The sequence below is a fragment of the Glycine soja genome, chromosome 5 (genome assembly GCF_004193775.1).
Source record: "Glycine soja cultivar W05 chromosome 5, ASM419377v2, whole genome shotgun sequence".
NCBI classification, from domain to species: Eukaryota; Viridiplantae; Streptophyta; class Magnoliopsida; order Fabales; family Fabaceae; genus Glycine; species Glycine soja.
The window spans coordinates 35,583,222-35,654,798 of NC_041006.1; the positions used below are offsets into that span (position 1 = coordinate 35,583,222).

Genomic DNA, 71,577 nt, shown 5'->3' on the forward strand with positions numbered 1-71,577 from the left:
ATCAATCATGAAAATTAGTAGACACCCGAATGTCGTGCATGTGTATGAGGTTAGAAGGAAAGGAAAATTACTTCCCTTGTATTGCGAGATTTAATTCTGTTATCTTCAAATTTCCCTTGTCATATTTTTTTTTTACTTCTCTCTCTTCATTGCAAGTGGCTTATATAGATGCATTATTCCTGGTATAGGTGCTGCATTCCGAAAAAAAGTTGTTTATTGTACTGGAACATGTAACTGGTGGAAAACTGTTTGATAAAATCGTAAGACACTTTTACCTTTTCCCATCATGTGGGATCAAAATCCTCTACAATATTTTTATTCACTCTTTACATTTATAGTGTTATTTTGCCGAGCCAGACAAACAGCAGGTCACTGACAGAACTGGAAGCAAGAAAATATTTTCAGCAGCTTATATGTGCTGTGGCTTTCTGTCACAGTAGAGGTGTTTCCCATGGAAACTTAAAGGTGAGTAAATAGGTGTTGTGGCTTATGTCATTAATATATATGTTGTCCCTTCCTTTGTTTCCCATCCTTTAAAAAAGATAAGAGAGAACAAGTTCATTAACATTTATTTTATTAATTATCTATTAATTACAGCCAGAGAATTTGTTGCTGGATGCTAAGGGGGTGCTTAAAGTATCAGATTTTGGAATGAGGCCACTGTTTCAACAAGTTCCAGTGAGTTATTAGTGACTAATTTTTCAAAAATTTAAAGGGCATTTATGTCCAATTTCTAATTGATTATCCTATTGTTACTATTAGCTTCACACACCGTGCAGTACCCCACATTATATGGCCCCAGAGGTATACTATATATTATCTCTCTTAAAATTCAAATTCAGTTTCTCTCTCTCGCTAATGAATAATATTACTGCTGTCTCTTATCATATACTATATAGGTGGCAAGCATCACTTGCTATGAGGGTGCACAGGCTGATATATGGTCATGTGGTGTTATTCTTTTTGTTCTATTGGCCGGTTATTTACCCTTCAATGATAAAGACATTTATCTAAAGGTAATTCTCACTGAATGTTTCTGAAGCTAATGTTGGTTAGCATAAGTGCATAATATAACACATTTATCTGTTACTCTGGAACTCATGATATCTGAGCACTGAGCACTTCTATCATGAGCAATTGAATATAGCGCTTTATATAGTGCAAGTAAGTACAACCAATCATAAACTCAAGATAAAATTCGAATAATTTCAGTAAGAGCTGCCATGTAAGTTGTTGTCCATGTATCTTTCTTTGCTGAGTGCTGACTTGTGATTTATAATTAATTGAATTCTGCCTGTTTTCAAATTTACTGTAACAGAGATGCCAGGCTGATTTCACTTGTCCTTCATTTTTTTCTCCAAGTGTAACGAGACTAATTAAGAGAACCCTTGATCCCTGTCCTGCTACAGTAAGTACTTGATATGTTCTATTCTTGTTTAATTTGGTTGAGCTAGCCCTGATATATACTAATATGTTTTTTACTTTATAGCAAATATTCTTTGTTTCAATTCCCTTTTATCTCATGAAATTAACATGTTAATATATATCACCTCTTCTGATGGCATGAAACAGCGGATTACAATTGATGAGATCTTGGAGGATGAATGGTTCAATAATGAGCATCAACCTACTAGATCGTTCCAGGAAAATATTAGTTCTGATAAAGTAAGTGCTGGTTTCAGTGAAGCAGCTGAAAAACCTTTTGGATTCTATCTTTGATGTCAATGTGCTTGATTTTGTGCTTAGGATTCAAAAAATGTTGTTGGGGAGGGGCAAGATGCGGGGCCTTCAGCATCTGTGACTAGGAATGCATTCAAAAAGTCTCTTCACTTGAGCCTTGTTCGGAATCTTTTCAATAAGGTATACAGAGAAACCTTCAATTTAGTTATATTATAAGTCTTTCAAAAGTTTTAATCTGGTTTCAAAGATTTAAAACGAACAATTCAAGAAAAATGTGCATTTAACACATGTCACAAGATGAGAATCATATATAACTATATAAGATGAATACATAGAGAATACCTCTGTGAAGACCAAGGACTTAAATTTATAATAGAAGGATAATTTGATATAGAATGGATTAAAAGAACAAAAAAAGTAAATTTAATCTCTAACTATGGAGGCCTCTTTAATTAAATATTCATTTTTTCTTTTGATATTCTTGTAAATAGATGATACCTTCTGTCAATGGAATAAAAAAATTATATATTTACTGTATTTTGTTTATCAATCCCTAAAATTACCGGATTTAACTGTGCAATAAATTCATGAGACTTTGTTTCAAGTAATTCACATAAAAAAATTCTTTGTTTATCAGTGACACTATTTCTGAATTTGTTCTTGACCATTTGGTTAAGATAACTCGATCAATTTTTTGACTCCTAGGCGCTTGCTAAAAGGGAAACAAGTTTCATATCCAAATGTTCTGCAAATGAGATAGTTTCAGGAATTGAAAATAGAGCAGCGTCTATGGGTTTTAATATTAAGAAGAGAAACTATAAGGTAAGAAGTTTTGTCTCTAACACACTCATGCATGTGAATTTCAAAACAATAATATTACTTGCAACTTAGCCAGAACCCTTGTCAGTGCTAATTTGTAGCAGTAACAATCATAACTTGCTATCAAGTTTCTACTTCTGATAATATTTCTTATTGTGCATCTCAGTTGAGGATTGAAGGTGAACGAGCTCAACGCAAAGGTCATCTATCAATATGCACTAAGGTACATGTTTTTCGGTTTGAAGATTTAAGTTTTAGAGAGATTCCTACTTTCTAATGCTTTTATAAATTCTGTTTTTCAGATCTCTGAGGCAGACCCTCCCTTTCACACGGTTGAGATTCGGAAGACTGGAGGCCATACTCTGGAATTTGACAATGTAAGTTCTATAAACCTTAATGAACAAGGGTGTATTTTGATGTTGAATCATTTTCTTCCCATGTGTTTTTCTTATGATAAATAATTTACCTTGTTTATTAACTTGAGCGGAATGGATTGCTAATGTTTGCAGTTCTGTAAGGATGTCTCTGCTGGGCTGCAAGATATCATTTGGAAAGAAGAGCCTGTCAACACAGAAAAAGAAAAAGATGGTAAGTTACCCAGTTTTGATAATGACACAAAAATGAAATGGTTTTGGACCTTTTGGTAGTAATATGTTGTTCTGAATCTTAACTTTTTTTTTTCTGTGTAATGGTTTTTGTCTTTTTGGTAAGTATTATTTTCTCTTCATTTAAACTTCTAATGTGCTCTAGCTCCTAGGGACTAGGGTCAGCTTAGTGATGGGAGGTTTTAGAAGAATGCATAATGCTATAAATTCTAACTTTAGTGTGAATGTGTGTGATAATTGAAAAAAAAAAAAACTTCTAATATGCTGTATGTCTCAATTTCATATGTAGGTGCGAGTACATCAAGTGCAAAATAATTTGTTTCTCACATATAATTGGCCTTTATGCATAAGCCTATTCATGTTACTGAGAGTGGACAGTTTTCGATTCATTGAACAATGGATTGAAGCACTCTGTCATGGCTATTTATTTATTTTATATAGTTTTTGTAATAAGGAAGGCCTATAGGCCTCATGGCCATTTTTTGAAGTATATACTAGGTTGACATCTTTTGACACTATCAGAATTCCTTTTAGATCATTGAATCTGTTGTGGCATATTGGTACCTTTTTTCTTTTTATAATTTCCAGTTAAAGATTATATTTTTTAGACATTAAAAAGGAAAGCAATTTGCTGGTAGGATCTTATATTTGTTTTAGCTCTCTCAAAATTTTTTATTTTTTGGTCGATGTGTATTAAATGTATATGTATATTTGAATCATAATTACGTGACTTTTAAATATCAAATCTTTAATAATATTATCCGTGCATCAAATCTAGATATTTAAAATATTTTATAAACAATGTTTTACCGTGTCACACTCTAGTATATATATATATATATATATATATATATATATATATATATATATATATATATATATATATATATATTATGTGACCCTAAATAAAATACCAAGATCTCGTTACAATGATGAGAGTTTAGGTAATAAGATTTAAACCCAATACTCTATACAAATTAACACAAATTTCAATATTTTTAATTCAAAGAATTTACTTTATAGTTTCACACTTTCACCCCATAGAAAGAGAGTACATTTTGATTTTAATCCTTATAAAAAAATTATTTAATTTTCATTCCTCAAAATTATGAAATGATTATTTTTGTTTCCTATTGTTACATGTTACTGTCAACTGTTCATATGTGTAATAGAAGCTTAACTAATAGAACCATGTCAACGTAAGATATTTCTATTTCTTTTTCTTCTAAACCCTTAAAATGAATATTATTTATATTTATATTATATACCTTAAAATGAATTTTAGGGAAAAAAATAATATTCCAAATTTTCAATGATGAATATTAAATAACTTTTTTTATAGGGACCAAAACAAAAATACACTCATTTTATAAAGATCTTTATAAAAATATTCTTTAATTTATTTTCATGTGATAAATAAATTTTTATTATTGATAAATAATACATTTTATATTATACTTAAAATATGTAATTTCAAAATTATTCAAAAAACATGATATTTTTATTTTTTATATTTATTTCTAATTTTAAATTTAAAAATATTCATGTATTATATATAACGAGATATTTTTTAATACATTATAAAAATATTAAATAAAACAATATAGTAGTAGTATTTAAAATTTTAAAATACAAATATATTTAATATTTTTATTTAACAAGTAAAAAAGTTAATAGTAAAAAATGTTAGAGAAAGATTTAACTTTACTATATTGTTTTTCATAGAAATAATAATGCAGGCGGGAGACATTGGCATGGCTTTTTTACTGATAAGGAGCTGATTATTTTGGATTTGTTAAAAATGGGTCCATTTTAAATAATTTTGTAAGAGGGATAAGTCGGGATAAATGGGTCGATTGAGTTAAAAGTGATGAAATAATTTATGATTTAGTTAATTTTTTTACAACCTTATAACCTTTTTTTTTTTTTACGACTTTAAAGTCATAATTTTTTTAAAATAAAATTGTTTAAGTTTAAAGCATTTTTAGAAATTTTTTAATATTTTTTACGGTTGTTTTCTAATTTTTTAAAATTGTAAAAAAATTATTTATTTTAATGCCAAATAAATAATTTTAATTTTACTTATTAATAGTTTTATTTAATATGGTGTATATTTTTTATGGTTTTATTTTATATATTATTAATTTATTTTAATGTTTTATTATTTAAAATATATTATATATTTTTAATATTACTTTATTTAAATGTTTTTGTTTATTTAAAATTTAAATAATCTATTAATAAAAATACTTACTACAACTAAAAGAAGATATTAAAAATTTGAAATACTTTACTTTAAACGTTGATAATATTTAAATAAAAATTAGATCCTTTTTAAAATTAATAATGTCTAATCCTTCAAAATTTTAGTATGTATTCTTATGAAAAAGATGTAAATAGATTATTTAGATTTCGAAGGATTAGGCATTATTAATTTTAAAAAAATATGTAATTTTAATTTAAATGTCATTAATTTTTAAATTAAAGTGTTTTAAATTTTTAGTATATATTTTTATTAATAGATTATTTAAATTTTAAATAAACAAAATTTTTTAAATAAAACAATATTAAAAATATATAATATATTTTAAATAATAAAACATTAAAATAAATTAACAACATATAAAATAAAACCATAAAAAATATACACTATATTAAATAAAATTATTAATAAGTAAAATTAGAATTATTTATTTGACATTGAAATAAATAATATTTTTTACAATTTTAAAAAATTAGAAAAGAAAATAAGATAACCATAAAAAATTAAAGCTTTTATAAAAAGTTTAAACTTAAACAATTTTATTTAAAAAAAAATTTTACGACTTTAAAGTCGTAAAAAAAAAATTACAATTTTAAAGTTGTAAAAGAAAAAAAAATGATTACAACTCTAAGATCGTAAAAAAAGTTTAACTGTTATAAATAATTTTAATTAAAAGAAAATTTCTAACTCAAAAATCATGTCACCAGCTTAAATTTACTCTGTTAAAAAATTATTTAAATCCAATCCATTTGAAAAAAAAAAAAATACAGCCCCTGTCCGTAAAAAAGCCCACTGGCATTTTAAAATTATATTCGCATTCCCAGTCTTGGTTTCTTGACTTACTCCTCAATCTCATTTTCATTTGCTTCGGAATTCGAGAAATGAGGGAAGAGGTTATCAGCTCAGGAGGCACCCTTGATCCAACACCTGCTGCCAGGTAACTTCACTTCAGCTTTCTTCTCTCTCACTTCCTCGCAAACGTTCAACTGAATGCCTCTCAAATTAGGGTTTCGTTTCGCATGGACTTCTGTAACCGCTGTTTTCAATCTGCTGGGTTTCGCGGTGTACTTGCGATTTGAACTTCAATTGAACAGTAAATCGCAATACTATTGCTGCTGCTGCTCCTAGACCTCGAGAATTGGATCTAATTAACAAAAATAAAATAAAATGCGGTCTCGTGCTGTTTTTGTTGCGAATTGTGTGCTTTTGAAATATTGTGCTTATGCCCTTACTATGCTTGTGTTTGTTTTGTTTGACGTGATTCGTGTAATTACAAATGTGATAAAGGACACTTCCTTACTTATTTGTGCCTCCATTATAACCAAAGACTCACAAGAGATAATTTATGCTATTTACTGTTCCATGGATAAAAAAGCATTGGAGCTTAACCTCCTAAGCAAGTAAGTATGCTAAGCTATCCTACCAAATATTTCTTTCGGGTGCCTCGCGTGTTTTCTCTACTAAGTACCCTCACTGAGGGCTAAATATCACCATAGTGTATCGCTAGGTGAGGTCACTACATGGATTATATGAGGTCTTTGGGCTCAGTAAAAACCAAATTTTCGAGGATATTGTTCACTACCTGATTCTTTTTAATATATTTTTTTCCAATGTCCTTGATCCCCCTCTACTCCTTTTCACAGGGACAAAAACTGTGATCTACTCTCCTCTTCGGAGCCTCTAGTGACCTTTGCATGTGCTTAAGCTACCTTATCCAATTTTGTCATTTTTTCCTTGATAGGTGTCTCACTAATATCTCCCCCTATACAATTATTCCACGTCCTGACCTTTTTTGTGTGGCCACACTTCCATCTTAATATACTCATTTATGCTATTCCTACCTTTTTCTCATGTTGGCCATTTAAAGCCTAACATTCACTACCACAATATGTAGCTGGTCGTATAGCAGTATGATAAAACTTCTCTTTAAGATTGTTAAGTACTTTGTGGTCACAAATAACCTCATTCGTTTCTCCATTTTAACCACTCAACTTGTATCCTGTGTTTGACAAATTCATTAATTACTCTATCATGTTGTAATATTGATCCAGATACTTAAACTTTGAAACTTATGATATGACATCTCCAATCTTTACTTCCAAGTCATTTTCTTTTTGTTCCTTTCTTGCTAAAATTGCAATAGATATATCCCATATCTTAATCCTACTGAAGTGAATACCCTTTGGTTCCATTGTGCGTTTGTAAAGCTCAAGTTTAGAATTAACCTCCTTCCTTGATTCATGTAAAACAGATGGTTTTTTGATTTTTATGGATTTGAACTTAATGCATATGTGATGTATGGCTGGTGATTGTAAATTGTGATATTTTTATAAGACACTCAATTGTTTTGTCTATTCTTTATGTTGTTTATTTGACCCTCTCAATTGACAAATTGTTCATAATTTTATCAGTTCTGCTGGGGCATCATCCCCAGCTGTTCCGAATGTTGGCAGCATAGATGGGTCAAGTCATGGACAAGCCTCTAAAGCGGCTTCTCTCTCATGTGTTGGTTCACAACCACCATGGACTTCCTTGAGCACAAGTGCTGGTGGTTCTGCTTTTGGTTCTTCAAGATCTTCGTGTAGACCTTGGGAAAGGGGAGATTTATTAAGACGTTTGGCTACATTTATTCCTTCAAATTGGCTTGGGAAGCCTCAGGTTTGAACTGACCATGGTTTTCTGTAATTATATTACAGTCACAATGTGTATATGTACATTTTCGTCCATCTTTTCCTTGTGGCTAGTATGTTACTGATTCACTTATACTTCAATATCTTAATAATGAATTCTGTAGGCCTAGATGACAAAGAGTTGTATCTTGTATGTCTGAAGTCAATAATGCATATGCTTGTTTTGAACATGTAATGATTACCCTTGTGATAGTTTCTGTTTATGCTTATAGATTATGATAGTTTCTGATATATTGGCTAAGGAAAAACTAAGTAAAAGAAAAAAGAAATAGCATTGAAATCCATTTTTATTGACCAATTAGAATTGCCTCCCAGGATCTATAATTGTCTCAAAAGATCCAATATTCATACATTATTAGAACTTTTGAATAACTGTCAAGAAGACCTTCTGAAAATTGAACATTTTCGCGTAGAAGATGTCAAATATATATTGGACTTTTTAGAAATAGAAAAGCATTTTGCATCAATTTGAAATCCATTGGCATAGGATTTTTTCAGATTGATTTTTTTTTCTAAACTTACAATAGGGATTAAAATATGTAAAATGTAAACAAAATCATTATCATGTATCACTTTTTTACCATAAATAGAAACCTTGGTTCTACTTACAGCCTGTAATCTAATAATGGCAGCTGAATTTTGGTGGCATTGTGCTGTTATTTATGTCTTTGGTACATTTGGGTGGATAGTAACACTCAAAGCTTTGACACTAAGTGGGGACCCAGCTGAATGTGTTCAGTGATGTGAATTTTCTACTTATTTGTCTACTGAAATTAATTTTAATCTGGGATCTGTGACATTCGCATGAAGTAGTTGTCCGAGGATATGTTGATCTGCTAGGGCATATGCTTTAGCTACTGAGTATGTATAGATAATATGTTACACTTGCCACTCCAAATCTTCTAAGTAGATATGATGCAGTCTCCAGGGATCACATGTCCTCTTTAATTTCTTCCAGATCATCAGTTCATTGGCTTGTGCTCAGAAAGGATGGATGAATAATGGTGTAGACAAAATTGCTTGCGAGTCATGTGGTTCTTGTCTGAGTTTTACAGCATTGCCATCTTGGACATCAGCTGAAGGTTGGTGTTTGCAAATTTGTAATCTAAGTACTTTTGGCTACTTTATGTTTTCTCTAAAATGTGGCATGTTAATAACTGGAGGTAGAAATTATAAGAACAGCCAATGCTTTCATGTGGATCATGGATGTTAAAAAGCGTACTTTGTTGAGGTACCTTATGTACAGGGTAGATGTAGAAGTAGGGAGTTTGAGAAAATTATAGGATGAAAATCACAAGTGTAGCTTTACTTTCAGAAGAACTACTGTCTATTGTTAACTTGTAAATCCCCAAACATAAATATAGTCCTTCCTCACTTAGTGTATAAGTAGAACATTAAAAGCAATGATGCTGCCTAGATGAAGTTTTATATGTCCAAAAATGTGTAGCTAAATATTGTATAATTTGTTGTCTATGAAATGATTAGTTTGCCAATTCATCTGAAATATTTTATGGGGAAAGGATTATATTTTTCCTTTCTCTAGGGTGTTCAGCTCATGTCTGTTACCGGGCCGCGGAGGGTGTGTGTGTGTGCTATTTTTAATATGTAATACCAGTTAGCATGTAAGTATAATAATAATGGATGTAATTTACTTACTTGTACCACTTTGTTTCAAGGTTCCTATAAGGTATTGAATAACAAGTCTTTACCAAAAATAAAAATAAAGGAGTTTGTAAGTTGTGCATACAAGATAAGTTATTACTCTTTATATTCAAGCAACTCTTATTCTGTTCGAATCATTTGAGATCTTTTTATATATGTTTTCTTCAAAGAGTTAGACAAATATAATCTTATTTTGATCTTGTTTTCAAGCAAACTGTATCGGGTAGCTAGGCTAAAGGACTTCTCTGCTATTGCTGATTATATTCATCAGTTGTTTTTAACTTGTTTTCTTATTGTCATTGCCAAAGCTCAAAATGCCAGCAAATCCTTTGCCAGGCAGCTGGATTTGGATCATAAAGTTAATTGCCCTTGGAAAGGAAACAGCTGTCCAGAAAGCTTAGTGCAGTTCCCTCCAACTCCTCCATCTGCCTTAATTGGGGGCTACAAGGATAGATGTGATGGACTCGTACAATTTCACTGTCTTCCTGTGGTAGCCATCTCTGCAATTGAGTTGATGTCTGTTTCTTGTGGCCCACAGATTGAACGCTTTCTATCACAGTCTCAGAATTTTATGTCAGGAGAAGTAGACATCAAACCAGACATTATATCTGAGCTTCAAAATTCTCAAGATGAGGCATACTGTTTATATTCTCGTGTAAGCTTTTTTTTTACTTTTTTATGTCTTGTCAATACTTTGGTTGCTACTCTGTCACATGCTTATTTTCTATTAATGTACTTCCTTTTGGCAGGCACAGAAGCTTATAAGCCTTTGTGGGTGGGAATCAAGCTGGCTTTTAAATATTCAAGATTGTGAAGAACACTCTGCCCAATCTGAAAGAAATGGATATTCTTTAGGCCCAAGCAAGACTCAACTTCATCTTACTCAAGATCCTGGGTCAAAGGCAGTTTCTGCTTCTACTAAATTGGATGCCAGAAAGGCAAAGGCACCTCTTAAGGAGTCTAGACTTGACTCTAGGTTACCTTTGCTTGATTGTAGCTTGTGTGGCGCTACAGTTAGAATTTCAGATTTTCTGACAGTTCCTCGTCCTGCTCGTTTTGCATCTAACAGTATAGATATTCCTGATTCTAGTAAAAAAATAGGATTGACTCGTGGAGCAAGTGCAGCTAGTGGAATCAATGGTTGGATTGCAGCTGATGATACAGAGAAAGATCAGACTGAAGACCGTGACGAAGTTGCAACAACAAATGAGGGGAAATTGTTGGCGAACACGGATTTAGATTTAAATCTTACCATGGCAGGGGGTTTTCCTTTTACTCCTTTGAGCAGGACAGCAACATCTGAATATACTCACGATGATATGGGAAGGGATTTAATGATCGGTCAGCCTTCAGGGAGTGAGATTGGTGATCGTGCAGCTTCATATGAATCACGTGGGCCAAGCTGTCGTAAGAGAAATCTTGAAAAAGGTGGATGCTCTGATAATCGGCCTGTTCTTAGGTTGCAACAGCAGGCTGATAGTGTTGAAGGAATTGTCATTGATCGTGATGGTGATGAAGTTACAGATGGTGGACAATATTCAGCTGGTCCTTCAAAACGTGCACGTGACTCTGATATTTTTGACACATATTGTTCACCTCTTCGAAGAGACTCATCTGGTGCTGGCCCAAGTCATTCAATAGGTTTAGAGGCTTACGCTACTGGAAATCGAATTTCTTCATACCATCAAGGTAGTGACCGCCCAATGGGTATCCAATCAGCTAGGGACTCAACCCGTGCATCATCTGTCATTGCAATGGACACAATATGTCATAGTGTGAATGATGATTCTATGGAAAGTGTTGAAAACTACCCTGGAGATCTTGATGATGTTCATTTCCCCTCCTCTAGCATATACGGCAATGTGGACATGAATGAAACATCTGAACTGAATAACAGCAATCAAGCTCAGCAAAGCACTTGCTTACAAACAGCTACTGAAGTTGCACGTGGTGATGTGGGTGTCAGTAGTACAAACTATGGGGAAGAACTTTTCAATGCAGAAACTGTGACTGCTCAGGCTCGTGATGGAATTAGTTTGGGCATCAGTGGAGGGAGTGTTGGAATGTGTGCTAGTCATGAAGCTGAGATCCATGGGGTTGATATATCTGTGCACAGAGCTGATAGTGTTGTTGGGGAAATGGAACAGAGAGTAGAAGATGCTGAAAATCAGGGACAGACAGGTGAATCTGTTCCAGATCCAGGTCTACTGGATGAGATTATCCCTGATATGAACAGGGAAGATCCTATTGGTGATAGCCAGGAGATGATGTCTCACACTGCAGGAAGAACAGACAGTGGGTCAAAAATTGGCTGTTCTACAAAGGCAGAATCTGTTGAAAGTGGTGAAAAGATTAGTCAAAACTGCAATCTTCTACCTGCTAATAGTAGTCACCCATCTCATTCTTGTAATGCTAACATTTATTCTGGTTGTGAAAATACCAAGGAAGGGCTCATGAAGGATGGTAAATCCTCATTTGCCAACAATCATGCTCTCCCTAAATCAGATTTTGCCATTGCAAATGGGATAGGTAACCTCTGTATTTTTAATGGTCTTGAACTTTTTTTCTTGTTACCCTGCCTTGTCAGTGCTACAGCAGTCAATCAAGAATAAATGCATTAGAGAAAGTAGGGGTAGCACGAAAAGATGGTTCTCACTTCTCACCCTTTAGTGGTTTGGTCATGTTAGTGAAAATCAATGGAAATCCCAATAAAGAGTGGATTATGGAGGTAGTTCAATAATTAGAGGTAAGAAAGACCAAGAAAAAACTCTGGGTGAGACAAATAAAAAGACTTGGGTCTAAATAGATTTTGAAGACTTGGTTCATGACAGAACACAATTGTGTTGCATGATCCATGCAAGCTTCACCTAGTGGGCAAAGTTTTTTTTTTGTTTTTGTTGAAATGTTACCATGAAACTTAGGGTTTGTTTATTTCAGAAAACATTTTGTTTTCAGAAATAATTACTAAAATGACACTTTATTTTTGTTTTATTTCCTATTCCCAAAGATTTGTATAGGAAATGGTGAACACGACTGTTTTGGTTTCCATCATTTCCTTTGCAAATCTTTGGAAAAGTAAAACCTAGGTGGCTTTTTAAAATTTCTCTATTGTCACTGAGAAACAAATATATAAGATAAAAGGAGGGTAGTTTGAGATAGTTGAGTCATTGAGAAACAAATTTTTTGGCTAGTTGCGAAAGTAGTATGTGAAATGCACCTCCAAAAGAGAGAAGAGTGGGAATGTTGACTGTCTAAGTGAGAGTGAGAGTATCACTCTCCAATCATATATTCTAATTTATAATATAGGAGTATATGGGTACTCTTGCCGCTACTTTTCATCTAGCATCAAATTGAAAATGGATATTCTCTTTCTTCCATGGTCCTGTACTCCTGTTGCACTTCATTCATTAGTTGTACATATTTTTGGAGCATAGCTACTGACATTGAGCAATTCTTTAGGCCCTCCAAAAGGAGAGAGTAATTATGAAGCTGCAGAGTTTGATCCTATCGTGCATCACAATCAATGTTGCCCTTGGGTGAATGGCAATGTTGCTGTTGCTGGCTGTGCTAGTTCTGTTCCAAGCTCAAGTAATGATGCAATTGCCCTTTGCGGTTGGCAGCTGACGTTAGATGCTTTGGATGCTTTGTCGTTGGGGCACAATGCAATTCCAACAGTACCGTCTGAGTCTGCTGCATCCTTGTACAAGGTTTGTCTAACTCGACATTTGTTTTTTCCATATTGTAAATTTTGTTTGGATAAACAATAAGCCTTGACGCATACATGAGCAGATTGCCATGAATTTATTTCAGTTTATTCTTTTGGAAGTTTGAGTTTCTTGTACAAATTGCTTTTTATTGATACAATGTGACTAGACTAGACCAATACATTTCTCTTGCCCATGTTGCGGATGCCCACTTTGTTTGATGGGTGTGAAGATTTCTTTAGGTGACAAACTGAGATTTTCTTTACCAACTTTCATGTGTATGTATTTTTTATTCTTATGATATGCATTAGGATCCTGTTTGGATAAGCTTTTCCATAAGCACTTATAAAAGAAGAAAATAAGAAGAAAAAATGAATAAGCTTCTCCTATTAGTTAACATTAGTTTAGGTACAAGTTCAAATCAGTCTTTTGGAGAAGGTAAAATGGAAGACATCCCAACCAAAAGTGGTAGAGGAAGACAGAAAACTTTGGAAGAAATTGTGTACAAATATCCAATTCTTCATATGCTGTTTGTTTCTGTAATTAAATTAATCCATAAATGTTTGTACCCTACATTGAATAATTTGTGTTCATTTTCTCTGGCTTGAATCTCTTGCAGCAGAATGACCAGCAAGCACCTGGTCAAAAACTCTTTCACAACCACTCTATGAGCCAAAGCCATGGTCAACTCTGAGATTTTGTTTCGAGTATTGGGTGTTTCCATTTCCTTGTAAGTGGCTAATGCTATAGGCTTATATCTTAGAAAATTGATCAAAAACAAAGTGTTGTTACTTTACATCATAGATTTGGCTCCCCTCTGAAATGAATAAGCTTGTGAAATGAGAAAAGTAAGGTTGTATCCACTCATAAATTTAAATTAATGTTTGGCTTAATTATCAATTTGGTCCCTAAATTATTTTAAAATATTCAATTTGATCCCCAAGTTTTTAAAAGATTCAATTTGATCCTCAAGTTTTTTTAAAATGTCTCAGTTAGGTCCTTTCCATCAAATTGACGCTGACACCGTTTGGATGGAATCCTGGCAGTTTAATTTGCAAATAGTGGCGACTAAAAACCACCTGGATATTTTTTTCTTTTCCTTTCCTTCATTATCTTCTTCCCTTTTCTTCCTCGCCAATGCAACTCCACCTTCACCACCGACCTCCGCGCCGACACTGCCACTTTCCTCACCATGGCCTACATGCTCGCTGTCAATGTCTCCATCCTCCCCTCACTCTCCGATTGCGTCCCTCTCTGCTCTGACCAAATTGGAGATGCAGCCAGCCTTGAAAACACGTACAGATCTGGGGAGGGGAAACAAGATGGTGATGACCTGTTGGGTGCTGTGAGGTTGTTGGAAGAAGCCGAGAATGGTGGCTTTGCCCGATGGGATGCCGTGGTACATGACGGTGAAGCTAGAGTGGCTGTACCTGATCCTGACCTATGCCGTGGTACATGACGGTGAAGCTAGAGTGGCTGTACCTGATCCTGACCTTGTTGGGGTTGGTGGTGGTGAAGAGGAGGCAAATGGTGAGAAGGAGGGAAGCGGTGGAGGGGGGATTGGGAGAGATGCCCATGTACTGCACCCCCACTTGCTCCAGATCGAACTGCGGCTTCTTCGGCTTCATGGCTAGGACTGTTACCAGCACCAACAGCGCCAGGAATGAGAATAGAAGGAATATGCAACAATAACACCCTTTGATGTGTTTTTTAAAACTGAAGGATCAAATTGGAACTTTTAAAAATTTGGGGACCAAATTGATAATTAAGTCTTAATGTTTCTTATAAACTTTACTCACCTTAAATCAAAAAGGTGGATGAACCTTTCTTTACTTTAGAAGAGTTAAATGGCTATTTTTTCAACTCAAACTTGTGCGTTGCCGTGCTTTCTCTAACTGTTTTTGTTATCCTAACTTTTTCAGGATTATAGAGGCGTATTTGACCAAACTATACGTGGTATGCTTGCATATTTCAGTTTCCCTTGCTTAAAGTTCAGTGAGATTGTAGCAGACATGTTGCTTTACTCCCGGCTTTTTCACATGCTAATGCCACAAGGGAAACCGGTTATTCAGCAGAACGGGGATCTTGCATCATTCTGTGTTGCCAATCAATAGTAGTTTTTTTTTTTTTTATCAAACTATTTATTTACTTAAAAGACCTGTAGTTTGAGCATTAAATTAAAAATTGTAAATACTGGAAATTCCTTTTATGGCGGAATTGTGTCTTGGCCTTTGGCCCTTTAGTAATGTGTTAAATTAGATTTTTCCTAAAAAATTTCCCTTTTGTTGAAATTTCAAATGGTGTACATTTTTTACTACTGAATAAATGTTAATTTTGTCATTTCATTACTGAGGTGATCATATATGTCAAATTCAAAAATAAAAATGAACGTGTAATCCCGCAATGGCATGACAGAGTCTCACTCCTATTTTCCGTCTACAACCCCAGTTGCACGAGCCGTTTGCTTTTAGACTCTTTTCTAGCTTTTCTTTCGGCTTCTCTTCCCATTATTCTTCACTTCCTTCGATGCCACTACCAAAAAATTGTCCTTCACTTCTAATTCCGAACAACCCACAGCAACCCTGTGAATGCCAACTGATAAGCCCAAAAGGCTGCTTGAAAGCCACCCACTTATGCACAAACTCTTGCAGGACTCTTTTCTCCATTTAAACTAGTTATGGTTATAGTTTAAGATTAATGAGGCCCTATGTTGATTGGGAAATAATTCAAATAAAACTCAATTAGATGTAAGGATATCCAACTTGTGTTTCATATAGTTATAATTTTATAATTGCATTGAATTGGAGACATTGTAGTTATAACTTTTTTTTTAATAATTTCTAGTAATTGCATTTACATGTGTTAATATTGGGTATTGAATAGTTTTTCTTTTCCTAATAAAATGTAGGAGATTGGAACCTCTTGAGTATGACATGTAGTCAATGAGATGAAGTTGCAATAGGGTTATAGGTTTCCATATGAATCACATACAAACTAACTCTTGCTTCCATGTCATATCATATACAAATCAAATACTAAGACCAGTCAAATTACCTTCTGTTAACTACATCAGAAATAATACCTACCAATGCAACAAACAGCTTATGAAGTTATGATACAAACATAAATAAAACATCAGATCCATAAGTCAAACTATTTGTACAAAAGAGCTGATGGTTTATGTATTTAGCTATATCTGCTGCTTGTCAACCAACGCTCCCGACATTCCGAATGTCAAGCTTGGTGTTTGTCCACAAATCTCAAGACAAAACTGAGTTATCAAGATTAGAGTCATCCACTGGTTAGAAGGAAACATCTATGGAAATGAATGCAGCCCATGCATCCTGTTTCAATGTAAACTTGAAAATCAGCGTTGATCCTCAGTGCATTCTTTATTGTCTCAAAAACTTAATGGTAGTAGAAGTAGAATTTATCCATAAATGGTCTATAAATTTCACACACCTGAAGAATTGAGAAAGCCTTCTCTGCTACATACTTCTGAAGGAGTGTTGCTCCTCTTTGATGCAGTTTGTCTGGATGCAGGCATAACCTTGCTTTCTGATAAGCCTTCTTCACCTGTGAGCTTTCTAATAGACTCTTAAGAGGAATAGCATACCAGCCACTCTCAGGCCTAAGAATCTGGAAATGAAAAAAATATAACGAGGTCAATTCTCCTGTGTTATCTGTATACTCAAATGGCGAATAAAACATTAGATTTCATAAATTGTCAGTAATACGAAATCATCAATAAAGAAAATCTTACATGATGTAGTGTTGAAAGTAGTAGCCTAATATCTGTTTCCTTGCCAGATGACCACAATCTTATATCTCTGTCCAACTTCTCTGTTTCTGTCTGTTGCTTCTGTAGAAAAAGCACAGCTATCGATAAACTTTTTATTCTGAGGAAATAGAAATAAAATAACAAAGGAAAACACTAATACGAACCACTGCCTTTACAAGGTATGGAAGTTTTAACTGCTTCAGAAAATACATGTAATTTTTGTTGGGAATTCATTTACTCATTTTTACTCACAATTTTAATCACACAATTTTACAACATCATATTTCAAACATTTATTTTCATAAAAGATCTGATTAAGCTTGTATCAGTTATATGATATGATATGCTAATACTTATTTAGGCTTATCCAATACATTACCTCCTGAGTTTGAACTATTTCAATTCCATCATCATGGTATTCACTTGCATCAGAGCTTCCTGCATCATACGATATAAACATAAGTGTCTGCTATTGTCTGTCTCAAGACTACAACATGTTAACTTTGTATGGAACTTTTTATTAGCCAAGACAATCACCTATTCCAACAGTTTTCTCTTTGCCATAGTTTCTCACGCTTGATTCTTCATCAGAGCTTCGTGATTGAAACTTCTCTTTGGCCCATGCAATTGCTTCATCAATGGCTGATTCTCCACACTCTTCTCTTCTGAGGTTGGAGTTGAGTTCAATGACATAGGAGCTCATAATTTCATCATCGTCGTCGTCGTCATCATCACCTTCTATAATTTGTTCTGAAAGCACACGATCATGCACTGAAAATTTTGCCCCAGGTTCTTGATAAAGCGAAGAGACAACAGAAAATGGGGAATTGAGCTCCCAGTCATCAGTGAACACTTTGATGCTTTGATATGAATTGGATTCGAGACTAATGGTTTCTGGGGATGAGACTCTTCTTGAGGATCCTAAATGGGGGCTTCTGAAGTTTTCCTTGTATTCATTGTCCTGATGCTGAATTTCAAATGACTGGTCCTTGCATGCAAAAAGAGGCACCCCAAGTTTACTTGGGTATTCCTCAGCCTCAGGCATCACAGTGGATGAGTTCCATCTCCATGGAATATTGATTGGCCTGTTTGGATTAAAATTAAAAAAACTATTTTTATGAATTTCAACATGCAATTGCTAATTTCAAAATATAAAATAAAAAACAAAAAATATTACTTTTAAGTAAAAAAAAAAAGCTTTTAGACTCTGTCAAATACAAACATGCACTCAATGCAGTGTTTTGTTTCACGTCCGATTCTCCATAAATGACGTTGAAATATCTATTAACATGATTTTAGGTGAATTTTCACTAGTTCATCATTAAAAAAATTATTCAGGTTGATTATAGGTTGAAATAACTTCAATAACTTTTGCATTGCATCCAAAAAGTTAGACTGAATTTTACTACTTAACAATAAAAACATTCCAACATAAATTAAATCAATTTAAATCAAAATTTTGGTTGAATTGCACGCATCAAGAAGAAGGAGATAGTTATGCAAATATAACTAATAATCAAGGGCATAAATGTAAAATTGCTATAAAAAAACAGTTGAGTTCTCGGTGGGTGTGTCTCTCTCAGTCTCAACTGTTAAAGTACCTTAGCTTTGAAGCAAAACCAGACAGTGCCACGTCATCTCCAATCGCCGGCCGGCGAGGGCTTAACTCCTCCGAACTCATCGCCGATGACGAATTCTCTTTCGACAGAGACCTCGACCGCTCTCTCGATCTCCGTTCATCGTCCGACCCGAATATGTCGCTGTAAAATCCCTCATTCCTAGCCGGAATCCTGAACACCGGCAAGCTCCGGCCACCCTTCGGCGCCGGACACGTAAACTCCGGCGGCCGGAAAACTTCCTCGTAAAACGACCCGGAGCTCGAGAATTTGTGCGCAAGGAGAGTTCGCGGTGGGCCACCAAAGACGTCGGCAAAGTCGTCGGCGTCCACAGATTCCGAAATGCCCGCGCCGGAGAAGATGGAGCGTCGCCGCCGGGAAGATGACCGGTCCTCGACCGATCTCCGGCGAGGGAAACTACGCATTAAGCCGATGCCAATTCTCTGTGACTCGTCCATTTCCGGCGTCGTTCACCGGTGCATGCAGTTGCCGGAATATTCACCGGAAAACACAATGTGGAGCGTGTGCTTTGTTTTTAATTATTATGAATACGAATGTTTGATGTATGGAGCTTACGCTAATATATAGACAGTGATAGTTGAAAGAGCAATGCACGCACAAATTTTTTAAAAAGAGAGTCTGAAGAAATAAAGTGATTTGTGAAAAAGACATTGATTGACTTTTACTTTTTCTACTACGATGTATTTTTTTCACTTTTATACTTTTCACATTATGTATAGAGATGTTAAAAGGTAGTTGTATGGCATACTAAGCATTTTTCATTTAAGTTTATATAAAATATTTGTGTGTTTTTATCATGTTATAGATGTAAATTTGTCAATAATTAATTTTTTTTTGAAGAATTTGGTTAATTATTTTTTAATAGAGTCTTATGTTTTAACTATTTTTTTTTTTTATAAAAAGACATTTATTTTAAAAGACATTTAACCCTTTTGGTATTGGGTAAGAGATCATGGATGTTGTGTAACTCTTTGTATAAAAAATTAATTATGATTGTGATGTGTAACTATTATTGCTTTTGATTTAAGTAAATTTTGCATACAAATGAAATTAAACAGAATTTTTTTTTATTAAATTGATTGTTTTTCTATATATGAAAATAGCAAGATCTTACACTGCATCAATCTTATGGGTTAAAAAGCATTTAATATGATCTCTAATAAGTTAAATGTGTAAAAATATTTTATATCGAATAAAAATAAACTCAAAATTTACTTACTGAAAACTGATGGATAGAAATTATTTGTAAAAAAAAGGTTAATTAATACTCAAAATTAATTTTGTTTACATCCTATGATTGTTTTTGTTTTCTCTCAAATGTTGTGTGATAATTGAAGGGAAAATGCATGGTGGGATATAATTGCTTTCCTTACCTGGAAAGATGCTTATGCTGGAATTGAAGTCCCCACAGACACCATAATGAGGGTTGTGTTTTCTTTTCCTCCTTTTCGCACCATGCTTTTGAATTTCTTTTTGTGTGGGACATGCGATTCTGTGTTACCCTTTCGGTTGTCGTCATGCCCCAAATCGAGTTTCTCAAGCCATTGTTTTGGAGTGTATTATTTTGAACTTAGGGAAAAGAATATGCGGATAAAAATCATTCAAGGGGAAAAAAAAGCATGGGTAAACAAGCTAGTACCCTTAGAACATTGTTGTCACTAATTATTGCTTTTAATTTGGGGGATTGGCTGAAAATGTCAGAAGTGTGGATTTATGTATATAGCTGAAGAAGAAAAAGTAAACAAAAAGTGGATTAGGGGAAGGATGATTGATGCCTCAAAAGGGGACAATGCATGCCTTAAGTTGATTTGAGATCAGCCTTACCCTTTACTTATTCCATTTAGAGATCATAATCAATATACTTTTGATTTTTAGGTGAGGTGATGTAAGATTACCAACAACTAACCGAGTGGCCTAAATGATTATGGTTTTCAATTTTTATTGTGTCCTTTTCTTTCTCCATTATATTGTAATTGGCCGTTTCAATGCATTATCAACGTGCAAGAGTGATACGTAAGCTTGACTTCATAGTTCCCATTATTTAGTGAGAGAGGAATTAGAAAAATACTTTTTTTTTGTTTGATAAAAATTTAGGTGCCTTGAATTTTAGGATCTCACAAGAAATAAAATATATCTTAAAGGTTTAAAAAATGCTAACAAAAGTACTTATAGATTGATTAGTAACATGACCTTTATATTGACAATTGGATTCAAATTATATCTTTATGGAATGAGTCTAATCTTTTTCAAATGGATTAATTTTTATTGACAATAAAATATTTTTTTTACCACATTCTTTATTGATAATTAAAATTTATTAAAATTAGAAAATATAAATAAAACTTATTAAAAAGGAAAAATATTCACATAATTTTATGATTATCAATAAATTTCCATCTAAGAAGGATTGTATCAAGAGTTACGAATTTGAGTGTATATATTAAGGGTAAGATAAAATTTATCCCTTAAAAATATCTGATGTATCTATTTTTTTAGTATTTCTTTTATTTGATCTTCTATAAAATTATCCTTGTCTTTCAAACGACATTAAAAAATATGTTGAAGAGTACGATGCTAATATTTTAATGATTAAAATATATTTTAATATTATTCTCATATAAGTTTTTCTAAGATTTGGGAGACCTAACTAAAACATTCAAGTGTGTGTAACATGTATGGTCTCTGGAGGGTTGTTTTTATAATAGTCTTCAATGTCATTCTACCTCCATGATTCTTGGTCGAAGATAAGTTATGATTTTGATCATATCGCGTAATCTTTGAACAAATAAAAGATAGAGTAGTTACTAATACTAAATTTTAAATTTAAAACTACAAAATTAAAGTCAATCTTTACTTTTCAATTTAATGTCATTTTATGACGGTCTCATGATCATTATTACTAGTGGCTCGCTACTATAAATCTTTGTTTTGTTGTGGTGAACGGTGCTTTGACCTAGGGAGTAGATGGTGAAGAACGTATTGGGTGTGTGCTTTTATAGTGCGAAAGAAGCATTCAGAAGATTCCAAATCCTACATGTAGTAATTTTTAATTGAAATGACAAGTTTTAATTAGTGAGACACGAAAGGTGATCTCAATTCTTATTGGTACATGTAAATGCACTTTGATACTTGTTAAAATTATTTTTAAAAAAGGATACACGATTTGGTATCACACTAATAAAATTAGTTCTGATTTGAGATATGACTAGTACCTATTAGGTATTAACTAATCAAATTTTTCTATAAAAAAACATTTGTTCAGTTAATTAAAATTAGTACGTGTTTCTTTTTTCCTTCTATCAGTTTTTTCATTTTTGAATTTCTAACTCAATCACATCTATTCAATTCTTTTACCATACTCATATTCACACGACATATAATCAGGCGTGTGCCAAACTTCCAAAGAAGTGTAGAATTGTAGATTTAACTGAAAAATCAGCACTTCAGACACTGGCATAACCATAGGCAGTGCCTACTTTCAAAGGAAAGAAGTGTAGATTTAGTTTAAAAAATCAGGACGTTTATCTTTATATATATATATATATATATATATATCAAATTAGATCAGTATAATTTTGAAAATTATTATAATATTTTATAACTTTTAATTAGATAATATTTTCTTAAAATTGATTAATTGATTAAAACTTATTTTGATCATTGATTGCATATGTAAAATTTCATATTAATTTAAAGTCATTTGTTACCTCGTTCACATAGATTAAAATTAATACACTAAAATATGGATCATTTGATTATCTTCTTTTTATTGTTTAATTTTAATAAAATTTAACACAAAATATATTGATAATATATAGATATAATTTAACAGTTGAATCAATACAATAAAAATTATATTATATATTAAATTATAAAATAATATAATAATTATTAAAATTATATATATATATATATATTTCCGACTTGCACTGAGATTAGTATAGACACTAGACAGTGCCAAACTTTTAAATAAGTGTAGTAGATTTAGCTAAAATAATTAGCACGTTTATCTTCTTTTCTATATATGATATTTCAGACACTGAGATAAGTATAGACACTGCCAAACTTTCCAATACGTGTGAATTATTTAGCTAAAAAATGGGCACGTTTATTTTCTTTTATAATAAAATATTTCAGATACTTTCAGACACTGAGATAAGTATAGACAGGAAGCACTGTAGTATTGCTATGATTTAAACACAATGTTTTACTATGCAATATTGCAATGCCTTCCTTGTATTCAAACATCAAATGAGTGTCATTATGCCTTTAACTATTTCAAGAGATAACTGATGAGGACATATGAATAGAGTATTATATCTAGACGTTGTAGTCGAATACTTAAATATTAATGAGGAACACGAAAATTGACCTATCGGTGTACGTACTACGTACGACAGATCGAGAACTGTTCAGGATGAATTTTGTTGCCGATGCCTCATTTTCGAGTACTTTTCAATTCAAGAACCAATAACTGTCGAATAATATACTTAAGATATTTTGGTTCTTGGGTTCCCATGAGAGTAAGGCTTGATTTGATCCATCAGAAGGTATCTACCTATCTTGCGTTTAATAGAAATTAACAAGTTAAGTAACATATAATTAAAAAAAAAAAAAACCACAAACCTAACTTGTATTAAGGTTTTGGATTGAATGTGGCCTTGAGTTCACTAATTATGTGCTTTGTCCCCTCGTATTTCTCAATCATGAAGTGAATTAATTGACTTTCAAGCACCAATCAGCTGGCAATTGAAAAATATAAAATTAGAAATTATTTTTATAAGAGATTTTTTTGTGGGTACCTTATAGGAGCTGTTTGATAATCTTAAAGTAATTCGCTACTTCCTAATGAAACTTGGATTTCTTATTTTGTATAGTGGTTTCAGACATAAGGTATGATATTGGTTACCGTTGACAATATTAAGTATAAAAGTTTCCCCATAGAATTAATAGTCACTCACGTGAAGTAGTGTTTTACTTTGACCTCTTGGATATAGGATGTAGGCTCTCTTTTTTCTTTTTTATTTCATATAGTCTTGATTTCCTAAACTGGAAAGTAGTATAATGCACTATATATGAGGAGTGTGGCAACACATTCCTCTTAACATATTCTCTATGGTTTGATTAAATTATAAAATTATTAGTATAATTTATTAAAAATGAAATACAAACTCATAAAATTTTATAATTTCTAATAAATGTGTTAGATAAAGAGTTGTTAATATTTTCCCTTTAGCGCTATGAGAACAAGCAATAAATGTGTATGACCGGGCGGATGAAATTATACAAATTTTGAAAGTGATGATTTCCTTTCAATTCATTTTGCTAGTTAGCCCTAAGTGATATATATGAAACAAGGTAGAGCATCTTACTTCTCCTAAATTTATATGATTAAACAAATGAAGGGGGAAAATAAAGAAGCAAAATCATTGGCAGTTCTGCCCTTAGCAAACACAAACCGTTTCTTGTTGCCTTTGCATGTGAAAAGTAAAACCACCTTCATCATGCATGTCCTCTGTGCAAAATAGCAAAAGCAAGTCAAAGCTTGCATGCATTACTCTCAAATCATTAGTCTTTCACACCTTTCCGTTCTTTCATTTCTTCTTTTTAGTTGAAATTACAACAAGGTCGTACGTAACATGTAATCAAAATTGCCACTGAATGGCAAACCACACATTTTTGGGGTAGAAAGCATATTGTGAACTTATCTCTTCAAAACTATATATATATATATATGCATCCCCACCAGCCTAACATTCAATGTTACATATTGATACAAAGGTTCGCGCATGCCATTCTTGTTCAATCACCAAAAGCTAGATCCTGGCCCCATTTATCTTCTCATGTGACACTGGAAAGTGAACATGCACTAGCATCTGCCCTACAAGATTCCTCAAGCTAATCCATTTAGGGATCTTATGCCTATATCCTACCATGCCACTACCTCCCTTAGAACTGCTTATTGGTTAATCTTGCAAGCAGAATGTGATCTTGCTTCATTGTGGCATGAAGTGCATGTGCTTTATATAAATGGTTATTAGCTGGTTGCCACCATCATGATTAATTGTTTTGGTATTGATTTTACAGCCACAGTTTGAGCACCGCTCCTTAGACCGACTCAATTAAGGTTTATTTATATTTGTTTTGGAGTGACTGTTTATAAACAAATAAGTGATATGGTGGGTTTGTTAATTATATGTTAGTTTGTTAGAAATATAAGTGGAAGATTCAAACCAATAATATTCTTAAGTCCTCTCTTTTCACCTATTAAATTAATTTTATATCTCTTAAAGTAGTATAATGGGTGATGTTATGAAAAATGACTACTAGCAAAGAAAAATATGAGTATAAATGAAATGCATGTAAAAGAAAAGGACACAAAATTCAAAAGTTGTTTAACTAATTGATATTAGAGTCTAAAAAAATACCAAAAGAATTTAAATGAGTTGGTTGATCAAGGTACGTAATATTAAATACAATGTAATATTTTTAATATGGGTTTAAATGAGGTGGTCTCTTCGTTTTCTAAAAATAATATTAAATATGATATAATAGTTTAAAATCACGTTATACAAACTTAATATTTGACACATGGACAACACAAAATAAGAATGATGTGTTTTGTTCCTTTTTGTTTTGATTTTACCTTTTTTTAAGTAAAACTCAAATATATCCACCTATCCTCTAAGTCTCCTTTATATATATATATATATATATATATATATATTACCAAGAAAACTTCTAATCTCGTGCCATATTTTGTTCTGTTTTCAAATATGTCAAAAATAAAATATAATTTGTTTTATGTTGTATCGTATTTTATTTTAACGTGTTTCAAACTTCACCTTAAGGACATAAAATTATAAATGAACTGGGAAACGTATTTAAAATCTGGTCACAAACATTAATCCTAACTTGTTTCTTTTGTTTGCAACTCCCCCCAAGTCGCATTCTACTGCCACCGTTTCCTTTACCCCGGGCTCATCTCTACCAGATATGCTTATCTTTTATTATTCTCTTCCTCCTCCTCAGTTATCCGTACGTTTTGTTCAATTTTTGTTTTTTCCTATGTGCTCTTCTGATTGGCTCCGATTCTATTTGCTCAACAGTCAGCGTGTTGTTTCAGTTTTTTACTTGACTCTAATGCTAATCAACTTGTGCTTATAACCTTACTAATATATAATAAGAACCAGACTCATATCCCACACAAACATAGGTTTAAATCTCGCAGTCGATGTATGTGAGGATTTTTTTTATGAGCCTTCTTAATAAATTCTTGAAACTCAACTCACTTCAACTTTTAATCTACAATAAAATGTGGTGCAGAGTCCTTGTTTGAACTTGTTCATAAATATAAAAAAATGCAGGATTTCACGTAATAAATGAATTGTTTTGTGTCCTATATTCTACGTGTGAAGAGAGAGATATTCAAAAGGTTGTGTATTAAAATGAGTTCTCTTGAACTCTTCCTTCCCTCCTACGTTGCTCACTTAACTGCTTGTATTGTGTTGTGACAATGGAATCAGCATTGATATTTCTGCGAACGGGAAGTTCGGGTTCGGTTCCTTGCAGATTCTTTTGACTCATGAACATGCTGATGCGGTCCTTGGATTGGATGATATGCTTGTTGTGCAGCCGTTTAGTCCCACTAATGATATTGATCCCACCCCCGTTTACTTAACTCTGCATTCAATGGACAGGTAAACTCTAGTAAACTTACCTTTTTATTTTATTTAACTTGTCTGATAAAGCTGAAATTTCATGCTGATGCACCACTTTCTTTATTCTTTAGACCTACAGAAATATCACTTAAAAGTTTTACAATTTAAATATGCTCTACAGTGTCCCAAGGTAACAGAGTCATGCTCAAATGCAGAGTGAGCAGGTCAAATATCCAAGTGGGAGCATAGGTGTTGTGTAATTATATTTTGCTTTATTTTTTGAAATTAAGTAAGAGCTTTAAGAAAGCATATACACTAGATGAACTTAGAGTTTTCTTAGAGAATATTGTTAAACGCGATTTTTTTTGCTATGCAGTCAATTGACGCAAAATACATCTCATTGATTCTATTAAGCAAAATATGGTATCACTTTTTGGTCAGTAAGTTAAAAGGTACTCTATTGATCTGCATAGCTCTTCAATTTCAAGTTTCAACATTGACGATTTAACTCATGTTGTTTATCACATCGCAGTTATTTACAAGAATTCAATTAAATTACACTTTCTGAAAATACTCTAAAATGAGAGTAGTTGCAGGTGCATGAGTTATTAAGATGAAAACACGTGTTATGTGTTCTTCTTAATCATCAAATGTGGGGTACTTGTATACTTAGACAATATTTCTGATTACAATGTAAATTTTATGTCAGCATTATTTACCTTTCCCTTGCCTTTATGGATTCATTTTGCTTTAGAAAATTGATTTCTTGTTTACACATTTCCAACAGCATCCAAAAGAGGTTTCCTTATTTGGTTCAGAAAAAACAAAAAGAAGAAGCACAAGAAATACGAAGGGTAGCTCAGTTTTGCTGATGATGATTGTAATCAGCCATTTTTTGCATCAGGCTCAAAAATTGATTCCTTTGCCCGTTATTCACTGCAAAACTTGTCATTGGTGGTAGGAATGCAATAACCCTTTTACCTTATGAGGACTTAAGTGATACATTTATGGATGTAGGTAATGCATGGAGAGGATTATATCTGTTTGGGATTTCTTTTTGGTGAGAAAAATAGGGTGGCTTATATATCTGATGTTTCATTGATTCCAGATAGTACAGAGTATAGTGCGTTTTAAAGTCATTTCTTCCTACTCGGACATGTGTGTTACTTCATTAGTGTTATTATCTCTCACAACATAAACTTTATTGGGTTGGATTGTGAAGAAAGAATATAGATGAGAAAATGGTTTTTTTGTGTTTTTAACTTAACATAAAATAAAAAAATAAAAAAAAACTGGAGGGAGGGGGAGATGGTGTTATGAAATTATAATTACACCCAGAAATGTACATTATTGTCATGTGTTTTTGTAAACAAAAGAGCGACATAACTGCATAGTTTATGCCACAAACGACTATAATAGTCAGAGAAAATATTAAGGTATTATAATTTAAGTCATGTAAAGGCAATTAGGTAATACCTTTATTTCCAAACTACCCATGAAGAGTATTACCCTGCTACTCTTTGAAGAGGAGGCTTTGGCTTTCCTTCATTGTGGAACATAATGTTCTCTAAATTTAAGAGCATAGCGAACTACTTCAATAGTTCAACCTACTATACCCAATGTTATCCATTTCTTTTCAGTCAAGTGATAAGTAAGAGAGTCACAATTGAGCAGATTTTGTTTTCAAACTATCTCCCATCTCATGCTAGTGACAACTGACTATTGACTAGTAAGTTAAGAGGGAAGGTGTGATATTAACCACAAGGATATAAGAAAATAACTAACAAATTACTCATGTAAAAAAATTATTTTAATATTTAAAGGATTCTATGATAGAATAATTTTGTTCAGTATTTCATGTTTTGCTAAGGCATAAATATATATAAGAGAGTTACAACAAAATCTTTTAAGATTGAGTTATACAGATTAATTCTCCAAATAAAACTCTTAATTACGTCTAGATTAAAAACAAATTGATTTGTTTGATCACAGGCTAATAATAGAGGATAATATAATAATTGCACATAATTTCACACAGATTTTATTATCTCCTATTATCTTATCATGATATCATTAATATTGGTTTATGCAACTCATCAAAGATCATCCAGAATTTAGTATTCAGACCTAAAAAATTAACTCAATTCTTCTCATGGATGTTATATCATGAAGAAGCAGTAAGTAAGCATTATTTACTTAATTGTAAACAAAGCCATAGTTGTTGAATAGCTTGAATTTGTAGCCTTGTCTTCCTCATTGAAACAATAGGAATGTAACTTGCATAATGAGACGTTTTGAAGCATTAATGCATAATTATAAAACCCTATCAGAAGTGTGCTTTTTAACATCTAACAGCAAAATTTTCTACAGCCATTTCAAGAAGTGAGGCTGGACAGTTGGATCTTCTTATATTGGATGCGTTGGAAAAGTTAAGTGCTTCCATTTTCAATTGTTGTCAGTGGATGTGTGGGGTGTGGGGTGTGGGGTGTGGAGTGTGAATATTGTATTCCAGGTGAATGTGTGACTTCTGCCACTGAATTGCAAAGGATAAGAATGCACTTGCCACTTGTACTCACGTGTAGAAGTATCTCAGAAATTTTTTAATAAAGTGACTTCACTATGTTGCATTATTTCTTTCAGTCTGGTCCTTTCAATTTCTGAACTCCTAGCGTAGAATAATCTACTAGCAGTCACTTAAAGTGGTTCTTGGTCAGATCTTCATTTGTATGGCTTGATATGATTCATTCTTTTATCAATTGTTTTACAGAATGACTTAAGCGTCTTGTCTCCTATAGTAAGTTTCCCATTGATTTTTTTAATATAAGACAAACAAAATTCACAAGATAACTATTTTAGAATTTGTGCTTAGAGCTTAATTAAATTCCACAAAATCAGTTTGTAAGGTGAGAACTGTCCAAGTCTAATAAGAAAGGATTACACGGGTCATATTTTTAATTGATGTAAGATCTCGACATACCTTTTCTCGCCCAAGATGAGACATATAGAGTGAGGACAAATGTGAGTGGCTCAATAACAATACCTGCTCACACTAAGGAATAGACATTGACAGCATAGACTACATAAACTACATTAGTGATATCTCAAGTCAATGTGAGATCTCAACAAACTTTATCGTGGAAGGCCAATAATACGATTGCTAAACACATCTCTACTCCTATTTTCCTCTATTGCTAATTTTATGTAGTAAGATAAAATTTATTGGATGTAACAATTAAACTTTAGTATCCTGTTATTGTTCTTTAAGTTGGATAAAGATAGATTTAGCAAAAAAGGCATGTCAGAATAAATTCAAGTCGATTATTTGTAGCGGAATGATTTGGAAACAATGTTTTCTCCCCAATAATTCATTGCTTTTATCAGCTTTTGAAGTTGAAGTTGAAACTTATTTTCATCAATTTCTGAATGAACAATTGTGCTTGTTATTCCTGTTGTTCTCTCAATCATCAACAAACAATTCTGTTTGATTTTCTCTACACTTGTTTTTTGCAAGATGCATCATCATTGTTGTAACCATGATTGTAAAGCTTCACCTTATTTTGTTGATCATCCTCAGTCTTGCCTTTTATGATACATATTTGTCAATTCTATTTTATACTTATTTTCTCAAAAGATAGTTGTTTACTTCTTGATATTCGTCTTTACGTTACTACAGACTGGATCACCTAACGTTCACTTTTGTGTTCCACAGGTTTAGTTCCGCATTTTTCAAAATGATGTTTACACTATCTATTTATGTCCCTGATGGTGAAATATCATTATTTGTAATTTCCCAGACTCTCGAAACTAATTAAAGAGGTCATCTCCAAAGCAAACCCTATTGATTGGAATGAATCACAAGTTTGATCACCACAAGGACAATGAGTTTTTAATGGAGTGGTCCAAAAGGTACACTTCCCATTTTTCAAGGAAGTCAACTTTAACTGCTAAAAATGCCATAGGTATATTTATTTCACGACACCAGTATTAACAGTACTATGTGAAGGTTGTTAAACTATTTACTACCTTTGTAGTTTGTACTCAGTCTTATATTATGAATTTTAGAATATTACAGACTTTATTCTTCTATAATTGTGCTTAGGGAAGGACTATCAGTGCAGCTTGCTCACGATGGTTTGAGAGTTCCCATAAACTTATAGTAAGGTAATACTTGTGGACATGAATCTCCCTTTTTTCCATCAAAAGTAACACATGTCTTAGTAATGATACATAGACACTCACACTTTTTAAACACATAATCAACATTCATAATTTCTCTCTATCTCTTTCATCATGTCACATTAAAATATTTATGATACCTATATTTTTTCTCTTTCTCACTAAGTATATAATGACATATTGGGTGTCTATGAACACTTTTTCGTTGTAAAGTTTGCATTGATAAATTGTGGACTGATCAGTACCTTCAATCAAATAGTAAAAATACCAAGTTTCTACATTTTGTTTGGAAAAAAAAAACAATAATAAAGGGAGCTATTTTTTGTTTTTAGAGTAAAATTTAGTGACTGAAGATGATATGCAAGTTTAAGGCAGGAAAAGTTTTTGAAGTAAAAAAATTGAAAAAACTACATTTTAATTCCTAAAACTATTAAGTGTTGTTACAAATTATAATAGTCCTTGAAATCAAGAAAATATCAAATAAATTCTTAAAATTAAAATTATTGTCATTCTAGCATGTGACATGTATAACTTACTAACAGAACTAATATGACTAACAAATTTCAATTTTTATAATTTATTTAACATTTTTTTTAAATCTCAATGACTACTGCTACTTAGAAGTGAGTCATTTTTGTGAGATTCGTCAAAAAATACTTCCTCCCTCCCCTTAAATTGGCATGAGGTAAGAGGAAAACAATATGTTTTGTCATTTTTTAATTTCTGAAACAATAATTTATTTATGTTTAAAAATAATTTTATATTTAGAAAATAATAAGAAGAAGAAGAAAAAAAAAATCATTTTTAATTAATATTAAAATTAATTTTATATAAATTATTTATTTATTACAATTCTCCTTTTCAATTTTCTATGTCATAGCTGAAAATATCAGCTAGTGTGTGACACGAGACAAAAAATGTCGAGTTTAAATTTAAATGTTAGATATATACTGTCTTAATAACAGATTGTACGATCGCAGAAAACTGGAACAGAATTATCTTTCATAAAAAATAATGGTGAGAAAACAAGAAAGATAAGAAGCGGATGAGAATTGAGTGAGGAAAGCGAGTCTTCTTGGAAACATTTTTCTTTCATTTTCCGTTAGTGTTGTGGCTATGGAGTCGGCATTGATATTTCTGGGAACGGGAGTTTCGGGAACGGTTCCCTCCATGAGGTGCCTCATCGACCCTTCAGATCCTCCATGTCTCGTCTGCACTCAATCTCTCTCCCTCCCACCTCACCTAAACCCTAACTACAGGTTCCCTTCAGATTTCTCATTCCTCCATTCTTACAAATTAGTTTCTGAATTATGGACTTAACTTTGCAGGTGCAATACCTCTCTGTTAATCGATTATTACTCTCAAAGCGACGCCACTCACAAATATATATTGATCGACGCTGGCAAGACCTTCAGGGAGACTGTACTTAGGTGGTTTGTTTTCCATCACATTCCAAGAATAGATTCTGTCAGTCACCCACTCACCTTCCCTTCTTTCTTTCTTTATTTATTTATTTTTTTTTGTTGGCAAGAAAGATCGAATTCGCCACCTTTCCTTCCTTCTCTTCTTTCTTAACCACCTAACCAACCAATCTTATATCTCCTTCTTTATTATTTTATTCTTTTGGTCAAAGATTTTCAAAACTTAGATTAGATAAGAGTGAAACTTTGTATGTGTTCAGGTGCCTTGTTTTGTTGCAGATGGAGCTTGATTTGGTAATAGTTTACCTGGTGTATTAAGTTATTTTGTTCTTGTTTGAATTGCAGATTCTTTTGACTCATGAACATGCTGATGCAGTCCTTGGATTGGATGATATACGAGCTGTGCAGCCGTTTAGTCCCACTAATGATATTGATCCCACCCCCATTTACTTAACTCGGCATTCAATGGATAGGTAAACTCTAGTAACTTTCACTTTTTCTTTGATGCCAGCTGCTCAAATATCCTAGGTTAGTGGGAAAATTGGCACCCAAGTGGGAGCATAGGTGTTGTGTAATTATATTTTGCTTTTCTTTGTTAAAGTAAGAGCTCTACGGAAGCATTGATAAACAGAGCTTTTGCTATATAGAAGTGAATTGATGCAAAATTTGTTAATACTAATAAGCTAAAAATTGTATCACTTTTTGGTCAGCAAGTTAAAAGTTACTCTATTGACCTACATTCCAACCATCAAATTTGGGTGTATGCTTAGAAAAATATTTCTGATTACAGTGCAAATCTTATGTCAGCTTTATTCCCCTTTCACTTGATTTTATTGATCCATTTTGCTTAAGATAGTTGATTTCTTGTTTACACATTTGCAACAGCATGGAAAAGGTGTTTCCTTATTTGGTTCAGAAAAAACACAAAGAAGGGCAAGAAATACGAAGGGTAGCTCAGTGTTGCTGGAACATAATTGCTGATGATTGTAATCTGCCATTTTCTGCATCAGGCTTAAAATTTATTCCTTTGCCAGTTAATCACTGCAAACCTTGTCATTGATGGTAGGAATGCAATACCCCTTTTACACATTATAAGGAATTAAACGCTACATTTCTGGATGTAGGTAATGCATGGAGAGGATTATATCTGTTTGGGTTTCCTTTTTGGTGAGAAAGATAGGGTGGCTTATATATCTGATGTTTCACGGATTCCAGCTAGTACAGAGTATGGTGAGTTTTGAAGTCATTTCTTCCTACTTAAACATTTGTGTTACTTCATCGGTGGTAACTCTCATAAACTTCCTTTGGTTGGAGAGAATTTGGCAAAAAGAGTATGGTTCGTTTTTCTTTTTTTGGGGGGCGGGGGGGAGATGGTGTTATGAGATTACAATTATACCCAGTAATATACATTTCTTTTCCTTTATATTCTAATAAGGGTATATAAGTTATTTGATACAATAGCATTTTCTTTCCTCTCACTTTTCTATAAAAACAGAAAAATTCATTTCTTCTTTGCTTCTCTTTAACCAAACTTTAAAGTTATTCATGTGCAATAAGATAAGTATATGTCTTAGTTAATTAGTTTGAAATGAGAATTTAAAACTTTTCTAACTGTCTTTTGATGTTGTGTGCAACATGTCACATTGTCATGTCTTTTTTGTAAATAAAAGAGTGATATAACTGCATAGTTTATGGCACAAGCAACTATACTTATGTCCTAATATAAAGATTCCAAATTTCTTATGATGAGTATTACCCTGCAATTCTTTTATGAGGAGGCTTCAGCTATCCTTCATTGTGGAACTTAATGTTCTCTATATAAGAGTTAAGACCATTGCCAACTACTTCTACCTTTTGTACCCAATGCTAATGTGTTAACCATCTCTTTTATGTCAAGTGGTAAGTAAGAGAGTCACAATTAGGAGGCCTTTGTTTTTCAATTATCTCTCATCTCATGCTAGTGACTACCAACTAGTAAGTTAAGAGGGAAAGTGTGATATTAACCACAAGGTTATAAGAAAATAGCAAACAAGTTACTCATGTAAACTGTAAAGAAAGTATTTTGATATTGATTTATTCAACTTGACAAATATCAACTAAAATTTAGTTTTCAGACCTGAAAAAGTAACCTCAATGTCTCACGGATGTTATGCCATCAAGACAAAGTAGTAAGCACTATTTACTTAACCATAAACAAAGCCATTGAACTGCTGAATACCTTGAATATGTTGCCTTGTCTTCCTCATTGAAACAATAGGAAGGCAGTTTGCATAATGAGAAGTTTTTGAAGCATTTCTGACAGGCAAAATGTCCTATTTTCTACAGTCATTTCAAAAAGTGGGGCTGGACAGTTGGATCTTCTTATATTGGATACACTGAAAAAGGTCAGTGCTTCATTTTCAACTGTTGTTGGTCACTCAGTCTCTGTGTGGGGTATGCCACTAAGTGAATAAAGATATTGTTGGGTTGTGACTAAAATCCATATGATAGTTAATTTTGTTATTTTTTGTTTTTGTCCTTTACTTATATAAAGGCAAGGATGCCCTGTATTTTAATAGCTTCCACTTGTATATTGCATCAGTAATAAAAAACTTTTTGTTTCCCTCCCGTGGATGTAGCCTTGATCAAGGGTGAACCACATAAAACTGTGTGTTGTTCCTCATCTTTCTCTCTTTCACCTTGCTGCAAAACTCTGTGTATGACATAGTTTTTTGCTGCATCTGTTGCTGCTGTTCTTGCTTGTTCTTCTTCACTTCCATAACAAAATGGTATCAAGAGCTCAAGTTGTGATCAAGGGAATTTAAGATTCTCGTCTGAATACGAAGATCAAGCTGTGGGAGTCTTGTTTCTGGTTCTTTCGCTGCTTCACTGTGATCAAGAACACTCAAGAAATCATGTCAAACACAATCAGGATTGAGAAATTCAATGGAAAGAACAATTTCAATCTGTGGCGCATCAAGATGCGTGCTCTGTTGAAGGAACAATGTGTTTGGGCTCCTGTTGCTTCTACATCTGTGAAGAAACCAGTGACTTCTGATTCAAAATAAAAGGCATATGCTTCAAAGACTGAAGAACTCACGGAACAAGAAGAAAAGGCTCACTCACTAATCTTGCTTTCTTTGTTTGATGAAGTTTTATATGAAGCTGCTAATGAAGAAACTGCAAGTGGCTTATGACTCAAGTTGGAAAAGCTATATATGACCAAGTCAATCTACAACAAGCTCTTCTTGAAGAGGCGTCTATTTGGTTTACACATGAAAGAAGGTACATCTCTTAAGGATCATCTTGATGAATTGAATTCTATTTTGATGGAATTAAGAGATATAGATGTTAAGATAAGGGATGAAGATGCTGCCATGATTTTGTTAGCCTCTCTACCACCATCATATGAGAGTTTTGTAAATTCTCTTAGTGTTGGTAAGGAATGTGTCACCATGAAGGAGGTGAAATCCGGCTTATACTCAAGGGAACTTCGATCTAAAGTACCTGGAAATTTTGAAGAATCAAATGGATCTGGTCTTGTGGTCTCTAACTCTAACAAGAACATCAAGAAAAAGGTGTTTAAAGGAAAAAAGAAAACTCAAGTCAATCCAAAGGACATTTGTAACTACTGCAAGGAGCCAGGTCACTGGAAGAAAGATTGTCCTAAGAAAAGGGGCAAATCATCTGCTGCTGTTGCCAAGGAAGGTTCCACATCTGAAAATGAGCTTGTTCTCTCAGTTGCTAATCATCACCAACATTTTGAAAATCGGTGGATATTAGACTCTGGTTGTTCCTTTCATATGTGTCCTAACAAAACCTGGTTTGATACCTATGAAGAGAAATTGGGTGGAAATGTCTTCATGGGAAATGATGTCTCATGCAAGACAGTTGGAATTGGCGCAATAAAAATCAAGATGCATGAGGGAATTATCCGAACACTCACTGAAGTTAGACATGTTATGGATGGAAAGGGGTTCAAATGCAACACTGAAAATGGGGTCATGAAAATTCAAAAAGGCTCTACAATGGTGATGAAGGGTATAAAGAGGGGTAATCTCTATATACTTCAAGGTACAACATGTATGGATGATGGCCTAGTAGCTGTTGCATCAAAATCCAATAAGAGCATACCTGACTTAACTCAATTGTGGCACATGAGTGAGAAAGGTATGATGATACTTCAAAAACAACAGCTGTTGGGAAATCAGAAACTGGATGAACTTAAATTCTGTGAGCACTGTGTTTTCGGCAAGCAACATAGAATTAAATTTCCTAAAGCAATTCACACCACCAAAGGAACTCTTGATTACATTTATGCTGACTGTTGGGGGCCTGCAAGAGTACCTTCAATAGGTGGTGGAAGGTATTTTCTATCCATAATTGATGACTACTCAAGGATGACATGGATCTACATCATGAGTCAGAAGAGTCAAGCTTTCAAATGCTTCAAAGAATGGAAGGCACTGATTGAAAAACAAACTGAAAGGAAAGTTAAAAGACTCAGAACTGATAATGGCTTGGAGTTTTGCTCAACAAAATTTAACAAATTCTACAGAGATGAAGGGATTGCTAGACAACTTATTGTTAGGAACACTCCTCAACAAAATGGAGTTGTTGAACGAATGAATAGAACACTTCTGGAAAGAACAAGATGCCTATTGTCTAATGTTAGTCTCAACAAAAGTTTTTGAGGAGAAGTTATCAATGCAACTTGTTTTCTGATCAATAGAACACCCTTTACTGCTATAGGACTTAAAACTCCTATTGAAATCTAGAATGGCAAAACAGCAAACTACTCAAATCTAAGAGTATTTGGCTGCAATGCCTATTATCATGTCAATGAAGGAAAGCTGGTACCTAGATCAAGAAAGGGTTTGTTCATGGGTTATGGTGATGGGGTGAAAGGTTACAGGATCTTGTCACCCTCTGAAAGGAAAGTTCTTCTCAGTAGAGATGTAATTTTTGATGAATCACATCTGTACATCCAAAAATTAAGGTTCCAATTGCTGGAACACAGAGCTGCCAGTCTCCTCAAGAAAAGGATGTAAAATCTACAACCAAAGACTCAGAAAAAGGGGGTTATACAGATACATCTCCTGTTCTTCAAGAAGGTGAGCAATCAAAAGATTCCAGTGCAAATAAGGCTCATCAGAATGTTGAACCCGAGCCTGCACAGTTCAATCCTGGAATCAGTCAGAGACCTAAGAGGGTCATTAAGCCTCCTGAGAGATATGGTTTTGATGACATGACTGCCTATGCATTACATGCAGCTGAAGAAATAGATTCAAATGAACCTGCCACCTACAAAGAAGTTATCAATCATCCTGAAGCTGAAAATTGGTTGTTAGCTATGAAAGAGGAAATGGAATCTCTATCTAAGAATCAAACCTGAAAACTTGTTGAACTACCTAAAGAAAGACATGTGGTAGGTTGCAAGTGGATATTCAAGAGGAAACTTGGTCTTTCAGAAAAGAAAGGGATAAGATACAAGACTAAGTTAGTTGTCAAGGGATTCAGCCAGAAAGAAAGAGTAGATTTCAACGAAATCTTTTCACCTATGGTCAGACATACATCCATCAGGGTTTTGCTTGTTATAGTAGCAAACCAAGATTTGGAACTTGAACAACTTGATGTCAAGACTGCTTTTCTCCATGGAAGATTGGAAGAAAATATTTTAATGAAACAGCCTGAAGGGTTTGAAGTTCAAGGAAAAGAAAGGTATGTTTGTCAACTGCAGAGATCCTTGTATGGATTGAAACAATCTCCAAGACAATGGTACATGAGGTTTGATAGCTTTATCACCAGCCAAGGATTCAAGAGAAGTCTCTATGACTGTTGTGTTTATCACAACAAGGTGGAGGATGGATCAATGATCTATCTTCTACTCTATGTAGATGACATGCTTATTGCAACAAAATGCATGTGTGATATACAAAATCTGAAGATCCTCCTGAGTGGTGAATTTGATATGAAAGATCTAGGGGCTACAAAGAAAATCTTAAAAATGGAGATCTATAGGGACAGAACTCAGAAAAGGTTATTTTTGTCTCAAAAGGACTGCATTCAGAAGATACTTGTGAGGTTTGGAATGACTGATTCTAAACCTATCAGCACTCTCCTTTCAGAAAAAGAGAAGTTGTCTGCTATGATAAAGGTTCAAGCTCAGGCTGATCAGGACTATATGTCAAAGGTTCCATACTCAAGTGTTGTTGGCAGCCTCATGTATGTTATGGTCTGCACCAGACCTGACCTTGCTTATGTTGTTAGCATGGTTAGTAGGTTCTTAAGCCAACCTCAGAAGGAACATTGGAAGGCTATGAAGAGAATTTTCAGATATCTTAAAGGGACTGCAGATGTAGGGTTGATCTATGGATCTAACTCAGATTGTTGTCACACTGGCTATTCTGATGCTGATTTTGCTGCTGATCTTGTCAAGAAAAGGTCCCTAACAGGGTATGCTTACACCCTTGGTGGCTGCTTGGTGAGTTGGAAGACAACACTTCAACCTTCTGTTGCCCTCTCAACTACTGAGGCTGAATACATGGCTCTTACTGAAGCTGCAAAGGAAGGAATTTGGCTGAGAGGTCTGATAAATGATCTCAGAATTAATCAAGAATATGCTAACATCTACTGTGATAGCCTTAGTGCTATATGCTTGGCCAAAGATCAGGTTCATCATGATAGAACCAAGCATATAGATGTTAGATATCACTTCATTCAGTCAGAAAGAAGAATTAAGGTTCATAAGATCAGCACTCTGCATAATCCTGCTAATATGTTCACAAAGCCAGTTCCAAAGAGCAAGTTTGATCACTGTTTAAGCTTGCTCGATGTTGATTGTTGGGGTTAAGTCATGTATGCTTGGACGGTGCAGTTTGTGTTTTATATGGATGTTAGTTCAAGGTGGTGGATTGTTGGGTTGTGACTAAAATCCATATGGCAGTTAATTCTGTTATTTTTTGTTTTTGTTCTCTGCTTATATAAGGCAAGGATGTCCTGTATTTTAATAGCTTCCACTTGTATATTGCATCAGTAATAAAAAGCTTTTTGTTTCCCTCCCGTGGATGTAGCCTTGATCAAGGGTGAACCACGTAAACTTGTGTGTTGTTCCTCATCTTTCTCTCTTTAACCATTCTGCAAAACTCTATGTATGATATAGATTTCTGCTGCATCTGTTGCTGCTGTTCTTGCTTGTTCTTCTTCACTTCCGTAACAGATATCCTCATGTGTAAAGGACATGAATGCACTTGCACTCACGTAGAAATATCTTAGATGGATTTTTTTTTTTAAAAGTGACTCCACTATGTTGTATTATTTCATTCAGTCTGGTTATCAATTTATCAGTTCCTCTAACTCTCTCCTAGCATAGAATATTGCCTGCTGGCAGTCACTGACAGTGGTTCTTAGTCAGTTCTTCTTTTTTATGTAATTTTCTCAAAAGCATCAGGTTGACTTCATTTTGACATTTTTTAAGGTTCATATTTGATTGATTACTCTGCATCTTGCCTGTTCTAATACATTTTTCTCAATTCCATTTTTTAGTTTTCTTATTTCTCTATTTTCTCAAAGATGGTAGTGTTCTTGATATTCCTCTTTGTGTTACTACAGACTGGATCGCATAATGTTCACTTTTGTCTTCCACAGGTTAGTTCTGCTTTTTACAAAATTATGTTCAGACTTGCTATGTCCCTGATAGTAAAATCTCATTGGTTGTAATTTTACAGGCTCTTGAAACTGTGAAGAGGTTATGTCCAAAGCAAACCCTATTGATTGGAATGACTCACGAGTTTGATCACCACAAGGACAATGAGTTTTTAATGGACTGGTCCAGAAGGTACCCTTTTTTCCATTTTTCAAAATAGTAAAAACATAACTGCTAAAAATATAATAAGTAATATTTTTATTCCAGAAGGTACACTATGTGAATGTTGTTCAAGTATTTACCTTTGTTGTTTGAACTCAGTGATATGTTATGGATTCTAGCAAATTACAGAGTTTAATCTTTCTATAATTGTGCTTAGGGAAGGACTATTGGTGCAGCTTGCACACGATGGATTGAGAGTGCCCATAAACTTATAGTAAGGTAATACTCATGGACCTGAATATGAGTCTCATCAAAAGTAGCACATACAGACTATGAACTCTTCACTATGATCAGTAGAATGCATTTGCGTTTGAGGTCTCACCCTTCTTCGAGGGTGCACTTCCTAAATTATCACATTTCTGAATACTGTTAGCTTTTGTTTTTGTTTTCTTTTTCTTCAAACAATTTTCCTGATCTCCTTAAACAAGGTCACCTTAAGTTATACTTGGCCATAGACATGTAATACTTTGTCTCCTCCCCCAATACCTTTTCCTGTGGATCATGTTTGTATTTCAATGAAAAATTGATTCTCGTGTTCTTGCAGGGTAATGAGTGTGAGAATATTACCATACTGTTGATCTTGGTAAGGTTGGAGAACACTGAAATAATTTTTGAAGATTATCATTTGATCCTACAACAATCTGATGAATCGATATTTTTACCCAAAAATTAAGACATTTTTAGTTCTATATAAGAGAAAGGATGATTTCCTGTTGTGATGGATTCCCTATTTTTCTAATTAAATATTTTGAAGTTCTATACGAAGAAGTAATCTACAACCCCGATGCTGAAAACAAATTAGACAGCAATTCAATATAGTTGAGGAGAAAGGAAAAAACTCCAATCTAGTTGGGGAGGTATTTCCATTTCATTGTTAATTTTTCTAATGTCATGTGAAGGTAATGTGTGGATAACTATTTGCCAAACTCCGCATTTTTATTCGCCATAATAAGTGTAACGAGGAAGAATGATTTTGATTTCATTAAAATTTTTTCAATTATTATTTCACACTATAATTTTGTTATATAGTATAACATGTTGATGTATGCTGTAATTCAGTTAGTTAGTAGTTAGGAGTTAGTTAGTTTGACAGCTATGAAGGTTGTTGTAGTTACATATGCAGTGTGTATAAAAATATTAGTGATTATGAATGAGAGGAATTCCTTCTATTTTCTAAATCAATTCTTTCATTTTCTCTTATTCTCTAACATAAAGTGAGTGAGTGCATAGTGTGAGTGTGTGTGAAGAGCTTCTTTGTTCCAACAACTGGTATCCAGAGCAGAGATTCAAGATCCTTGGATACTAAAATTGAGATGACTTCCTCGAATGGAAATTTTCCAGCATCCATGCCTGTTCTCAAAGGCAAGAACTATGATGATTGGTGTGCTCAGATGAAGGTAATCTTTCGATTTCAAGATGTGACAGAAGTGGTGCAAGAAGGGGTTCAAGAACTTGACAGGAACCCAACTGATGCAGAGAAGGTGGCTCACCGTGATTTGATGAAAAGAGATGCAAAGGCGTTGTTCATTATTCATCAATGTGTAGATGTAGATAATTTTCAGAAAATTAGATCTGCTGATACTACAAAGAAGGCATGGGATACTCTAGAGAAATCCTATGCAGGGGATAGCAAACTCAAGAAGGTGAAGTTGCAGACCTTGAGAAGGCAGTATGAACTTCTACAAATGAGTGATCAAGAAAACATTGGTGAGTTCTTTTCTCGAGTCTTGGCAATTACAAATCAAATGAATGTTTATGGTGACAAGCAATCAAACTTGGGGATCATTGACAAGGTATTGAGAACCTTGACACCAAGATTTGATCATATAGTGGTGGCAATTGAGCAAGGCCAGAATCTTGAAGAAATGAAGATTGAAGAAGAACTGCAAGGAATACTTGAAGCTCAAGAGATGAGGCTCAATGAAAGAAATTCACAAAGATCAGTTGAGCAAGCCATGCAAGCCCAAACAACCAAAGGGAACAACTATGATGGTGGCAAGAATAAGAAGGGAAAGGGAAAGGGAAAGTGGAAGAACAATAAGTGGAAGGGGTCAAGTGAGGGCTACAGCAGTTCTGGAAATCATAACCAGAATGAAGAAACAGACAAGAAAGATGGAGGGAATCACAAAGTGGGTAAGAAGAAATTCAACAAGAAAGGGATTCAGTGTTACAACTGTCAGAAATGGGGATATTTTGCAGATGAATGCAGAAATAAAAGGGTTCCAAGAAATGCAAATGAGGCTCAATTGGCACAAGATGAGGATTCTGACTCTGATAAAGTGTTACTAATGGCAACAACAAACTCAGAAGAAGACAATGTTAATATGTGGTATCTAGACACAGGCTATTCCAATCACATGAAGGTGAAGAGCAAGATCAAGTTTGCAGATAACAACTCTGTAACTACAGAAGGCATTGGAAAGGTGATGATTCAGAGGAAGGATGGACAACACTCATTTATCAATGATGTGCTATATATTCCCAATATGAAGAATAATTTGCTGAGTTTTGGACAATTGCTAGAAAAGGGTTATTCAATGCAGATGGAGGACGTCAAATGAAGATATTTGACAGCAAGAGGAGACTGATCCTAAAGGCCTCTTTGTCAAGAAACAGAACATTCAAGATTGGAATTCAGATTGCAGAATGTGACATCACAGGTTTGGTCATCTAAATTTCAGGAGTTTAAGTGAATTGAAAAGTAAGAAAATGGTTCATGGTCTTCCCCAAATTGAGATACCAAAACAATTATGTGTTGAGTGTTGTGTGTCAAAGCAACCAAGATGGAGGACGTCAAATGAAGATATTTGACAACAAGAGGAGACTGATCCTAAAGGCCTCTTTGTCAAGAAACAGAACATTCAAGATTGGAATTCAGATTGCAGAATGTGACATCACAGGTTTGGTCATCTAAATTTCAGGAGTTTAAGTGAATTGAAAAATAAGAAAATGGTTCATGGTCTTCCCCAAATTGAGATACCAAAACAATTATGTGTTGAGTGTTGTGTGTCAAAGCAACCAAGGAATTCTTTCAAGTCAGAAATTCCAATTAAATCCAAAAGAAAGTTTGAAGTGATCTATTCTGATGTGTGTGGTCCTTTTGAAGTGAAATCCCTAGGAGGTAATAATTACTTTGTGTCATTCATTGATGAATTTACTAGAAAAATGTGGATCTATTTCATTAAGCAGAAAAGTGAAGTGTTTAACATTTTAAAGAAGTTTAAGTTGTTGAGTGAAAAGCAAAGTGATAAGGTAATCAAAGTATTTTGTGATGAAGAGGGGATAATTCATGAAGTGGCATCTCCCTATACACCTAAGCATAATGGTGTTGCTGAGAGAAGAAACAGAATCATTTTGAACATGGTCAGAAGCATGATGAAAGGGAAGGGAATGCCTCATTATTTTTTGGGAGAGGCAACTTCTATTGCTGTGTATATTCTGAACAGGTGTCCCGCTAAGAGATTGCAGGGATACACACCTGAAGAAGCATGGTCAGAAAAAAAGCCTAGTGTGAGTCATTTCAGAATATTTGGTTCAATGTGTTTTAGGCATGTGCCTGAGCAGAACAGAAAGAAACTTGATGACAAGGCTGAACCAATGATACTCATTGGATATCATCCAACTGGTGCTTAAAAGCTGTATGATCCTAGAATGAGGAAGGTTGTGATTAGCAGAGATGTCTTGATAGATGAAACAAAGGGCTGGAATTGGGAAATAAATGTTGTTGACAATGGTGAAAGAAAGGTGATTGTGAATCTTGAAGACAAACAAAGTCAAAAGGATGTACCATCATGTGGAGAGCAACTCAGAAGGTCACAAAGAGAGAGACAAGTACCACAAACACTCAGAGAGTATGAATTGTATCCTGATACAGCAATCACTGCAGAAGGGGATTTTGTGCACTTTGCTCTACTTGTTGAATCAGAACCAATGAGTCATGATGAAGCCTCACAAAGTTCACATTGGAAAGCAGTTATGGAAGAAGAATTGAGATCAATTGAGAAGAATCAGACTTGAGAGTTAGTCCATTTGCCTCAAGGAAAAAGACCAATTGATGTGAAGTGGGTCTATAAGACTAAAGTAAAGCCTAATGGAGATGTGTCCAAGTATAAGGCAAGATTAGTAGCAAGGGGATTTCTACAAAAACATGGCTTGGATTACAATGAGGTTTTCGCTCCAGTTGTTAGGCTCATTGTGGCAGCTGCTTGCAACAGAAATTAGTCTCTATATCAACTAGATGTGAAGTCAGTATTTTTGAATGGGCCACTTGAAGAAGAAGTCTACATAACTCAATCACATGGTTATGTAGTTGCAAGACAAGAGGATAAAGTCTACAAGTTGAATAAGGCACTATATGGCCTCAAGCAAGCTCCTAGAGCCTGGAATATGAAAATTGATAGCTTCCTAGTCCAGCAGAATTTCACCAAGTGCACTAGTGAGCATGGAGTCTATGTCAGAAACACAAATTCTGGTGAGTTTTTGATAATAAGCAGGTTTATGGAGAAACCAAAGACACCTCACTTCCTGACAACAAAGAGGATTCTGAGGTATGTGAAAGGAACATTGGATCTTGGCATTTTATATCCTTACAGTCAGAAGAATATAGAAGGAGAAGTGTTTGGTTATAGTGATTCAGATTGGTGTGGTGATAAGGATGATAGGAAAAGCATTGCTGGGTATGTTTTCAAATTTGGAACATCACCAATCTCTTGGTGCTCAAAGAAGCGGAGTGTAGTTGCTTTGTCAACATGTGAAGCAGAATATATTGTTGCTGCTATGGCAGCCTGTCAAGCTCTATGGCTGGAAGCTTTAATGGAAGAACTAAACTGGAGAAATTGTAGTCCTATGAGGTTGTTGATGGATAACAAATCAGCAATTGATTTAGCTAAGCATCCTGTGGCACATGGCAGGAGTAAACATATTGAAACCAAGTTTCATTTCCTGCGTGATCAAGTGAGTAAGGAGAAGCTTGAATTGGAGTTTTGCAGGTCTGAAGATCAAGTTGCAGACATACTAACTAAGCCATTGAAGTCTATCAAGTTCAAGGAATTGAGAGACAAGTTAGGAGTGACATCCTTGACAAATCTGAATTAAGGAGGGATGTTGATGTATGCTGTAATTCAGTTAGTTAGTTAGCAGTTAGGAGTTAGTTAGTTTGACAGTTATGAAGGTTGTTGTAGTTACATATACAGTGTGTATAAAAATATTAATGATCATGAATGAGAGGAATGAGAGTGCCAAAGTTTTAATTCAGAATTTTAAGTTTCCTCTATTTTCTAAATCAATTCTTTTATCTTCTCTTATTCTCTAACATAGAGTAAGTGAGTGCATAGTGTGAGTGTGTGTGAAGAGCTTCTTTGTTCCAATATAACATAAAAATTATTGAAAATTATATTGAAGATCTACGTATAAATTTTTTTCCCGTTCTTAATCAAGATGGAGAAAGACAATTAGTTGTTAATTACATTCGTCCATTCCATTCTGTAAAACGTCTAAACATAGTCTAAGAACGAAGTGGGTGGAAAAGTTATGAAGCTAAAAATATTAAAGGTTAAATTAGTTTTTTTCTGTAATTTATTGTTTAGATTTAATTTGATCTTTTAATTTTTTTAGGTTTAATTTGATTTTTTTAATTTTTAAAATTAATTTAATTTGTTCTCATCATCTAAATTAAATTAACAGTTTTAAAAAATATATGTTTTGAGGCAGTTTAAAACTATTTAGTGGTGATTTTAATTTTAAATTGTCAGAAAGCACATTTTCTTGACATTTGGATTTAATTTATATTGTAATATTAAATTGAATTAATTTTAAAAATTAGAAGAATATATTAAATTTAAAAAATAAATTAATAGAAAAACTAATTTAATCAATATTAAAATCTAGTGGTCAAGATATTTGTGGTGTATTAGGCTTGTTGACTGATTTTGGATGGCATGCGTGTGACCTATTATATTAAGTATTAACTCCTCCATGATGTTTACACGTGGGGAACTGGTGTGAGTCTACAATGAACAGCAACTCGTGAACTTCGTTTAAATACTGTCGATGGTCTTCGGATTTCGGCTTGTGTCTCCCTTTCAATAATTTAAGAAAATATTAAATTGTTGTTTTTAAAAAGGTAAAATTGTATTTTTGATCTTTCACTTTAGGTTTGATTTCGTATTTGATCTTTCGGTAATTTAATTCACGAATTTAATCTTTTATTTTATAAAAAAAAATGCAATATTGGTCTTTTGATGTTACAATTGGACGTTGACTTTTAGGCAGTGATATTGATGATTATCACGTGTCAACATTTGATAGACACGTAAAAATAAATATTTTTTAAGTGTTCCTAACCCTAATTAATTATCTTTAATTTATTTTAAAAATTATTAAAAACAAAAAATCGCTTCCAAAATCACTTGATAAGCTGGACCACTTCGCAACTTATCTCAGCCTCTGATTCTCTTCCAAAATTACTTCCTCCACCAGGTGCAGCGCAAACCCTGCGAAAGCAAATCGTGACCATCCATTTTCAACTGCATCAACGGCCATAGATGAATGATCACCCCAATTGAACAAACTTATTTTCCCCGACACGCCACCACCACGAAAAACATAGTAATTGTAATTGCCCTTGTTGTTGTTCTTGTTTTCCTTATTCAATTGAAAAGGTTGTTGTTGTAGAGGAGGCTGCAGGTGATGGTGAGGGGGCGGGTGCTGCAGGTGGCAGGGTGGGCAGAGTAAGTGACGCGAGAGTATGGCTCTGGGAGGAGGGAGAGAGAGGAAGTGGAACAGTTGTTGCGACATCTTTCGTTTTTTTTTTTAAAAAATAATTTGTAAAATAAATTAAAGATAATTAATTAGGATTAACAAATATTTATTTTTACATGTCTATTAGACGTTGACACGTGACCCGTCAACGTCACTATCTAACGGTCAACATCCAATTGTGACTTCAGGGGATCAACATTGCAGGACTTAATTCGTGAATTAAATTAACGGGGGATAAAATGTGAAATTGAACCTAAAGTGGAGGACCAAAAATGTAATTTTATTTTTTTAAAATATTAAATGTATTTAATTTTTTATTTAATAAGTTTTATGAAATATTAAATTTGTTTTTTTAATGAAATATTAAAATATTTTTTTCTTTGTGACCTTGTGTCGCTCTCACTCAAAACCTAAAAGACAATACGCATTCAAGTTCGATTTGACCCACACTAGCATTTAATTAAATGGTTGCCATATACGTGTTTATAGTTAAAGCATGAACATAAAATAGCCCGACGTTCACGTAGACCTGAACGTGTCAAAAGGTACTTACTCGTTCAAATAAAAAAAAAAGTAAATATTTTATTTTCAACGACAAAAAAAATTATAAAAAAAAAACACCAGTTACCGAGTCGAAATAATTATTTGTCATATAATATAAATTATTGGTCATTTATTAATTTTATGACTTGATTAACCTCTGGACTCGAGCTTCTCAGATATTAAAAAGGATCATTTTTCAAGTGGAAAATTAGAAAGATATAATTTAAATTTGTTGGTATCTTAAAATATTTTTTACTATCTATAAATTATATATTGCCATATGTTTAGCATTAGTAATTATAAATAGACCACTTACTAAAGAGTAAAAAATAAAACCTATACATTATTTGTTGAGAAAGATGGTCCTCATTTCAATTATTTCTCTAACTCAAAAGGAATTAGTATTTATAGTGAAGTGAGGAATACCATTGATGCACACTAACCAATTTCTGTTTAATATATTTAAAAAAAATAGTGCATATTCTAAGAAAGAAATAATCTTATTTGAGTTAGGCAAATCACTTTAAGCAATAAAATTATTCATTCAAATAATTGCAGTGAAGATTCGAACTTGAATTAATTTTTTTTATTCTTTTATTTCATAAACCATCCTTAAATAAAAGTTAAACCCTCACTAAAGACAACAGTCTTAAAAAATTCTACAAGTTAGAGGTAAAAATCTGTGTTTTGGTACAATAAAGTAAGCATCTTGAATAAGTCAAACAGATGTGAATGTATAATTCCAAGTTCCAAGTCACCTTATATTTAAATATATTTGGTCGTTTCTGGCAAAGCAAAACAAAATAGCCAGCTGAACTGCTCTACACCGAAATTTAATATTTGGAACAAATTCTAGGAAGCAACCTTGGCATTGATTTGAGAATCCGTGTGTTGTGCTTCACGACTCGTGTTTGACAAATTTCACAGACAGAACAGTATTTTTAGCCTTTCCAATAAAACATAAATAGTGTTTGTAGTGCAGAAGAGAATTTAGAGTCATAAAGAAAAGGATGACATGCTCTGTGGATTTTAACAACAAAGATTTGGAAATAAGCTTCTATGTTTTCAAGCCAACTGTAGTAATTGTCGACCATCTTGTTCATGGACTGCAACAGTTTTCCTTACTCACTCAGAATCTTGGTTGTGTACAAAGCTCTATATTTAGGAGCATACATGGAAATATGGTAAGTTCTTCTTTCCTTTCTCCAATTTTAAATTGTCATTTTAGTTTTGAAAATTTTCTCTTAAATTATCTCTAATCTCAATTCTCAAGAGTATGTTCTTTCTTTTCCTTCTATATGCTTGAAATTTTGCTGATAAACTTACGAAATCCCCTTTTTTCTTCTGTTAAATTGAAATGCAAGTATTGTTTGACTGGGATAGCCATAACTGGAAGATTGCACCAAAATTAGTAATGATTTTTAGATATGACTGGCTTCAAAGTAGACACAACATAAGGACAAAATATGCAGCATCAATTATTTCTTTTAGCTTTCTTTTTCCTATTCCACATAATTTCTTTTTCTAATATTTCTAATATTTTGTAGATGAGAATTTCTTTGTTTCATACCTCCGTGATAGTCTAGCATCAGTGATGGTTAAATATGTCATCAACTCATAGTTGATGTGTTAAAGTAATTTATCATGTGGCTAATCTACAGTGAGCATTTTCCTAAAATTTGAAACACAAATTCTAATTCCTAATATTATTTAGCAGAAAATCTTTCTTGGAAACAAGACGACCAACCCACTTGAGTTTTTCAGATCATTAAGATTATTCAGTTCAGGCTGATAAAAAAAAAAAAGATTATTCAGTTCAGGTGCATTAATGAGCTGGCTACTCTCCTTTTTTTAATAAAATGTGTCACTGTAAATTACTCTGTTACATGGTACATATGTTGGTACGTGTTAGTGCTAGTTCTTTTTCCCCCACTGAGCATATCATGCTTCACTATTTTCTGTTTTGCACTTTGTGTTAAAAAAAATCATGTCCTGTGATCAGATCATATGGTATGGAGCATGGCAGAAACGGTCTAGTGAAGAAAAAGATAAGCTGACAGAAAATCTTGTAAGTTTGATCCCTAACTATTGGTTCTCTTTTTTGAAGCACTGAAGTAGACTTTGAAGTACTTCAATAGGACAGCAACTTAATAAAATTTAGACATCTATATACAAAACAAGACAATTCTGATGAATCCTTTATGTGAACAAAAATTATATGTGAACCACAATTATGTGTGTGTGTGTATTTCGATAAAAGAAGGAATTATTAAGAGAAATGAAATACAAAACAATGCTCACCAAGTAATCTTAAAAACTGTATCTGCAACTGTCTAGCAGAATCACAAAGCATTATGCAAAATCGATCTGTTGACTAGCAGCTTCTAAACTATAACACAAACACCCACATCTGGAGAGAAAGCCTTATGTGGTTTATGCTGTTGTAACAAATTGATAATATTAATCACATTATGTACTGATTTCCCAAACCTGGACATTTTCAAAGAGTAGTTAGGAAAGTATTATTACATGAAATTCCACATTACCCCCGTTAACTAACATGGACACACCCTCTTCATGAGGAAGAATTCTGGAATAAATGTAGATGAAGAAAAGGTTTTACTAGTGCAAGATCATGAAGCGCCAAAGGCTCATTCACACCCATGTCTTCAAATTCCAACTAAATAAATATTATTTGTGGGACAAGAAGTCTAGAATTTGACTGGTAGGTCTTTATAGACATTATGCTATGCATAAGAGGCATGCCAAGAAAAACTAGCCCTCTTCATAAGAAAATAATTTAACATTTCGTGTTAGAAGCCAGCTCTAGTTTTCTACTCTCCTGATATGACAGAATATCTAAAACTTATAAAGTAGCTGGAGTAAGTCAATGTTTCATGATTGCAATGTGCATTGACCTTCACCGTTAAATATTCACGTGAGAATTATTATTTTAAAAATGAAGATATATTAGTACTTGGGTAGACTACATCCATAGATTAATTTCTGTAATCTGATTAGTTTATCACATATCTTAGAATTTAGATTTGAGCATAACTCAACTCCAAAAACTAACTTGTGGAGTAGAGATTGTCTCTTACTAATTTTTTGTCTATATACTAGTTAATGTGGCATCTCCATCAACATGCTATGCCCTGATTATTTATTTATTCAATTTTGCAATTTTCCCTTTACAGCAATCAATGCTAACCAATACTGTAACTAGAATGGCAGTCTTGGTTGAACACAATTTCCTTGATGCATATGCTGGAGAATCAAGAGATGGATCTTTAAGTGTAAAGTTCAGCACTGGTGACATAATATCCATGAACTCAGTAATCACAACTACTAAGGACCTTAATGACCTGTGCTATGCAGTCCTAGCAATATTTAGGTCTCGTTTTCCCAAAACAGAAGGCATAACTGCGGGCCTTTGCATGAAAGGCCAATGCTTACCAAGAGTGGTATGCATTCATGTGTGGCAGTCCCTACAATTTTGTTACTCATGGATTCTCAACTCAGACCATAGAAAGTGGATGATGCCATATCTTGAACGATTCTCCACTGAGATGAAGTATGATATTTTTCGAGTAGTTTATGTTAGTGGTGACAATGTGGTGAATCTTCCCTATGGTTCTCATAATCGGATGTTAGAAGATGAACAAGAGAGCACACAAGGACAACTTATGCACCAATGAGAACCAAACATGTGTTGCAAAGATTTGTACTTTGATGTATATTTTTTTTGTAAAATCAGTTGAAAGATATTGAAATCTTAACCAAAAATAACTGCTAATCCTTTTCTTTAACTTTTGCTAGAATATTAAATCTTTTTTTTCTTTGGTTAATCTGGATCTCTCATTTTATCCCAAGAACATGAGACATGTCTAGTAGTAAATATACATATTGGTAACTTAAATTGCACTAAAACCAAAATTTATCTATATTTAACTCTTTCAGAAAAGGATAATGAACCTTCTGTTTGCAAGCGATAAGATACTAGAATGAGAGCAGAATTTGAATTATTTTTTTCTGGAAATATGTGATCTAATTCACAAGCTGACAATGAACTCAGATTTGTCACATTTAACATTTTCTGTTATCTTCTACTCTAAATCTCGTTACATGTCTTGATTTTTTCTATTTGGCTAGCCTAAATGCTGAATTTCTATAGTGGATGGGGTCAGGCCAAGGGTGAGGATTAAATCAACCATGGAAAGTCAACTTTAAGTGTAAAGTGCGGGAACAAAAGCATTTCTTGTTTTGCAGTTTGTTTATTAATTAAATTAAAGCATTATCATTTTCTTTCTTTCTTTTTTAAGTTTTGTCTTATTGTTTATCACTAGTTTTTCCTAGTATTATATTTCAACTAGACATAGACCCGCACGATGCATGGGTTTATAAATAATTTAAAAAATATTTAAATAAATAATTTGATTAATAAATAGAAATTAAAAATATAATTATCAATGATATTTTATATCATTGACGGTTAAATGAGTTTAAAAAAATTATTTATAAATTAAGATAATTTGTATTTATTCATATATTTATAAGGAAATATTTTAAAATTGGACTATGACCACTCAACTAAAGCTGAGTAACATGAAGGTAAAAGTAAGTGTTATATATAAATATTATAAGAGTAATATAAGAATAAAGTGAAATTGACATAATAAAGCACATAATGTTAAAACACATAATGTGAAATATATATAGTGAAAGGAAAATAATTAACCATAATGTTAAAACACATAAAAATTATGCTAATAAAAATTTAAAAATTGTTTGTTTAAATAGACTTTTTGTATTTATTTCCTTTTGTTGGCAACCTTTTGTTGAATTTTGTTTTTTTTGTGTGCTTCTTTTTAAACTTTGAAGTAAAATTGACTCTTCATCATCGGAGGATGTTAGAACAATTTGTTTATTCGCCCTTCTCCTTAATGAACTTTCTGAGATTGAATAAACTTCATTTGATGATGATGCATCTTTTGACTTCTTGGATGCTTGTAGTTTGGAGCTTTTGCTTATGACAGATTTTTTTCCACATTTTTCTTTAATGGACTTTCTTCTTCTTTTGATGATGAAGATGCATCTTTTGACTTGGTTAGTTGTAGCTTTGGACTTTGAGTTGTGTCATCTTCTTTATTTGCCTTTTTTCTTAAATGAGTTTGTGAGATTTCATAAACTTCTTCATCAGATGATAAAGATGCACCTTTTGACTTGTTGGAAGAGTCAAAGTTGTGTTGCTACATTCGAACCTATTATTAGAATTTATGAAATTAAGGAGGTGAAATGAAATTTCAATAAGCAACATATATAATAAGAATGCGTATACATTAATAAATATGGAGATAAATAAATTAACAAAAATATATAATGACTTTATTTGTTAAAAATAGCATATTTTAAGTTTCTGGGTGATATCTAATTGAGACTATTGTCCTCCAAGACAAAGGCGACATTACAGGTTTGTTGTTACATTAGCTAAAATTTCATTTTTGATGATCTACCGTGTTTATACTCACATTTATTATGATTCAGGTCAATCTCACCAAGGGATAGAAAGTATAGGGATCGATCATGCTATAGATCACCTCATGCATCAAGAAACCGTAACAGAAGTAAGAGTTATAGCATAAGCAGGAGTTACAGTAGGAGCTTGAGCCAAAGTCCAAGCTACTCTAGGTAATTAACTTGATAACCATGGTGGTGGATGCGATGGAAAATGCTTTAGTTTTCATATATGTATTTTGTTAGAACAAAAACAAAAAGAAAAGAGAAGGAGCATGGATACTAAGTTGCATACAACATGATCAAACATGGTCTAATGTTATGATTGCATTAATGCTAATTATCAGCAAAGGGATTGCTACACACTTTCGTTACACTAATCAATTATAGTGCATGCTTGAGTCCAAATTAAATTATAGACAAATTTACAAAATAATCATAAATTCACGTTTGACATAGGGTAGTGGAAGACCAATAGGCCAAACCAATAACTGAATATCAGCCACTCATGAAGTATCACCCATGATATTGTATATTCATTTAAAAGTAACATTTATGCAAGTTTTGTGTCATGTTAATCATGATTAGGTTGTCATGGTAAAATATAATATAATGCACATTATCTTGCTATGAAAATAGGGGATAAAAAATTGACACTCAGTTGCTCACTATAGTTAAATAATATTTAAATAATTTATTTGTATTATTATAAAAAAATAGAATAATTTAAACTATATCAAATAGTTACAAGATAAGAGAAGATTAATTACTTGAAACAGGTGTTCCATCAAATTATTCTCACAACTACTCTCCCTCTTTATGCTTATGTTGTTGGCTAACCAAATGGTCAAACATCCCCAAGACCTTTGTCACGTTGGTCAATTATCTTAATATTGAAAAAAGATTGTGATATTTATAACCAACTCCTTGAAGTATTTTTTTTTTTACCTATAGCCAATGTACAATTAAGCATATCTTATTTAAGTTAAAATTTATTCATAAATTGTGAAACACATTGTTTAACTATAAAGTTGAGTTAGAAAAGAACTTCCTTGTAGATTGTAGTTGCAAGTCTGTATTAAGAACATTATCTTCTAAAAGAGGAAGGCGGGTCTTAAGTAATCATGATTGTATAATATCCTTGGAAGAGACAAAGTTGTGTCACTACATTTGAACCTATTATTAAAATTTATGAAACCTTGGTCACGTTGGTCAATTATTTTGATATTGAGAAAAGATTGTGATATTCATAACCAACTCCTTGAACTCTTGGAGGTAAAATAAAATTTCATGAAATAACATATATAATAAGCACGCGTATACATTAACAAATATGGAGATAAATAAATTAACAAAAATATATAATGACTTCATTTGTTAAAATTAATGTATTTTAAGTTTCTGGGTGATACACGTTCAAATGTTGATATGATGCCTTTGAGTTATACCTCTGACTCTTATGCTTATTTTTCTCCAGGACCATGCTCGATTGTTGTCAACCAAGGACTAACAATATATTTTTAAATGTCTACATGTATCCCTAAAGTGAGGCAATGTGATTATTTAAACAAAGGAATATTCTGAAGACACAAATTCTATCAACCTTATTAATTAAGCCTAACAAAAGTTCACATTCACTTAAAATTATATAAAACATTAATAGTTTAACTTTCACACAAGTGTGTGTGCGCGTGTCTGTGCTTTTGGTTTCTGGCTTATAAAATGTCAATATTAAATAAGAGGACAGAAATCAAACACTTATGTCTATTAGATTTTAATTTAAATTCCAATGACTAATTTCAATTTCAATTTCAATTTAATACAAAAAACAATTTGGATGTGAAGAAATATAAATTGTTTACATATCATCATTTGGATGCACCTCTTTGCTAATGCTCTTCTTCTTTCCAAGTTATATTGTGTTTTTGTAGTGTCTATCCTCTTTTTATATTTTTGCATCTATCTTTTGAATATTTTTTAGTAGAATTATTTTTTACAACAGGAAAATCTACGCCTTAGAAAAATAAATATATCACAAAAGTGAAAATAAAAATCAACAAAACTCATGTGAAGATGCTTGCACATCCCCAAATTTGTTTGACTGAGTTTTCGTCGAGTGTTGCGTGATTCGGAGGGTTTGACCGAGGTTTCATAGAGTGTCATGCGATTTGGGGTTTGATGCGATGAGGCTTACACAAGCCCAAATTCGTCTAATTGAGGTTATCGTCGGTTGCCATATGTGATTAGAGGTCTTGCGATTCGGTCTTTGATGTGAATATGGTTCATGAAATATTTCTGCCATAGCATCATCATCATAATCGCAAACATAGAATCTCTAATATATTGTCAAAAATCTGAAGAAATCGAAACGCAAATGAATGAAGCGATCAAATTTCAAAAGGTTCTTATGCGCCGAAGATCTGGGAAAGGACGAATTTGTATGTGAAAAATCTTGAGATGAAGAGCAAGTAGGTATAAGAGAATGTCGAAGACTGGGACATTTGGAGGTGACTCAATTAAAATGTATTGTATAAAGTTTTAGAAGATTATGAGTATCACTCAATAGAATAATGCTTTTCTTCTTCCACATCATCATTTTCACTGACGTGACAACGTAATATGGAATAGCTTAGCTTCTATATATTATAAATAGATTGTATTTTTTTATTAAAACAATTGATGGTATTAATGTTTTTAAATTTCACTGGTCATTAAATTGGTAAAAGTGTTAATCCATGCTTTGGATGACCATCTTTGCTGGTAGTGATTATATGTGCATTATATTAAATATTTTATTTAGTATTATATATTATAAGCTAATAAAAAATTAGAAAAGTTGTCTTACCCCACTGTCAGTCAAGAATTTCTAAACTGATTGATAAATTTTCATTTGATAGTTATTTTACAAAATTTATTGCTAAATTGAGAATTCTTATTAAGATATGTCATATTTATATAATTTTAAGTTAATTTAAAATTATTTTTAATACTTAGTTTTATGTGTGTGTGTGAATTTTTATAAGATTTGACACATAATTTAAACCCACTCCCTGGCACCAAATCATTTCTAAATTTTGTGTTTGGCTACCGTCGGCGTTGGAATTGCTTAATGTGAGTGTCAAATCCTTCTTATCAGCATAAATTGATTAGAAGTCGTCAAAAGAAACAAATGTTCATTCATTCTTCACGGAAATAACAACGCACATAAGTTCACAATAAGATCAATCAACAATGATTTCCTTTATGGAAATAACTACTAGAAAATCATTTAGCTTAGCAAACAATAAAACACAAAAGCTACAACAGACAGACACAAATCAAATTGTTTTAAAACTATATCTAAACATATAGATCGAATGTTATTAAGAGTCATAGCAAAACCTTCATATATAGCTACATAAAGGCACACTACACAGAATGGTACTTATGTAGCAAGGGACAAATCGACTTTGTACATTCGTCTTAGATTTTGTACGGCCAAGGAATTAACGTCAAGTTCCAACCATGGTCGTGGTGTGCCTGCATGGGCAGAGTTATTGTTAAGTCATTATTTTACAAAATATTTCCAAAGAAATCTATGTCTTGAGGACAGGTCATTGACCTTACCATGCCAAAATATATAACTGCTACGTTCTGATAAAGGTTTACCTTTCTCTTCTTCACTCTTATCCCAAAAAGCAAGTATATTATTTAAGTGACTTGCACCAGTAGCTTGTTGGGATTATATTCCAGCTTTCTGCGTCCCAATTTTCTATGGAATGATCTAGCATACTCATTCCATCTCCCAGTTTAGGTAGATCCGAGTTATGAGTTGCAATTTAACTACATTATTTGGCACAAGCACACTGAGGGGAGTTTTGGAAGTGTCCATGGGGTAAACAAAGTCCCCATCCTTTAGCTGAAGGTTCACCTTTAAAACTATCATATGCCTCAAATCCACACACAGATTGCAAAAATTGAAATGATAGGAAATAAATAGTTTTTATTGGAAGTTTGATTTAATTGAAGATCATGATTTTGCAGCCAAAATTGATGAAAATGATGTTTGGCATGGAAGATTTATTCACGTCAATTTGAAGTCGTTAAAATTTCTGCAAGATGAATTTGAGATTACAAATCCTGTCATATGGTGTTTGAAGACTTTGAAGCCAGAAGGAATTGAATTAAATGGATTTATTGCACTTCTAAAATAAGTTTGAAGTTGATGGAGTTAAAGCTTAGGATTTTCATCATGTCAAATCTAATGGAGGAGTGTTAGAGATACGAGATATTGCCTAACTTATTTTGAATTTAGAATAAGTTTTAGGTAATGATTTTGTTATTGTTGCAGATTTTATTTTTTATATTTTGTTTCAGTTAATTAGTTTAAAATAAATATGATAGAAGATAGACTAGTTTGTTTAGAATTTTCAGATTGGTTGTAAGCTATATATAAACAATCTTACCTTATAAATATTATCAACTATTTTTCTCCATTGTTAATCTCTCTATTTTTTCTGCAAGTTCTTACTATTTCTATATTTTATTTTAAAAATATTTCCAACAACAACTCGAAAGGGATGCAAAATCTTTTTGGAGTATTGGAAACTCATAAGAAAAATATTGCACGAATTATGGTTCAAGCATGTTTCTTAAGCCAGAAAAACTTTTTCAATTGGGTTTGAAGAAGCATGAAGAATTTAAACCTAGCACCACCAAATCATAGATTTTGTAATTCAATAGAGTAGAGTTTAGCTCACTAGGCAAAGGTGGTCTATATCGCCCATATCATTTGGCTATTTTGATTTTAGCTATCTATCTATGTATGTGAAAAATAGAAGGAGAAAAAAGACCATAGTCCAGATAGAACAACACAATGAGTAGATGCAGATATTACTTATTATTTTCTTAAAGAATGACAGATTCATTTATGTAATATATCAGAGAAAAGAGATGTTTTTTTTATTGAAAGGGTACAATTACATTTTCATTTTAGAAATATCCATTGTCATAACTCAACATTCATCAAGCCTTTCAACTTTCTTGTACCATTTTAGACTTTGCACATGTTTCTACTATATTTTTTAATAATATTATATTTTAAACTTTTTTAGTAGATTAATTTAAATATTTAGATTTTTGAATTTTTAATAAATATTAATATTAAAAATTTAAATTTCATTAGTCATGTTAAAAAATAAATAAAAAATATAAGAAACATTATAAATTTAAATTAAAAAATATAAATTAAGAAAATATTAATTTTTAATAAAAATTATCTAAAAATCCATATTAATAAAAAAATTGACAAATATAAAGTCTTCAAAATTTAAATCATCAGTATCACATAAACTAATATCTATATATATAACACAAAATATCATATATAAAATTAATTTTGTAACATAATATATATCACATAATTTTAAAAAAATAAAATTAAAATATATCTACACAAATTTTAATAAAATTTGAAGTTAAAAAATAAAATAAAATAAAAAAACATGAAGCATTTGGGGGTTGAAGAAAGAGAGGGAGGGGGAGGGGTGTGAGGAAATGATGGAAGGTGAGAATAGTAATTTGGGAGTTGAGAATACCAATCCCAATCATGAATATACAACGAGACAAGTGTTTGGTCATGATGCTCGTTTGGGCTACGCATACACTGCTGGGCTAGATATTAGCATGGGCTGGCTTAAACAGTATATATAACATTGTGACACATTTGAATGGAAAATTGTGCTTTTTTCTGTTGTAGTTGGGTCAGTGACAATTAATACATTTAATCACCAATTCTATTATTAAAACATAAAATGTGAAATACTATATACATAATTATTTCTATCTCTTGTATCTTGTTTTCTTTGACTTATATTCATTTTAAAAACACACTCCAAATTTAAAGAAATTGTTGTCTTAAATTTGTGCTCAAGAAACATTCTTCTTTAATTACAGGTTACATCTCGACCCATGGCCCCCAAAGAACATTTGCAAAGGAAGCACTACACATACGTCCAATCTAAGTAAACAGCAGAAGCAAGCCTAATGCTATTAGAAACTTAGGGTAAATTAAATGCGTTGAACGTTATTGTGCTTCATTGAAATTCTTTTTTTAAAAAAAGTTTCTTTTCGGATAAATAAAGTTAAAAGAATTATATCTCCCATTAAAAGAAAAGATTTTAGCCTTTATCGAGTTTAGAATAAAAGCTAATTTTGGATACACATTTGAAGCTTATAGAACACATTATTTAAAGCAAACAATGATCTTTTCAATCATTTTGAGCCATGGCTACTTTGATTCCTTGAAGCATTATAATCAAATGCCACACTTTAAAGTGCACCTTTTAGTTGGTAGCGTTGGTCTTCATTCTCTTTAGAAGTAAACTTTATTTCCATTAAATATAGTCTGGCCATATCCTTATGATGATTCTAATTTTAAAATTTCTCTGGAGAAGTGTTTAGATTTTGCCATATCGTTAAATGCTTCCAAAAGTTTGTAAACCATCATTGACTCTAAAGGCAAGCCAAGCCAAAATTCTCATTGCTTGACAAAAGGGGAATTAGTTAAAGCATGAGGAAGCGACTTTCCACACCTATATTTGAATATTTTATAGATTTTTCAAAGATTGGCAATCAAAGGGTCCCAAAATCAGAAAGCTGCAATTTCTTTTTGCCAGTCAAAGTTCATTAGGGTCCCAACAAACTTAGTATTCTGTCTTGTAAAATTTATTCCCGCAGAGGTCCCACATGAATTCTTTCTTTTTGTGGGTATTAATTTTGACAGCAATATGTCACTAGCTACTAAAGCAAATAGTATGATTTTTTTTTTTTTTTTGGTCAGCAAATAGTATGATATTTCGTTTTGAATTTGATTAGAAGTACACATTCAATGTAAGATTTCCGTTCATTTATGGAATGTTATATATGTAAAATTATTAATTTTTATAATAATTATTTTAATAGTTATATGTAAAATTGATTCTAATTAGATTATTTTGTAAGAAAATTTACAGTGAGAATTTATTAAAATTACTTTTTTGTTTTTTAGACGACGTGTTATTTATCCATTGTTCACCTTAACTTAATTAACTATGGTTATTGAATGTATTAAAGTTAAAGAATGTAAGCTCAATCTTCAAGGAGCTCAAATATCAATAAGATTCAACAAGGTTAGCAATAACTTTGGGTTGAGTACTATCCAAAGTTCAATCTACCTAGACGATATCACATTCAATACTCATCTGCATGAACTAGAGAATTCTCAATGCATAGCCACATATATAATATATGTCAAGACTCAAGAGGTTTTGCCATATTTACTAATTGTAGGCACCCACATTGCATAGGTTTACTTCATAATTGTGCTTGACTGCTTGTATAGTATAACAATGACTCATGTGCATGACATTTGTTACGGATTGGGTGTGAGCCCAATTCACTATATATCCATCTTTGATAAGCTCAAATGCATCTATGCAAGTTAATCAAAGTCAACTTCTGATACTAAAGTTACACAAATACACACTAAGCAACTTATAATTACCCACAAATGTAAATTCTAGCCATCAGATGATGATGCGGTCCAATCTTCATTTTTTTTATAGATCACATATATCAGTTGTAGGGATTAGGGACTAATCCTGTTTAAATTGAGTAGCAATGTTGCACAACTATTGGTGGAAAAGTTTTCTCATTCAATATTTAACACCGTAGACTCAAATTCGAAACAATTAGTTGAGTTAAAATATTATTTCACCAGTTTATTCACACCACACACTGGATTCATTTATTTCCCCCGTTTAATATTGATAATTCCAAGCTAGAGGGTAACTTCGTTGAAGATCGAATTTCATCCCAAGGAAAAGTTGAAAGCAACAATATGTGAAAGTCCAAAATATACCAGATTAGATCCTACGTTTACAAGTACAGGAAGAGTGAGGGAGACATGGTACATTAGTGTCCTGAAGTAACTTTAAACTTTTCACCAAATAAAAGCGGATTGAATTGAATTGACTAACAAAAAAAATACGTATTTAAAGGACATATAACAATGTGAATTATGCTATTATAAGTCTTTACATGCATCACTTTAAAAGTAAAAAAAAAAAAATTGAAAATGTGTTCTTGCCCCATTTTGACTTTAGAACATTTTTTACATATGAATCGTGTGTATCTTTCCGTAAAGAATTTATGTTAAATATAGAGTGAATGAAAGTTATGTGATTATTATTTCATCTCGTTTCAGGTTTAAAATAGAAAATGTAGGTTAATCTCCGCCCCCCTCCCCCAACAATTCTCAAATTAAAATTGATATTCAATCTCATATCTTTGAATTGAGAGTCTTAAAAGACCTTTAGGTTGAACAGGAAAGATGATAACGCATTAGTTGAACACAAGGAAATTTTAAAATCTTTGGGTTCGAGTGCTTATAAAAATATTATATACTTACATTACATATACATCATCTCAAAAATATAAGTAACAGCTTAAACTTACTAACTTTTGAGATATGAAATTTGTCTTGTTTCACTCAACTAGACCCTTGAAGTTAACATTTTAAAGACTTTATTAATAAATGAATTAAGATTTAATTTTATCATAGTTTATGAAGGTGTAATTTTATATTAATTTAAAATTTTATTTTATTAATTAGATTTATGTTTAAATTTTCAATTAGATGAATTGGTATTATTAAATATTATTACAATTAAATGTAAAAAAAATGTTAGAAATATATTTTTTAACAATCTATTTTGAACACACGTTGCTATTATTGACTTAAACTTATCGAACATCACACAAATTTATAGGTGTTACTTCTTAGTTAACCAGTCTCATTTATAATTTGTAATAGTCAATAATTTTTAAGCATGAGAATACTCAAACTTTTTTTTCAAACTGATCCAAGTTCCGTTAATACTATTTTAGGTGAATACTCAAATTGATTCCAACAATAATCATGAGAATATTTTGATCCCTAAGAAATTAAATCCAAGTTCCAAAAATAATACTGAGTATTTAGTTTTTCAAAATTAGAAACATTAGATATTTTAGTTCTTTTATCTAATTAATAGAAGGCTAGAACGCCTCACATTTATGATCTTAAGAAATTATCTAGTGGTTTTTTTATCAGAAAATGAATTTTTATATGAAAAAAATTAAGATCAAGTTAAGTGTTTACTTCGGGAAAAAAAATTACCTTGTGCCATTAAAATAGTGCCATGGAGATTGAGAATTAAATATACTTAGTAATTATAAATTAACCTAGAAAATAAAGAGAGAAAAACAACAGTTTTGGTTTTGATACGTTTTGCAAACTAACCACAAATCCACAACCAACGCAATGCCCAGACCATGTGCCTGAATCTAATGTGAGAAAACGACTTGCCTTGGTTATATGATAGTGCTGACAAGTTTGCATTGCTTCACGATATATAAGATACTCAATAATTCTCATCATAGCAAGTACAGTCCAAGCTGAATACTGTGTACGGGAGATTCTAACCTACTTGTAAGAATTTTGGTACTTTTAATCAATGCCATCAAAATTAAAATTAAAGAAACATGTTAAACAATTGAAAATATTAAATATTAAACAAAAATAAAGTATTTAATATATATATATATATAATAGTTTTTACTGATTATCGAATGTCTTACACATTTTATTAGTAAAAATATTAATTAATTAAATGATTTTCTTTAGTAGTTAAATAAATCATCAATTATAATATAAGTGATTTAGTTTAGCATTAATTAAATGCATGTGTATCCTATCCTTAAGGATGGGATAATGCGACCCTAGAACTAAAAGGGTTCTTTTGTTTCGACTATGCTGGAATGGTGACTACACAAATAAAACTTTCAGTAGATGCCCACCCACTCGTGTTTTTTCTACTCATTACCTCTCTTGTTTAATTGTTGCTTTGATATTATCATTGGTCATTGTCCTCATAAAGCCATTAACACAGTCTGCTAACATGTAGTGTTTGCTTCTATCTCTAAGATAGAGTTATCATTAAAGATGAAATAAATATGACTAATTGTACTTTTTGTCGCTTAGTTTGGACTATAAGTGTTGTTTGATGTCATGGTGGAATGCATTAAAATTGATTTAATTTGTTTCCAATCCAATGTAATTTTAATAAAAATATAAATATTTTTAAAACTTAAATTATTATAAAATCATGTAAGTAAATTGATATTACAAAATTTAGTCAACACACACTCTGACTAGAGTTTCATGTCAAGCTTTTGTGCTTTCAAAAAAGAATTTGGTCCAAAAAAAGTAGGCATAAATATGTTTTTAATTTAACAAAGTTAGAGTTTTTTTTTTCCTTTTTTAAATTTAAATTTATTTTTTAATTCTTAAAATTCACAAAATACTTTTTTTAGTGTTTTTGTATGATATGAATCAAATATAAAATAAAAAATTTGTAATTTGTGAAAAAAATTTATCGTCCAATTTTGATTTTTTATTTTATATTTTAAACCATATATTTAGTAGTTAAAAATTGTCATAATCAATTCATTAAAAAAATTAAAAACCTATTAACCACTTTAAAAACTATTTTAATTTTTGTATTGACAGAATTTTAATAATTTCAAACTATCACACAATTGTACTCTAAACTATAAAATAAAAAATCAAATTATGATGATAAAAAATATCAAAAATTATAAATATTTTATTTCTTATTTAGCTCACACTTTATAGAAAGATAAAAAAAAATTACGGATTTCATACATTAAAAAAAGAAACTTTAATTTTAAAAGACTAAAAAAAAAAAATAACTACATCTCAAAAACTAAAAACATATTTAAATTTAAGTTATAAAAATATCATTTAATATTATATGTGATGCGATAAGACTTCACTTGGATAATATTTTCAAATTTACATACCTTTACCTTTGGATAATATTTTGCAATTAAATTTATCATTTAAATTGTTTTAATTAGTATTGGAAGTTTGCATACAGGGGTAAGAGGTTCAATTAAAACAATTTCAACCATTGAATCAAATGAACGACTCTGATATTGCCATGTGTCTCTTTTATTCTCTCTCTCCTTTGCTCACACTTTACTCTTCCAAGAGCGCCACCGTCGAAACGATAGATAAAACACTCTTCCTACCGTCGAGAAACGGGCTGTCACTGCCTCAGCCAGTGAGCGACAAAATACGGCGGTGCGTGAGAGACATCGGACGTCCGGTAGGAAGGTGGTGCCATGCTAGTGCACAGTCGAGGAATTCGCCGAGAAGAGTCTCGGAAAAATGTGAATCGTCCGGCGGAGGTGGCGGTTGTCGCCGCACTGACGATGATGAGAGCGTCGGAAATAGGATGATGTATAAGAACCTTTGCCCCTCTCCCATTTAGAGACAATGAAGGATTTCATCCTTAATTGGCCATTTTTTCAAAGCAATTATCACAATTACAACTAGCCTCAACTTGTAATGTAAAAAATTAAATATAAGAAAAGCAAGAGAAATTTTTGGTACGAACAATGCAAAAAAGTAAGAGAAACATTTTGGCTTTGACACGGTCAGCGAGAGATGGAAAAATAATGAGAGACACGTGTGGCAAGATCTCCATCGTTCTTTTTAATCTACGGTTCACAATTACTAAACCGGTCACTTTTCCAAAAAGGAAAAGGATTCAAATTGATTTTTTAAATTTAAATTTTAATCTAGTGTCTAAATTTAATTTTCTCATTTATATATATAGTAAAAAACGGTACTAGAAGTACCAGTTACCAGTAAAGCCTCTAATTCCATTGGCCATGTTACTCAGCCCCAACAATAAACATATATCAGACCTTGAATCACAAACTCTTTCCCTAAGTTCAAAGGATTTCTGTTTTTCTTTTTTCTTTTTTAAGATCCAAAGGACTACTGTTATATCAACATTGAAAATTCGCAAATTATGTTAGGCCTGAGGATTAGTATCTACTATCTAGGATGATTAGTATTAAGAATAAGAGTCCATATGTCAGAATTGGTATGCAGAGAACATATAGAGAGTTACCAAAAGTGAATTACAGATGGATCATTTGATCTGCTAACGGGATTTGATCTTTTCTACTTGAAATGAAGTTACATCTAAAGGTATACTTGATACGATCCTAAGCTAAGAAGAAGAGGAGCAGAGATAAAGCAGGAGATAAGTCTTTTTCTTATATCCTTTATTTCCCTTTTTCTTATTACATTTATAGTCTTTCAAGCTAACAGAATCCTAATGAAATCGTAACTAACTAGGTGCTAACAGATTCGGGAATTCTAGAAAGTTCTTCAAGGCTATCGTGAGTCAGTAGCTAAATTCGTGAGCTGCAAGTGTTGCAGGGGTCTATACAAAGTCCTGCAGGTATGCTGGTTTCTTGCGTTCTCTCTTGGGCCTGTGTTGGTCTGCTGTGATGCTAACAACACCGCCGTCATCGAAAACAACCTTGTCCTCAAGGTTGGGAAGAGTACGCAGCTCGTCCCAAAGTTCCCAAGAGGCATCCTCCGGAGGAAGACCCTCCCATTGCACCAAGACGCGTTTGACTGGCGGTGTGACCGAGGAATCTAGCTTCCAATCCAGAATTGCGAAGGGAAGAACGACAGGGTGATTATCGTTGGAATTCACTGGCAGGGAAGCTGGTGAGGCCGGAAGAGGGTCGTGATGACTCTTTAAAAGGGATATGTGAAAGACAGGGTGGATGCGGGAAGATTCCGGCAAGAGGAGTTTATAAGCCACGGGTCCAATACACTCCAGTATTTGGAATGGGCCGTAAAACCGTTTGGCGAGCTTCGAATACATAGGAGCAATTGACGTTTGACGATAGGGACGAAGACGGACATACACCCAGTCGCCTATTGTGAAGGAAACGTCGCGGCGGTGCTTATCTGCGGTGAGCTTCATACGCTCCTGCGCGCGGTGTAGGCGACGCGTTAGCTGATCGTGAATTTGGATGCGGGTGGAAAGCAATGAGTCAACTGCGTCGTTCGAAGATTGAACGCGAAGGTAGTCAGCTATCTTTGGTGGAGACTTGCCGTAGACCGCCTCAAACGGAGTCATGCCGATAGCCGAATGCAGGGATGTGTTATACGACCACTCGGCGAGAGAAAGGAAACGGTACCAGTTGGAGGGCTGTGTATGTACGTACGCGCGGAGGTACTGTTCAAGAGAGCGGTTGAGCACCTCCGTCTGCCCGTCGGTCTGCGGGTGGTAGGCGGTGCTCATTCGGAGCTTGGTGCCGCTTAAACGGAAGAGCTCACGCCAGAATTTGCTAACGAAAATGGGATCTCTGTCCGATACTAGACTGCGCGGAAATCCGTGATGCTTGCACACCATGTCTAAGAATAGAGTTGCCACCTTGTAGGCGGAGTGAGGGGTGGGCAGAGCTCCGAAGTGGGCCGCCTTCGAAAATCGATCCACCACAACGAGAATTGTTGTGTACCCTTGAGAAGATGGAAGCCCTGTAACGAAGTCTAATGACAAATCTTCCCATACGTGGGTGGGGATAGGGAGAGGTTGGAGGAGGCCGGCGCTTTTCTTTGTTTCGTACTTCGTCTGCTGGCACGTGGCGCACTGGGCGACATAGCGGCGGACGTCGGTCTTAATTCTGGGCCAGTCGAAGTTCTGACGGAGACGGTGGAGAGTCTTGGCGACGCCCGGGTGGCCGGCGAGAGGGGAAGAGTGAAATTCTTCCAATAAGGAATCTGTGAATGGTGTCGCGAAGGGGATCCAAATTTGACCCTGCCGGAGAAGAAGCTCCTGGTGAGTTGTAAGGTCGGGATGCTCCGTTGGGTGCTCGCGAACGTCCCGAAGGAGCTGCTCATACTGTGGGTCCTGCAACAGAGCGTGGCGGAGCTTCTGGAGGAAGAGACAGTGGGGCATAGTCAGGGTAAGGTATGTGGCCTCCGTCGGAACGATACGGGAGAGTGCGTCGGCGACCACGTTTGCTGGGCCGGGTTTGTATTTAATGGAATAATCAAAGCCCAAAAGTTTTGACAAGTATGTTTGTAGCTCAGGCGTTTGTATCGTCTGGGACATAAGATCTTTCAAGCTTTTGTGGTCCGTAAGAATAATGAAGGAGTTACCCAATAAGTAGTGGCGCCATTTACGCACTGCGGAGGTGATGGCGTGCAATTCTCGCACATAAGCAGAGGCGCGTTGTAACCTGGGGCAGAGAACTTTGCTATAATACGCAATTGGGTGAGATTCCTGCAAAAGCACTGCACCCATCGCCGTGCCGGAGGCGTCGATTTCGAGCGTAAAAGGAAGGAGGAAGTTGGGGTTGGCGAGCACTAGAGTCTGAGTCATGGCCTGTTGTAATTGATGAAAGGCATGCTGGGCTTCGGGGGACCAGATGAAGCTGTCCTTTCTTAAGAGGGAATTAAGGGGCGCTACAATGGCGGCGTATCCCTTGACGAACTTACGGTAGAACCCCGTCAAACCCAGGAATCCACGGAGGGTTGTGGGACATGTTGGCCGAGGCCACTCGAGCATTGCAGCGACTTTATCGGGGTCTGGTGCCACACCCTGCGAGGAAATGATATGGCCCAGGTAACTGAGTTGACGTTGGGCAAAGGAACATTTGGAATGTTTCAATAAGAACTCTCGATCAGCAAGAGTGGATAGAACGGATTCTAGGTGTGACACGTGGGACTGCAGGTCCGGACTGTAGACTAAGATATCGTCGAAGAAGACGGCAACGAATCGGCGAAGAAATGGTTGAAGCGCGGCGTTCATGGCGGCCTGGAACGTTGAGGGTGCATTGCACAATCCAAAGGGCATCACGAGGAATTCGTAATGACCCTGGTGAGTTCGAAAGGCGGTTTTATGCGTATCTTCTTCAGCCATTCGTATCTGATGGAACCCTTGGCGCAAATCTAACTTTGAAAACCACGAAGCTTGGCCCAGGTCATCTAGCAGTTCGTCTATGGTAGGCATAGGGAACCTGTCTTTCACTGTGACCGCGTTTAATGCTCGATAATCAACACAGCATCTCCATGACCCGTCTTTTTTCTTTACAAGCAAGATGGGGGAAGAAAATGGGCTATGGCTGGGTTGGATTACTCCGGTGGTGAGCATAGACGCGATTTGTTTCTCAATTTCAGATTTTTGGAAATGGGGATAACGGTAGGGCCGGACGTTAATGGGTGCGGTGTTAGGCAAGAGGTGGATGTGATGTTGGATATTGCAGGAAGGTGGTAGTGAGGAAGGTTCGGCAAAAATGGCTGAGTATCGGCGGAGAACGGCGGCAATTGGGGTTGGGGTGGAGTCGGTGGTGAGGCACGTAGAAGAAGGGGGTGTGTTTAACGGGGACGCTGTGATGTGGAAGAGAGCAGAAAGGCTCTGAGTCTAGGCAAGCCTCTTGAGTTGGTGGGCTGAGGCAGGAGATAGTGAAGGGGGTGCATCTGCCCGAAGGGTAATATTGCGGCCCAAATGGGAAAAAGTCATTGTGAGCTGTTGATAATCGGTGGTGATTGGGCCTAGCAATTTAAGCCACTGGACGCCCAATACTAAATCCGCACCGCATAAGGGTAAATGAAATAAATCGAGGGTGAAGGTATGGTCCTGGATCGATATGGGTACCTGGAGAGACTGTGTATCGCATTCCAGAGTATTCCCGTCTCCCACCATAACCCTAAGGGCAGGGGTTGGGGTAGCAGAAAGGGCTAGGAAACGTGCCAACCTGGATTGAATGAAATTATGAGTAGAGCCACCATCTACCAAGATGACTACTGGGTGACGGCGCACCGTACCGAGAAGACGGAACGTTTGAGGGGCCGGGGTACCCTCCATCGCGTTCAAGCTGATGTGTGGAGTAATAGGGAGATCCGGTCCGGAAGGAGGTGGGTCGTTGTTAGGGTGAGTGTCGGCGGATGAGTCTGGTTTGTCGTCTGCAATGAAGAGGTGCAAACAGGGTTTGCAGCGGTGGCCGTGGGACCACTTTTCTTCACAGTGGTAACAGAGTCCCTGTTCGTGGCGGACCGCAAGTTCCTCGGAGGTGAGGCGTTTTATGGGGACGCGAGTGGAAGGAAGAGGGTGATTGGTCGTGGGTTTAGGGGAGAAGGAAGTGGAAGAGGTGCGCTGGCCCCGGCGTCGGTCGAGCAGTTTATCTTCCTGGAGACGCGCGAGTTCCGTCGCGTGGGGAAGAGACATGGGTCGGAGGGCTTGGACCTCCCGGCGAAGCTCCGGGATGAGGCCTGAGACAAAACAACTCAACAGGCATGACGGAGGAAGGCCCAATGTGCGATTTGCCAGACGCTCGAAGTCCGTGAGGTACTCGCTGACGCTACCGGTTTGCTGAAGCTTGAACAACGCTCCCTGCGGGTCGTCGTAAAATGACGGGGCAAAGCGGGATTCTAAGGCTTGTAACATAGCCGGCCATGACGGGAAGAATCCGTTTCTGCACATCCATTGGTACCACGACAGCGCGGGTCCTTCCATATAGAAGGAGGCGACCGTGAGCCTTTCGTGATCAGGTATGCCCTGATAATCAAAAAATTGCGATATTTTGAAGATCCACCCGAGGGGATCGTGGCCGTCAAAGCGTGGTACCTCCAATTTCATATGGTGGCGGTAGGGAGCAGAGGACGCATGGAGTGGTGTTGGCGGAGGAGGTGGCGGAGAGTTAACGGTAAAGGAAGCAAATCGGTCAAATAGAGCTTCGATTTTGGCGGTAAGAGAAGCATGGATTGTATCGATTTTGGTGTTCAAGGTGGAATTGTCCTGGGAGAGGGATTTGACTGCCTCTTCCAGCTTGTCGGTGGTGACCTGACGAGTGTGGTGCTCCGGCATGGCGGAGGGGAACGAGGCAGGTCGGACCAGTTGATACGATCCTAAGCTAAGAAGAAGAGGAGCAGAGATAAAGCTGGAGATAAGTCTTTTTCTGATATCCTTTATTTCCCTTTTTCTTATTACATTTATAGTCTTTCAAGCTAACAGAATCCTAACGGAATCGTAACTAACTAGGTGCTAACAGATTCGGGAATTCTAGAAAGTTCTTCAAGGCTATCGTGAGTCAGTAGCTAAATTCGTGAGCTGCAAGTGTTGCAGGGGTCTATACAAAGTCCTGCAGGTATGCTGGTTTCTTGCGTTCTCTCTTGGGCCTGTGTTGGTCTGCTGTGCTGCTAACAGTATACTTTACTTTAAAATGGGGAGCAGAAAATCAGCCAGATTTTCTTTAAAATTTTAGGATTTCTTCTTTTATCACAAAAAAAAAAGTTATGATGAGAAGGGTTTTTCTTTTCTTTTTTTCTGAATAAAAAGGTTTTTGTTGGGCCTCAATTTTATATATTCTCATGTAATTATAGTGGATATTCTGGTAGTACCCATGGATGTAGCACATTGAGTAAATTACATATTTTTTTTGTGTCTCGATTTTCATTGATTTTATTTTATTTTACTTTCTTTTTCATATTCATAATAAAATTAAAGACTAATTCCTTGAATTACTAAATTCATTAACGAATCTTACGACAAATATTTTTTTAATGAATGAATCTAAAGATTGAGATATTAATCACATATTTAAGGATAAATTTATTTGTTAACTATGACACACATCATATTGGTTGTTTTATTTTTCATGGGTTATTTTTTTTTACATTTATTCTTTGCTTTTCTGCATATTTCCATAGTTTTCAAAAATCTATCATCCTTTTCATCTATCTATTTTATTCCATTCAACAAGTCAATAAAGGTGAAGTGTATTAGCTTACAAAACTTTACGAATATATACTTATGTGATGAAACTATAAAATAAAACAAGTGGCTATATTTTTTTAATTTTATAAAATATTGTCATCTAAAATTCTTTTTTAAATTGTATCTATTCCTCGAAAGGAAAATATTTTTAAGATAATAAAGAAATTTTAATAGAATGGTTCTCTTAATTATGGGACAAAAGTGATTATTTACCCAATAAAAAATAAGACAAACTAATCAAAATTCCTTTAAAGGGCATACAAGTCATACCCAAAATCTTCAAAGGAGAATGGGCCCCACACAAAATGAGAACACACCATGCAAATCTTTCATCAACTTTTGGTTAATGAATTGATGAAATTAACAATAATAAAAGAAAGGTAAATAGTACTCATTTTTATCATTGAATGTGTAATTCGCTAACAAATGCGTTTTTGAAATATAAAAATATAAAATTTAATTCAAAAAAGTATAAAAAGTATGACAAATATAGTTTATGTGACACAAAGAGACGAATTTATTATCGAAATGATTGTTAACGTGGTCATCTCTAATTGCTAACATAATGACATATTTGTCATATAATATTTTCATGACTTTTTGTCGTCTCACTCTGCTAACAAATGCATTCCTAAAAAATGAAAATACAAATTTTAGTCTCCGAAAGTGTAAAAAGTGCGACAAATATATCTATATGTTAACTTCCGTCCATCACCGTTAATAAAATAGTCAAAATTTGAAGAAGTGAAATATGGAATATATTTATCTTTTATTTATAGTAGATTGTGACTAATTATTATAATTTGAAAAAATTTGTAATGATTGATACACTGTTATAATGTTTATTTTGGATAATTTCTATTGTGGCAGACAAACTATGGTTGATAATAAATATTATCGTTATTATTATGTTTGTTTTAATTATGTTTGTCAATATATTTTTTTTAAAATAATTATTATAATGTTATGTTTGTAAAAATAAAAAATGGCGAAAGTTTATCCTACAATTATATTTTACCCTTAAATGAAATGAAATTTCGGGTCTGACAAATTAGTCCAATAGAAACATACTGATATTTAGGTTCAATAAAAAATTACTGACATTTTTATCCAATAATGATAACTTATTGACATTCTGGTC

General features: G+C 33.7%; 5 protein-coding genes and 1 long non-coding RNA gene across 9 annotated transcripts; 5 read left to right on the forward strand and 1 right to left on the reverse strand.

The window, feature by feature from the left end:
• Positions 1-6,154: 6,154 nt before the first annotated feature.
• LOC114412784 lies at positions 6,155-15,714 on the forward strand. Of its 3 annotated transcripts, XM_028376828.1 has the most exons (9): positions 6,228-6,304; positions 6,374-6,460; positions 7,779-8,025; positions 9,016-9,139; positions 10,028-10,374; positions 10,469-12,248; positions 13,179-13,426; positions 14,043-14,153; positions 15,346-15,714. In XM_028376828.1, the coding sequence occupies exons 4-8, from the start codon at positions 9,052-9,054 to the stop codon at positions 14,115-14,117; spliced, it is 2,538 nt and encodes an 845-aa protein (XP_028232629.1). In that variant the 5' UTR covers positions 6,228-6,304; positions 6,374-6,460; positions 7,779-8,025; positions 9,016-9,051; the 3' UTR covers positions 14,118-14,153; positions 15,346-15,714. The 3 variants fall into 3 exon arrangements, with proteins under 3 accessions (XP_028232626.1, XP_028232628.1, XP_028232629.1); XM_028376825.1 differs by lacking the exon at positions 6,374-6,460 and having other exon boundaries at positions 6,155-6,304; XM_028376827.1 differs by lacking the exon at positions 6,374-6,460 and having other exon boundaries at positions 6,155-6,304; positions 14,046-14,153.
• A 650-nt stretch (positions 15,715-16,364) lies between these two features.
• On the reverse strand, positions 16,365-19,381 carry LOC114412785. The gene is made up of 6 exons (XM_028376829.1): positions 18,806-19,381; positions 17,742-18,289; positions 17,584-17,642; positions 17,187-17,285; positions 16,886-17,062; positions 16,365-16,767 (listed from the first exon to the last, which is right to left on the reverse strand). Exons 1-6 carry the CDS (start codon positions 19,276-19,278, stop codon positions 16,726-16,728), a joined length of 1,398 nt encoding a protein of 465 aa, XP_028232630.1. The 5' UTR covers positions 19,279-19,381; the 3' UTR covers positions 16,365-16,725.
• Positions 19,382-25,780: 6,399 nt separating this feature from the next.
• On the forward strand, positions 25,781-27,876 carry LOC114412787. Its single transcript, XR_003666824.1, has 4 exons — positions 25,781-26,541; positions 26,684-26,751; positions 26,879-26,954; positions 27,290-27,876. It is a non-coding gene; the product is annotated as an uncharacterized LOC114412787 (long non-coding RNA).
• Positions 27,877-30,648: 2,772 nt separating this feature from the next.
• LOC114412786 (putative hydrolase C777.06c) lies at positions 30,649-40,942 on the forward strand. Its single transcript, XM_028376830.1, has 11 exons — positions 30,649-30,663; positions 31,659-31,937; positions 32,007-32,145; positions 32,445-32,572; positions 32,985-33,132; positions 33,224-33,329; positions 34,425-34,483; positions 39,690-39,725; positions 39,806-39,915; positions 40,103-40,164; positions 40,490-40,942. Exons 2-10 carry the CDS (start codon positions 31,795-31,797, stop codon positions 40,158-40,160), a joined length of 927 nt encoding a protein of 308 aa, XP_028232631.1. The 5' UTR covers positions 30,649-30,663; positions 31,659-31,794; the 3' UTR covers positions 40,161-40,164; positions 40,490-40,942.
• A 316-nt stretch (positions 40,943-41,258) lies between these two features.
• Positions 41,259-42,506, forward strand: LOC114411347. Its single transcript, XM_028375054.1, has one exon. The coding sequence runs from the start codon at positions 41,259-41,261 to the stop codon at positions 42,504-42,506; it is 1,248 nt and encodes a 415-aa protein (XP_028230855.1).
• A 5,566-nt stretch (positions 42,507-48,072) lies between these two features.
• On the forward strand, positions 48,073-51,056 carry LOC114412788. 2 transcript variants are annotated; one of them, XM_028376831.1, is made up of 3 exons: positions 48,078-48,431; positions 49,250-49,315; positions 50,445-51,056. In XM_028376831.1, the coding sequence occupies exons 1-3, from the start codon at positions 48,258-48,260 to the stop codon at positions 50,943-50,945; spliced, it is 741 nt and encodes a 246-aa protein (XP_028232632.1). In that variant the 5' UTR covers positions 48,078-48,257; the 3' UTR covers positions 50,946-51,056. The 2 variants fall into 2 exon arrangements, with proteins under 2 accessions (XP_028232633.1, XP_028232632.1); XM_028376832.1 differs by lacking the exon at positions 49,250-49,315 and having other exon boundaries at positions 48,073-48,431.
• Positions 51,057-71,577: the final 20,521 nt, after the last annotated feature.

What these genes read in the sequence shown, in the direction of transcription:
- LOC114412786 (XM_028376830.1), top strand. Translation starts at nt 31,795, where the DNA reads ATGGAGTCGGCATTGATATTTCTGGGAACGGGAGTTTCGGGAACGGTT. An exon ending in TATTGGATACACTGAAAAAG is followed by an intron (nt 34,484 to 39,689) that starts GTCAGTGCTTCA and finishes GTGTTACTACAG; the next exon opens with ACTGGATCGCATAATGTTCA. An exon ending in TTCACTTTTGTCTTCCACAG is followed by an intron (nt 39,726 to 39,805) that starts GTTAGTTCTGCT and finishes GTAATTTTACAG; the next exon opens with GCTCTTGAAACTGTGAAGAG.
- LOC114411347 (XM_028375054.1), top strand. Translation starts at nt 41,259, where the DNA reads ATGACTTCCTCGAATGGAAATTTTCCAGCATCCATGCCTGTTCTCAAA.
- LOC114412785 (XM_028376829.1), bottom strand. Translation starts at nt 19,278, where the DNA reads ATGGACGAGTCACAGAGAATTGGCATCGGCTTAATGCGTAGTTTCCCT. An exon ending in TACTTTCAACACTACATCAT is followed by an intron (nt 17,063 to 17,186) that starts GTAAGATTTTCT and finishes TTTCATTTCCAG; the next exon opens with ATTCTTAGGCCTGAGAGTGG. An exon ending in AGGCTTTCTCAATTCTTCAG is followed by an intron (nt 16,768 to 16,885) that starts GTGTGTGAAATT and finishes ACATTGAAACAG; the next exon opens with GATGCATGGGCTGCATTCAT.
- LOC114412784 (XM_028376825.1), top strand. Translation starts at nt 6,249, where the DNA reads ATGAGGGAAGAGGTTATCAGCTCAGGAGGCACCCTTGATCCAACACCT. An exon ending in ATCTTGGACATCAGCTGAAG is followed by an intron (nt 9,140 to 10,027) that starts GTTGGTGTTTGC and finishes TCATTGCCAAAG; the next exon opens with CTCAAAATGCCAGCAAATCC. An exon ending in CTGCTGCATCCTTGTACAAG is followed by an intron (nt 13,427 to 14,042) that starts GTTTGTCTAACT and finishes AATCTCTTGCAG; the next exon opens with CAGAATGACCAGCAAGCACC.
- LOC114412788 (XM_028376831.1), top strand. Translation starts at nt 48,258, where the DNA reads ATGACATGCTCTGTGGATTTTAACAACAAAGATTTGGAAATAAGCTTC. An exon ending in GGAGCATACATGGAAATATG is followed by an intron (nt 48,432 to 49,249) that starts GTAAGTTCTTCT and finishes TCCTGTGATCAG; the next exon opens with ATCATATGGTATGGAGCATG. An exon ending in ATAAGCTGACAGAAAATCTT is followed by an intron (nt 49,316 to 50,444) that starts GTAAGTTTGATC and finishes TTCCCTTTACAG; the next exon opens with CAATCAATGCTAACCAATAC.